We start from the raw sequence: 70,606 nt of genomic DNA, 5'->3' as shown, positions 1-70,606 counted from the left end.
GACAGGGGCGGGGCTTCACTCGACTCACTTCCCAGCATCATCAAACCTTGTGACAATGTCAGCCTCATCCGGAAAATCACCAGTGGTGGTTGAAACCTTTGATCTAGTAAAAGTACCAGTACAACAGTGTAAAAACCTTCTAGTATTAGTATATTCCTACATCCAAAATGTACTTTTGTACAGACGTATTATTATTATGAGCAAAATGTAAAAGGCGTAGGTTTGGTTTTATCTTCATGTGCAGACACGCATAAAAACCTGACTGCAAAAAAAAAATTTAAATATTTATTTGCTGATGCAATTGGTACAAACCTGATACAAGCCTGAAACCGGACTAGTATCAACATTTTTATTCCTGATTTTAAACAGTTTATACATACAATATTACGTTCATCACACACACACACACACACACACACACACACGCACACACATATGTATATATATATATATATATATATATATATATAATGATGCCTGACATTAACAAACAAATCAGCTGGACAAGCTGTGGCTAATTTACCTTATAAATAATATGCATTTATAATATGCATGCCTTAATGACCAGTATGCAGTAATAAGGGGCACTGATGGCATTAAATAGACGATATTATGGCATATAAAAGAAGATACATGTTTGGCTTGATTATAGTACATTCTTATTAGCTAAGCTCGGACTGTCACTTATACTACAGTTCTTCTTGAAAAAGGGCATGATGTCTTATTTGATTTGGGACCTTTTTTATCCCACTGATAAAGTTTAAAAAAATAATAATTTAATATTAATTTTAAAAGTAACTCCTAACTACAGCTGTCAGACAAATGTAGTGGACTAATAAGCTAAATTTCCTTCCACTACCTTATCATCATCAGATAAAAGCTCAGTTCTTCAAGGATCAAATATTTGAAACTTACTAAACCAAAAGTTACATCTCATCTCTCATTGAGCAATACGTCCCTTTCATTCATTATTAATGTAATGTAATAATACCCTTCAGACACTTCAGACTTTGCGGTTCATCTCAAAAGCTCCCATTTGCTCGTTGGCAGCATTGTGGACTTGTGGTAAAAGAATGCAGGATGGCTCGTCTCGGTGACTCACCTGCAAGAGCGCATACCATGAAGGCTCAGTTCTTACCGAAGCAGCCTGGGTTTGAGTCCGTCCCGTGGCCCCTTTTAGGAGCCAAACAGAGAGCTCAGTGCAGGAATACATTGTTAAATACAGATGACGCCACCTGTTGCCCATTGAAAGTCCTAGATTGAAAACCATTTGAGAATCATTCAGCGAACCCATAACCCCCTGTCTCTCTTAGAATAAAAACAGTCATTGCAATAGACAATCTGTTAATTCATTTAATATATCAACCCAAAGAATCCACTCATGAATCTATTGGTTTACTACTCCAACACAAGACAATAGTGATATTTTCACAGAAAAAGACACAATAATTAGATTTTGCTTGACAGGCAAGATGGGAAACAACTTTTAAGGGTGATTCTAATGTTAAATCTGGTTTTACATTGCCAAATCACTCATTTTCCATGGTAAAGTGATAAAGTACTGCAGGGGAAAACAGCTGTTCAACTTTTACTTTCTGAAGAAAACAAGCCTGCAGACTACACATCAATATCAGGTATCTATGACAGTAGAAGATAGTAACAGTTTTCAGACAGGCACAGTGTGGAGCCGTTCACAAAAAAAGGTAGAATATAAACCATTTGTTCACAATTACAACTCCACAGTGCACCTTTTAATTTGTTTGATGATTAGACAAAATCTTGTACAAATCATAATTCAATCTCGCCAACCACAGACTGATAATGCAAGATAACATTCAGGAGGTGCAGAGATTAATTCAGTTCAGATTCAGTTCATCAGATGTACTAAGAATTTTTACAAGCATACGCTGCCTCAGAGGCAAAACACTGAAATGAAGAGGAAGAGGGAGCCAAGTATATGAAAATATTCCAAAACATTCAATGTGCTGCACAACGTCCGTTGAGAAAAAGAAGTAGCAAACTTCATCCACGATACAGAATTATTGAGAAAAGGTGCTTTTTTTCCCTTTGCATTGATTTCAACATAACTAAATTAAGAAGTGTTAGGAAAACAACATGCATACTTATCCAAATAAAACAAGTACCAGCAGAGATCATAACCAGCCTTAAACAGGGCTCTGATTTGATTATCTGTATTTCAACGCTCCATACAGTGATTGCATAAAGGTTCAGTTATATTTAGTACATCAAGAAAACATTCACTATATTCTTCTTAGTCCATATAATAATTAATTCTTTTCCTTTTTCGAGTGCCCTTGAATCAGACAGTCGTTCAACATCAGCACCCCTTGAGTTATACAATCACTATTTCATACTTCAAGCTCATCTCCAGTGTTGCAAAAGCTGTTTATTTACACAGGTGACACTGTAACAGAGCCGGTTCCAGCTCCAGGGCGAAAACTAATCCCCTCAGCCACTGACGCTGGACAGTTTGCTTAAATAAATAAAACAGGACTAAGTTTACAGTTGTGCTCGCAGCTCTGTGTTGTACATCAACACATTGGTGCTTTCAGTTAAATGTTAATGTCAGTGCGCTAACATGCTCACAATGTTTACCACCATCTTAGCTTTGGTTAGAATACTAATTATGCTCTACGTTTAGCTGAGGATGATAAGAATGTCATTAGTTTTGCAAATATTTGGTCATAAAGCAAATTGACCTAATGATGGTACTGGATGGAAAAAGTCAGGGCATCACCAAACGCATTACTTTTATTGTGACAATCCACCCAAAACTCATTAAGATATTTTACTCAAAGCCAAAAATGTTGACCTTGTGTAATTGGGATTTGACCTCCATGGTACCCAAATGTCCATACAAGATTTCATGGCAATCCATCCAGTAGTTGTCAAGATCATTTCAGAGTGATGGACCAGTGGACTGACACTTTCATCCTTTGAGCGTCCATGGTGCTTATGTACTTAACTGCTAATGAGGGCCTCAGTGCAGCAGTATTAGTATGTTGCTGTTCAGTAGCATCAGTATAGTGCTGGTGACAATAGCTAAAAACCCTCGCAAGCCCATCTCCAGTCCCTGAACCCCATCACTCGCATTGGACTTTTTCTTCAAGTACTTTTCAGAGTAAACCATGTACAGCTCCAAACATCTCTTGACCTTCAGCTGTCTGATCAGGGCTGGATAGCCGATCTCCACAATACTGACTGTATCATCATCATCATCAGTAGCAGCTTTTCTGACAGCCTGTGAAGCTGGAGGCACAGGACTGGCTTCAGGCTGATTTAGAGAGCGAGGAGTTGAGGGTGCAGAGGTCGGGGACTTTTCTGCTGCAGTGCTGTTGGTCTTTGTTGTGTTGCTGCTTGTGCCAGTGTCTGGAGCTGAGGTGACAACAGTAGTTGTGGTTGTAGTTGTGGTTGTAGTTGTAGTGGTGGTGGTGGCAGCTGGTTTGTTTTTTGGCTTTTGATTCTCCTCAGGCAGAACGTCTGTTCTCTTCATGCATGAGTCCATGTACCTGTCATAGGTCTCAGATGGTTGGCTGTACTTGTAGTCTCTGCTGTAGTCATTGGTATCAGTAGACTTGACACCATATTTCCTGTACATGTAGTGGTTGTAGTAATACTCCTCCTGGGGACTGTGGAACTCAAAGTGAGGACGAGGGAACCTCCCTAGCCCGTAGCCCAGAGCCATTCCTGCCATCGCCCCTCCAGCTGCTGCCATTACTGCACTGCGCCCAAACCCTCTGGATTTATCTTGGGGATACACCCCCATTGCCTGAACTGAGTGCGAAAATGGAGAACCACCCCCACCACCATAGCCCCCGTAACCAAAACTGCCACCATAGTGAGGGCTTGGGATTTTGTTGTTGGGGTTGTGGTTGATATATCCACCTGGATAACCTCCATAACCTCCATGACCACCGTAACCTCCATGACCTCCATGACCACCGTAACCTCCATAACCTCCATGACCACCGTAACCTCCATAACCACCTTGACTGCCATAACCACCATAACCTCCTTGACTGCCATAACCACCATAACCTCCTTGACTGCCATAACCTCCATAACCTCCTCCATATGGGGAGCCCTGTGCTGGGTAACCACCAGCTGGATAGCCCCCTGCTGGGTATCCTGGTTGCTGGGGGTAACCTCCTGAGTTAGGGTTTCCCATAGGTCTGCCTGGTTGCTGAGGGTAGCTTCCTTGGTTGAACTGTTGTTTACCCTTAGACTTGGTGTCCACATTTGGTTTCTTCTTAAAGAGATTTAATTTCTCAGCAAGCCCTGTTTTTTTCTTGGCCAGGGAGAAGTTAATATTCAAAAGAAGGGACAGGCACAATGCAGCTATTACAGTCAGCTTCATCTTTGCACTACAGAGAGGAGTCGGGGAAAGAAACATGAAAATATGAGAAAAAAATCTTTTTTTTCATTAAAAGCTTTGTCTCTTTCTGAAGAGTTGTCTTCCTGGAAACGGTAGAGTTCACAAAGTGCTTTGAGGGGATATATTTTAGGACCACAAGTAACAATCTTTTTCCTCATCAGTTAATCTGCCAATTATTTCCTTGATCATACGTGACAGCAGCAAATCCTCACATTTGAGAAGGTAAAACCAGCAAATGTTTGACATTTTTACTGGAAAAATGACTGAAAGATAAATCGATTGATAAAATAGTTACCAATTCATTTTCTTTCTTCTAACTAATAGATTAATTGACTAATCATTACAGCTGTATTATATTTACCTATATTGCATTACATTATGTTAACATACATTTGATATGTTTTTGCACCACCTGTTTTACCCCATGAGTTCAACATGAAGCTGTTGGTCCAAAATAGCTGCCAGGTTTAAAATAGCACAGACCCGTCAGGCTTATCTTATCACAGGCGTCCAAATGTCACTCTTTGTTTGTAATTAACATTGTTTTTAAGGCTCAACTTTTTCTTAAAGTGCTCATGAAGACCTAAAGAAATGTACTAAGTTATGCAATAATACTCATCTGGTGTGTCACCTGATATCCATTAGCTAAGATCAGGAAAAGACGGTCACATTCATAACACCCACTTGGGGTTGTATGAGGGGCTCGGTGACGCATTGTGAAAACATTTTCAGCTTTCTATGGAAAAAGTTACAAACATGACACAAGTCAAATCAGAGAATATTCATTAACTCATGGCTATACACACACTACTGACCTGGTGCCGTGAGCGCCTCCACAACACTGCCTTGTCTTTCTTTAGATCATGTGGTTCCCAAACTTCTTTGAAGAAGTCCCACTCCCCCTCCTCCCCTCCCCCTCCCCCCTTCCCCTTCCTGCGGGTAAAATAGTTTGTGCCAGAAGTTTTCAATTATTAAGATAAAAGTCTCAACCCCACACTATAAAAACATTCCATCATAGGCACAGAAGTATTAAAAACAAAATGTACTTAAGTTTCAGAAGTAGACTCACTCACTATGTGAAATGGCCTTTTCTGTGTTATGTCATAATGTTGGAAATGGTGTTGGTTAATGTTGTTATTCATATACAGAAATGTGATAATCACTGCTAAATGGATAGATTTACACTAGCAGGCAACCTTAAGAACTTTTGTTGAATTGCACTGTTATCTCCATAAGCTTATTTCAACCATTACCTTGGATGTTTCTGTCTTTAGCCACATTTGAAAGGTAATGTTGGATGTAATGTCAGATCTCAGCTAATTTAGAGTGCCAAGAACTCAGGCGATCATTTGTGATTTAGTGTTGCTAAACATATTGTGTAAATTATTGAGTTTCTAATGAATGTCTAATCTATTCAATATTTGGTCTTGGTTTAGGCATGGATTCTTGTAAACAGATGACGCCACCTGCTGGCCATGAAAAACCATACATTTAAAAATGCTGCTGTGGTGAGTGTTTCTGTGCACACTGTACATGGGGTTTAAAATGGCTATGTTAGCTTAATAATGTTAAATGTTCTGCTACCACAAAATACAATAAGTGATATTCTCACAAAACAATTGAAATCATTTCAACAAGTGCTGTCAACAAAGAGAGTAGGAGACGACTGTAAAGGGTTTCATGATTTTAATCATGTGATTAATTGTTTTTCATCACCTCAACACTCATATGCCATGGTAAAGTGACGCATACATTTAATGCAGGGTAATAACTAACTGAGCAGCAGTGCAATTTTGAACTGAAAGAAACAAGCCTGTAGACAAGTGGACGCTTCATGATGGCATTGATGCATCGGACCAGCTGAGACAGCAGTAGGTACTAATAGTTTCCACACAATATGACGCTAAAGAGAATGAAAAGGAAACAAAGAGTTCCAACAGTTGACAGGAGAAAGGTTATTTAGTATGAGATAGGACAAATGGATGGGAGATGCATCCTGTCCAATAACTGGGGTAGAAATTTACAGCTTTTTCATTCTGAGTGGCAAAGCAGAAATATGAAGCCAGTCGAGTCGTCCACATTGTTTAATTTCTGTGCAATCTTTTAATCTTGCAGTACACAGTACCAGTCATCAAACAGATCAAGTCAGGAGATCTTCCAGCAGATCAATTCAACAACATGACATGTCTTTCTCAACAGGGCAATGACACGTGTTGTTAAAGAGCAACTTAACTGACCTCCAGTTCCCTGTGGTTACAGGTAAACCCAACCACACCCATCAGTGGCTAGGTTACTATCCAAATGTGGAGCCAAATTTAACCGAATTTCAAGAAAATCTGTAGCAGAAAATGCAAATGAATGCATATCTCATTGCTGTTTGGGTGAATATTAGGAGCTGGTAGCGCTGATTTACCAGTCAGGTGCCATTAAACCATTGCAGCAGAGGAGGACAGTGCAACATGACATGGTTTAAAAGAGCACCAGTCAAACCTCAAATGGTGAAAACAATGTAGGAAATATTAACTCATGGAGATATGGAACTACGCCAATTTTTCCGACTCTGCCAAGCGAAAACCTGTTTTTGATATATTTCAAGATTTATTTTTAAAATTCTACTTTCTAAAATTTCCACTCAAGGTTGTTTTTACACGCAAATTAAAATGCACTTCAAAACAGGTGGAAGTACAACACACCTGTCACACCGTGCAAGATACAGTCATGAAACTTTTACAGGTGTGTGGTTGAAGGCCGAGTTCAAAGATGGGTGTTATTTGACCAATGAGTACCGAGTACTAATGGGTCGGAACATCAACATGTTGATGAGGGTGCAGCAGATGTGATCCTATTGCAAGGTGGTCTCTCGTCATAAGTCACTCTTTAAAAAGCACCATTTGTTTCTATAGAAAACTACCATAAATGCTACTTTAATCAGTTCACATCCACTCGGAAGTTTGGGGGAAATCTCAGGATTTTTTAAAAATATTGCAGCAGAGCACAAACCATAAACTATAAAGCACTATTTTTTTTTAATCAATTAATCCTTTTTTTTTTTTTTATCTCCTTCACCCCACAAGTGCAGATCTGATTGAAAATGTGTTTTTCCATCAGCATCAACACTGGTAAGGGAAGGATTCATTTGGATTTGTCTTGATACTCGGATCAAATGGGAAGGGAAAAGGAGACATTCCACTTAAGAGAAAAGGTGCAACTGGGCATTTATAAACATACTGAGGTGAATTCTCAAACTAAATACAAACAGATATAACAGAGAAAATCTGTTCTTTGATGAAAAATGCAAACACGAACCCAATCGCCCTTTAACCTTAGGCACATATGTAAAACCAATAATATAAATCTTCATTAGCAATCAATCTGCTTAAAAAAATATCCTTTCATTTATGGCATCCACCTCTGGGAGGTGCCTATGGATAAATAGCAATGAGGAAAACTGGCAACGACAACCTTTCATCCAGCTGCAATTAAATTAGTGACTCATGAATGTCAAAAGTTTAAAGGGGGATGAGAGGGTTACAAAACACACATAACTGTATTTATACAGTACACAACTATGCAGTAAACCTTCCAATAACAACTAGTAGGGTCATATACTGTATTATCATTAGAGCTTAATGAAGTAGGACAGTTGGGCGATCAGTCATATTGCTACACATCTACCTCTTTTAGTGCCACAATACCAAAAATAACAATCTCATTTGTGGCTTTTGTGGCTTCTCCCCCACATTAATAATATATCTTTATGGATAACATCAAGGATTTTCTCTTTTCAGTTTAAAGAGATCTTAGCATCATAGTGTTAAAAACACAATACATACAGTGTATATGCAAATAAACCCAAAGAGTTTGGGTTTTTGTTTTAGTTTTTTTGTTTTTTACAGATTGTCCATTCAGTGGTTTACCACCAGTGACAGACTGCACTTTACCACAGTCACCTCTGGGTTTAAGGAGTGACCACTCTCTTAACATTACAGTCTTCATTTACTCATTACAGCAGCAAGAAACTACCTTTAGTCACCCTGTTCAGAGGCAGAGCCGGTCCAAAGCTGCTGGTCCACCCGCTGACAAAATGAGATTATGACTGAACCTTTTGCATTTTATTCAATTGCAGGTTCAGTTTGTGCCGTCTTTTTGGTGTCTACTTCAGCACATCAGCGTGGTCCAGCTTACTGAGCAAAGATGAAGGAGGGACAGAAACTGAACCAAAAGGCTCAGCAGAAAAATGGATAACTTCTCTCTCAGCCTGAACAGGAGTTAAAAAGGTATGCAAATAAAACAAAGTAAAACTGCTGAGAGAGAAAAACTTGAAAATTTTCAAGAGACATTAGGCCTTTGCATAGCAAACTGTACAAAGCTGCTGCTGTGATGTAAGAGAGCTGAAAATATACAAGATATTTACAAATTTACAGGAGGAGGAGGAGGCTGTCTAGACTGTAGGGAGACACCATCAAACAGACAGCTGACCAGGATCAGTCATGGGCGGTTTGGGTGTCACTTCGAGGACATTAGGTCAAACAAATCACACCATTAATGGGCAGCCAGTCCAATGAGATTTCAGGCTGGTTTGCCCAGTTCTAACGGAGGGTTATAGTAAACGGAGTGCACGAAAGCGACAGTAGAGGGTTGAGGGTACACAGAAGCTACTGGTGAGACAAAGCTAGAGAAACAGCAGACCTTTCCTGGGTGTTAACAGAAAGGAGGACGAGGAGGGGACAGGACTCCTAGATGAGTTGTGTGATCAGCTGTTATCAAATGCCAGAAACACTGCTTCGTCTCCCTCTTGTCTAAAGAGGGGAGAAAGTAATAGAACGTAATGTAATATAAACCATCGATGACTCTGTCACTCGTCTCTCCCCCCCTGAGGACAGAGCTCAGTTTGAGTCTATCTCCACTTCAGTCCGGAAGCTCCTGCTCCTCTTTACACACCGTTGGCACTCATCTTGCTCTTCTGCGTCACCTCTGTCGCTGCTTTGGCCTGTGGACGAGGTCATAGAACTTAGTTTGATCATAGATTCCTAATGTGTCAATTTTTACAAAAACTATTTAACAAGCCATTTTAATTAATAACATAGTTCATCCGTCCATCATTTTTCTGTCTCTTATCTAGATCCAGGTATGGACAAATTATGAAACAAAAGGATCCTGGGCATAGAAAAGTAAAAGCCCCCCACCCCTCCTATTGCATGAGAGTAGTTTTAAAGATACAACAATCACATTAAAAAATTCAACCCACAGGGGTTTTAGATATGTGTTTTGAAGTCATGTCGTATCCCTTTAAATGACTGGTTGATTTATAAAAACAAAATGACTTGGCAGCGTGCGTGACTGTGACAGGTCTATATTTAACAGCTATTTTTAAAACCTCACACAGATTAAATTGCTGTTGATCAGTCCCTACTCTCCCTGTAGCTTTCTGTATGTGTGAGTGTTACTCTGTCAAACTTATTTCTTCTATATAGCTGAACAGCTGTCCAACCAGCCTCTATACATTCCTCATCGTATCAAGTATTTTAGCTGCTGTGTTCCACTGTCAGAGATTAGCAGGTCATGTGAGATACATCAAAGCGAGGGAGAACTAACTGGATTACGAAACCCTGTCTAGCAGTAAATCCCATGGTGGTTTCTGTGGCTGCCACAGGTCTAAGCAACAATGGGTGCTCTCACCTGAAGGACTTCGGCAGGTGTCAGAGGTTTGTCTGAGACCACAGGAGCCTTGTCTCTCATCTCCTCCACCTGCAACAAAGAGTAAAAACTAAATAAGAATAAAACTTCCCTTCTAGACCTGTTTTCGTATATATATGTTACTATCATCAAATACCCACATTAATATATAAATATTAATCAGACTTTTCCTGTTCTATGAGATTTATCTTTTCATGAACTAACTTATAATAAGCCTATTTCCAATGCATGTTCGACAAGTCAGCTGGTTTATAAATAGTCTATTTAGCTCTGATATTATTATAATCTATTGACAGTTTCAGGTGTTTTTCAAGCAAAATGTGAGGATTTAATTATTTTCTTTGTTATATATGACTCTATACTGAATATCTGTGGGTTTTGGACTGTTGGTAGAATAAAACAATAAATGAAAATGAAAACTTCCACATGAACTGTGGGACATAACAGGGATTTTATAGAACAGACAATTACTTGAGAAAATAATCCGTAGATTTAATCAATAATGAAAATAATCATTAGTAAATAAGTACATTTCCTAGAATGTCAATTTTTTTTGCAAAGAGTTAGACACAAAACCACTCTCATATCTGTAGGTTAAATATGGACGTACTAGTAGCAGCTGGTTATCTTATCTTAGTACACTAACTGGAAAAAGGCGGCAAGAAATCAAGAGCACAAAAGCCGTAAATGTTGAACTATTCCTTTAAGAAGACTTTTCTCAAACCAGGTGTCCAAAAATCACAGTTTACTTTGTAACTCGAAGATCAGTGACTGAAAGAAACTGCCAATTTTCTTGCCAGTTTTTCTGATTTTATTTGTTTCATAATTCTACATGCAGCTTGTATGAGTGTCTGAATATATGAGAATATCGCAGGACTCGACTGCGATTAGAAAAACTGCCTCTCCAATATAATAAGCGCATCTACTGTTTTAGTAGAAATCTATTCTTAACTATAGTGATGACCCAGTTTCCTCTCCGCCATCAATACAGTTCTTCTTATCTCATGCTGCTGTGTGTTTTGTGGCTGTGTTTCAGGAGTGCACTGACCGGTCTGTCCTTGATGATGAGAGCAGGGTCTGCCAACATGTCAGTACTGACTGGGGATGTGTTTGCTCCTGTATTCTCCGCTGGGGGAGGAGTAGCTTTCTGCAAAAATAACAACAAACATCTGGTCAGAGGACTGAGTCCAAAAGGAGACTGGATGCTCAGGTTCATTTCTTGGTAAAATTCCCCTCACTCAAACATAATGACACTAAAGGCCTGTTTTCACATTCATCTGCTGAAGGGTAAAAGTTCCTCTGTGCTCACCCTAAACCTGACGTTAACGTGTGAGCACGTATGAGCATGCACGAGCAGTAAATACCAGTTTCACCATAATACTGGCCAAGGTATGGAAAAAAAAAATCAGCGAAACCAGTAAGGATGTGTTGCTGGTTTCATTGATGTTTTTCACACTTTACATGCACTTACTAAGTACTTCTACATACCAAGTGCATGAATTGATTGATATGTGCAAATTTTTTTTAAGATCTTCCACACAATATGTAGCTAAAATTTCTCTGGCTCTTGGAAGTTTCATAGACTAAACGATTAATCGATTAATGAAAATAATCATTACAAATAAACAGACAGACCCAGAAACATCATAAATAGTTATAAAACAGCTCCTTAATAATGATAGCAAACACCAAATGTACCAAACACCAGTGACCTGCGTACCAGCTATTTAGCAGCTGGAATGTTAAACTGGGTACAACTACAATTTGGACATGAGGGAATATGCAGTGGTGTGGCCTGTAAGATGTTAAGTACATTGTAAAGGTCGAACCTCTAGTTTGGGAACAGGCGGGATGACTGGGGGTTTGGGTTTGAGGTCAGTCAGGTACATGGCTCTGGAGAGCAGCAGCAGCGATGGAGGAACATTCTCCTTCAGGTGAAGGTCCAGCCACTGGGTGGAGGAGAATAACATTTATTAAAGGAGATCTCTGACAAGACAGACAAGGCTCTTTAACCACAAATGCCCACAAAAACAAAGACTTCTATTTGTATTCATTTTATATTGCATTTGTTTACACAGGGTCTTTTACACATGGACTTTTTAATACGGTCTAAGGCCTTCTTTTAGGAAACTCAATTCAGTGCCTGGTCACACTTTAAGATTTGCAGATATTTTGTCACAAAACAAATATGAAGAATGATTATGCCATTTAAAAAGATTCAAATTAAGATTAAAAAGAGACAAAACTGTATGTCTGATAAATGGAAAAAAAATGTAATCCATTGAAGTCTCATCACAGTCAATCACACAAAATGTCTTCAGTCTCAGTAAATATCACAGGGGAATCAAACATTTGTGAAATTAGAATTTAGATTCTGCCAAGCAACAAAAGCTAGTCATTCAGTAGCTCACCTGCTGCATCTGCAGACGTAGCTGATCCGTGGTGAGACCCAGAGACCTCATCCCACGGCTACGACATGCTGCTTGTAACTCTGACACACTCATAGCTGCCACACCCTCTGCTGCAATCATCTGTGAAGACACGGGGAGAGGGAAGTTAAAAGAGATGCACAGGTGTGAGAAATTAGAAAATCTTAAGTTAATTCGGTAAGAGGACAGCAGAGGTCGAAACATTCCAGTAGTTTTGAGGCTAATAATGTACAATACCACCAACCATTTTTGAAACTTTACCAAACTGTTTAGATCGTGGATGCTCCAGAGAACAACTGATTTCTGTTCATTTCACTACAATATAACAGGAAAGTATTAAGTTTTGAGTGTGGTTTAAGTATTTGACAGCAGGGACTGTCATGAAAAGGCTTCATAACAGTTGGTGCTCCAAGAGAGAGATAGGGCATAATTCACAAAACTGGTATGCTTGGAAAAATAGTGAGCAGCTATATAAAAAAAAAAAAAAAAAAAAATAGAAAATGGGATGGTGTTTCATATCCTCTGTCTGTTTCTTCCTCTCATGACTATAAAATCTTGTTGACAGTTCCTCTGCCATAAAACTACAGGTTCACAGTCTCACCTCATCATCTGATTTGATGGTCCTGAGTTGCATCATCAGCTGAAAACGCAGCAAGTTGTTGGTGCCGATGGGCTGCAGCTCCAGCAGTTTGCACAGAGCCACCAGCTGTGGGCGCTCGAGGTGCTCCAGCGTCAGTTCGTCCTCAAACAGCTTTGAAAACCGGACGATGTCCTTCGTGGTGGGCTGCTCGCCTGTGCCCCGGACCTGAAAGGTACGCACAGATGTCACGGATGTGACACAATGAAACCATCAACAGTAAACGTCATGTAGCTTTACCAACAGTTACAGAACTGATGACAATTATTTGTGAGATGTATGGACAGATTAACCTCCTTAGGGCCGCAGGGCAACAGTATACATGGCAGTTTATGAATAAGACAGAGATGCTCTGCTCCATTACTCCCAAAATGTTTTCTCTTCACAAAATATACATTATATATTCTCAATTATAATCTCAGTTGTGGTTCAGTTTATGCTTAGAAATGGACAGGTCATTACCTATATGAAAAGTATGCATGGGCTGCCACTGACTTTTTGGACACACATTATGTTAAGAGTTACCTTTGCTGTAATTTACCTTTTGAACATATGTGGAGAATCGCTGCGTTTCATCCTCTGTCTGAGCTTTAGCCTTATTTCTTCGGGCCATCTCAGCAATGGTCTCTTGGAGAAACTTGGCTAGTTCCAGCTTCGCGGCCAGACCCTTCTTCTGCTTCTCCTCCTGCACGAAGAGGAGGGAGGAGACATGGGTTAGCTTTAGAAATATACTCTAAATACAGCTACAGTGCCATACATTAATATACAGTAAATACACTAGCAACTGACCGGTTTCTCCACTTTAGTACACTGCATTTTTTACATTACATTATTACAGAGGTAAATCTTTTCATTGTGGTAGTTGGATATTTTAAGAGATGCAGTTGTTGGCTCAGTGTTCAAGTACAAAAAGATGTGGACAATATGAGACAGTTGCAGATAATGAAAATATAAAAATAGCAATGTGATTAAATATGTTGTTGTTGCTTGTTTGCCTTGTTCAGGACTTTTGCTTATGTTTTCCTTCATGTTTTGCTTTTTCTCTCAGCCACATAATAATATACTTATTTCAAAAGCACCATGTTTTGCTGCCAACTTTTAACACAGACTAGTTTGTTTATCTTCTCCTGCAAGGAAAACGTAATTTTTCATAATGGAAAGGCAACAAATAAAAAAAACAAAGCAGATTTTTACGAATTAAAAATATCAATTAATATTATTTGTCAAGGAGACAGTTATAGACGAATATTTGATGAAACAACCATTTGAATTATTAAGGTTTTTGCACATTTTTTTAAATGGAAAAGGACTACCTATATTTCCTATTAAAAAGCCCCTGACAATGTTTGCGTTTGGGTCACCACAGATCATAACATGGACAGTAAGTGACAGTAAATAAATGTTACATTTCTCTCTGATATCTCCCGCCTTGTTTTCGACACTGTACTGTAATCTGCTATCACCACATACTGTTTTTTTTGCTTTTTAATTCTTTAGTCACAGAGGCCGGACACCTCTGTGCTGTCCAGGAGCATGAGAGCATATCTGTGAATCAGTCAGCCGCGCTGCAGTACATCAAGGGAACATCAGATTTGACAAGCCAACTGGACCAAGTACAGAAACCTGCTGCTTTTCCTCGGAGATTAGAAATTAACAAAAGGAATGTCATATTATGTGTTTATCATAATCACAGAAATATACCCATAGACCCATCAATAAGCAGATTTTTAAAAGATTAGGTCCAGTGTTTGTGAAGCTCTTTAGAGCATTTTACTGGTTTGGAGAGCTTGTGTATATTATGACACTGCTACCAAAGTAAATTGCCCAGATTAGATAGTCAGCTGCTTGCACAGCCATATCTGACAAGTTACATAATCTCAATGAACCCTGTTGCAGGTCATCCAGACGGCAGGGGGTGTGTGTGTGTGTCTCGGTGTGTACATGTCCACATGCCTTTTTGGTCTCTGTCTCGAAGGTGGAGGGCAACATCTCTGGGAAGAGTTTGAGAAAGACGGGAAGAAGGAACTCCATGAAGGGAACGATGATAAACACCATGAAGGGAACCAGACGGAACAGGTCAGCACAGGTCCTCATCAGCTGTAAACACAAAGGAAAAAAATGCTAGTGTTAACATGGGTCAGTATTCACACAATGGCACCGCTTTTGGTGCTCAAGTCTGTAAGATCCATTGCACATGCACTGAGGCTCTTCCGGTCCTCTTGTGAAATAGCTCAAATATAGTTTTGCAATGGCATGTGCACAGCTCGAGTAGGTGAGCCTGCATACTCACGCTGCAACACATGTACATCAATCAGTCAGTGACACATACAGTAGTGTCCTCTCTAAGTGAAGGAAAGCTTATCTGAAATTTGCACAGATGGGTTTAGGAAAGAGCTCACAAAATATATATATATTCCATTTTTTTTTTAAAACATTTTCTGAACACAACCAAACTAGGTCAGCTGACCACATCATCCAAGTGCTGTTTCATAACTTGTTTAAAACGCTGACTAAGAGCATCTGTCAGTCAGATTTGAGCTCATCATCTGTTGAGCTCTGATATAACTACTTGAACTAGTTGAAAACAGCATTTCAAATTAAAATACATTAAAGGTTGTTTGTTTATGAATTGAGAAGACGACCTTCCTGCACTGCACAGCTGTATAATGCACGAAATAATTATTAAAAATGTACAACAAATTGTATTCATTCAGGCGCATAATTGGCGCACACTTAATATTTAACAGCTCCAGAATTAGGGGCAAAAGAGAATGATCATGACATATACAGGTACTTGGTGATATACTACAGATGGTTTAAAATTATTTGCTGTCATGCTAATGTTCCACCATAGTTATAACAATTTAACAATAATCCTAAAGAATATACACAGATTTAACCTAACATTTAGTTAGGTTTTAATACTGTCAGTCAACAATGAGACAATACAGCTGCAGATCTCTAGCTATTTGAGCTGTAAGGCTTTTTTTTTTTTTTTTTTTAAATCTCCTGACAGAAAACTAGTCTGCTGGACACAAACACACACACACACACACACACAGTTACAGTGCTTAAAACTGAGCAATAATTTACAGAAAGGTCTGTTTAACAACTTCAGCACACAACCACATACCTGCTCTTGCACACATTGGTTACAACCTGGGGAACATACAGTACACATTCCTTATTGACATTTAAATGTGTGAACCCTTTGAAAGGAACCCTAAAGCCATAAAACATTTACTGATAACGACCCAGAGGAAAACAGTAAGAGAGGAGTGGGACCAGGACAACTACTTTTTTGAGTCTTTTGTAATGACAAGGATACACCAAATGATTGTAAAGGAACCAGACAGACATGCTGCTGTGACCTGAGGGCAATATGTGACGAAACAAAACCAGGTGAAAAAAAAGAAAACAAAAACAGATTTCTATTGAGGAAATGCTGTGAATAGGTGGTTTGTTGGATATCTAAATTGAAATATCTCATGTTGAACTACAGTTGCCTAATGTGAAAAATAATTTATTCAAAAGTCAAAGATCTCTGTGTGTAGTTACTTTCAGGTAAGTTACTATTAGAAACAAGCAGCTTAAATGGTTTCCCTAAAGACAAAATAATTAGTTTTTGGTGTGGATTACCTTGGATTAAAGATAAAGTCCATTTAATGTTTTATGACTTAATTATCAGTTGATTTAAGAGAAAGAAAATGCTCATTACTGATGCTACATGTTGCTGGTTTTCTCTGATCAACAGACCAAAACCCAAAGATACTCAGTTTTTAGCTCTGCTAGTGGCAAGGCTCTGGGGGTGGCATATTTGTCTATGTGTAGTTATGTTCAGGTACATTACTGTTACAAACAGGTAGTTTTATAGTTTCACTGGAGAGAAAAGATTAAATTAAATTGAAGACCGTGTCCATTTCCTGCTCAATATAATGATTTAACAGCTACACTTTTTAGATCCCAGTGACTGACATTGCAGGGGTTCACAGCAAAAGATAAAACCCATTGTAAAATCAGACAGATGATCTACCATTATATACATTTAACTTCTCTTACCCGTCTCCTCTCCCTGCGTGTGAGCACTTGTCCATGCAGCAGCCTCCACACCATCCTGCCTGCAATGTTAATGTCGATGCCAAGTAACCGGAAGCCATTGTAGTAATGCTTCAACTCATCCAAAATCCTCTGATACAGAGACTTTTTCACAACTGCCCTCTCCTGCACCGGAGGGACGGCAGCCGCTGTGGTGGTGGCGGCCGCGGGAGCGGGAGCTGAAGGGGGTTGAGACTGGGGCGCAGCGGTCACAGAGTCCTTTTTAGCTCCTGGAGAAGCTTCCTGGGCGAGAGCCGATGAAGCTTTAGTGTCCTCTTGCTTTATATCCTGGAGCCAAACACCTGAGCTGTGCAGAGAGCGGGCGAGCAGGGCGGAACAGTGGCCGTGGCCTCGGTAACAGTGGGGGTAGCCGTAGCGGGAGTGCCTGAGTGGGTACGAGGACAAGACGTGGCGGGGAGGGTCTATGTGGAGATAGGCTTTGGAAGACAGAGAGGAGCAGCTCTGCCTCTTGGACAACAAATATGATCCCCTGTTGACAGCAACAAGAAAAACTGGTTAGTAATTATATAATATTGTGCAAGGGAATGTTCTCACAAAAAAATTAGGAAAGTGCATGTGTAGTGCTCAAATGTGTACATGAATTGATTAGCTAATCAACAATTCGCATTATAATTTTGACAATTAATGCATCAGTTAAAAGAAAAAGTAAAAGGTTTTGGTTGGTCTCATGTTTCACGGTATCGTAAAGTCTCTATCTCTACAGACCTTCAAGCTCTCAACAATTAGCCAATGACAAAAACTCAACTACTCTGATAATCGACTAATTGTTTAAGTAATTTTTAAAGGTATAAATATAAAACATTCTCTAGTTGCAGCTTCTCCACTGTGAGGATTTTCTACTTTTTACTGTTTTAAAATCATTAGAATCTCTTTGGTTTTTGGGCTGTTGAACAAAATAAGATAATTAAAGACGTCATCTTGGGCTCAGATACATTTTGACCAGCTTTTCCCACCATATACTCATCAACTAATCACAAAGAAGCATAACTATGGCTGTCTATGAAACAGGCTCCTTGTGTGCAGGTTAGGCAGCTTTAAGCAAAACTACCACATCTATACTTATGTCACATGTTGCTCCCAAGTCTCTGTTGCCTTAATGATTATCTGGCTAAAGAGGCAAAGTACCACAAGTCAATAAAACAAAACAAAACCACACTTCACAGACAGAAAGAGAATGGATGGAGGGACACAAGAGATTTCAGCTACTAATGTACTGATGTTTAATTAAAAAGTAAGTCACTAAGGTTTGAATTACATGAATTTCATTACATCCACCTTCCTCTATATGTTAAAGCTGCCCTATGGAGTTTTCTTGTAAAAGAAAAAAAAACGATTATGTTTACATTCAGTTTTGTGTGTGTCCTTGAGGTCTAACAAACGTGTCGAATGCGTTTCCGCTCTCATACAACATTTGCAAAGCGTTTTAAATCCTGCATTGTTTACATCTATGTTTACTCACTCACAGTCCTGCACATTACTGCCACCTACCCACTTGCATGTGCATGTGCATGTGCATGTGCATGTGTGACCCACTCATTTAAAAAAAAAAAAAGAAAGAAAGAAAAGCCCCATATGACTACTAGAGGTCAAAAACTCTGCAAGGAGCCTTAAAAGAACATAAACATACGCCAAGGTTGGGCAACATGAATAGATGATATCACAATATCATATCATATCAATATATAATTTAATGCAGTGGTAGCCTAATCTAGAGATATTAAAAGAATAGCTAATTAATCTTTCATGGTATGCTCAAGTCTCCGACAGCTGAAATATTGGCATATATCTTCTCATGGCATATATATAGGTCTGTTGCCCAACTGAGTTAAAACTGTAAAGCAAAATGAATACTGTAATTTCAGGTGTAGTGGCTGTTACCATGCTGCAAGTTTTTAGGCCACTTAATCTGCAAAGTATCTTAGTTCTGAACCATGCTCCACTGAACCAAATCCAACTTTCCTGTGAAAACCCAAAGTCCTCACAAGCACATTGAATGACCTCTGTGTATGTTAATGTGCCATACAAATAAATTTGCTTGCCTTGCCTTCTGATGGCAGGAAAAACATTTAGTGTTTATTTGAAGATCGATTACATCATCAGGACAGGTGATTCTCTTCCAAAGTTACATCTCAGCCCGCTCCATTACCAACTTCATGTTCTATTCCCATCTCAGCCCGCTCCATTACCAACTTCATGTTCTATTCCCACTTACATAACAATAATTGCACGTTATTACACTATATGACACGATCAAAATCTTATTTTAGTCTTCTCTACACCTTACTAGCAAAAATGTCCACCTGTACTCTAGCACTTAAACAGAGAATACAGAACAGCAAAAATGAACACAACCCTAGCATAATCTGCCTATAATACACCCTTCAAAATAGGAATAAACTTCTTTATAAATATATAATATATATATATATATATATATATATATTATATAATATTGGAAGCTTTTTAAGCGCAAAGTACAACTTAAGTGGCTCTTACAGCAGGTTAGGGTACTAAAAGTGAGGTTATAAAAAAAAAAAAAAAGACAGCTGCTTTAACATCTGCTACTTAAACAAACTGAGTTTCCTAGTTGTTTCACTGCGATATGTTCTAGTCTGATAGCCCAGTTTTTGATCTTGCATCATCAGTAGAAACCACTGTTGTTGTGTGTGTACCTTGTGTGTATGACTGAAGTCATGAGATACACTGAGATGGTTTCAGTGCAACAGACACTATGTAAACAGAGACAGCCTGTGTTTTGGACTCTCCTCCAACACAGCAGTAACTGCTCCCAAGAGTTTGTAAATACTGTCAATGAACTTTAGGAAGAGAACTACTTGTGCATTTTGTTAACCTGTTAGGGTTTAGCATGCTTTGTGTGGACAGAGCTTTTGTTTTATGTGGACAAGTATAGCCATGTGCTGCTATCTTACCTTGATCTTGTGACTGCAAAGAGCACCTGGTGACTGAAGACCGCCATTGCCGGTGCAGATTACAGTGCTCTGTTTAAGCACACATGGAAGGAGAGGGGAAGAGGAGAGAGCAGGGGGGGGCAAGCAAGCAGGTGTCTGGTTACAGTTCACAGCTACAGGCTAACTGGAAAAATACAAAAAGCACAGCTGAGAGACCTTATGCTCTGCAGGTTAGCTCACACTGAATGACATAACACCGCAGAACATTAGCATGATCACAACAGGGCCCCATACTTCAAATGTGTCTTAACTACTCAAGGCTAACATGCTATTATCATGCTGAAATAATACAGTTTATTCTCATCATCCTTGTGAAAGCAGTTTGAGGACTGATTTATCAATCCTAAATGAAGCTATCTAGGAAAACAATGCTCACTTGAAATAAAGGCAGAATTTCACTGTTTCTATGCTTTCATCACTAACTAAACTGTTACATATCACCAATGAATGTGGTCAGTCTATCAGTGGCATTGGTGTGAGGTTAAAAAGCCTAAGTGATAATCATAAACCTGCTAATCACACTCACATAATCACACTCTTTTAGTCGAGTCTTTTTCGTCACAGTATCTAAAACTACATTTGGATGAGATCTTTTTTTAGTGTATAAACTTTTAATTTGTATGTATTAAGTAATGTGTATGTACAGGTAGTTAAATTGTGAAAATTACACCAACAGATCAAAATTATCCTTAGTAACCTCAATGGATTTAATCTAATATCACAATTATATCAATATTCTATCATGATAAATCCAAGAAAGCGTTTGTTATTAGTTTATGCATGGGGTTCACCTTAACACCTAAATGTCAACAGGCTGTAGGTTTAACTTTAACGATGGGTTAATTTGACAGTTCGTCATCTTTTATAAAAAAAAAGCTACAAAGAACCAAAAAATACAGATATGTCAAATTGCCGACACTGTCAATCTTTGAGTTATCTACGTATGATGAATTGTCAATATTATGTAACAACACACTAGCTACTAATCTGATCTCGTCCGTGCATCGGTTTACTACAACAATAAAAATCAATAAACCAATCAACCAATACCCTACAATCAATAACAGAAATTTGGACACACAGATGTTACAAAGACCTTCCTGCTTAAGTTAAGGAACATGGCTACTTTAAATGGACGTAACATGATGCTAAACACGGGAAGAAATCCGCAACATTTCGGTAAATTTCCGTTATCTGTGGCTACACATATAACTGCCAGAATCAAATGGTGAAATTGTCGCAAATTAGTGGTCAAAAAGTGTGAAAATATTACTACTCTTCAAAAATCATTGACACTTACTGGTACCAAATTAGCATCACGCTAACAATTCCACTAGTCTAGCATGTTAGCCTGTTAGCGTAACCGGCTGCTGGCTAAAGCTAGCCAGTGAAATGGCAGCGCACTAACCTCCAGCGTCAAGGACCGAGCTATGGCCGCCGCTGCTGACTGGGCGTTGTAAGGCTTCTCGGTGAGACGTAAATACTATAATCCATCCACGACAATCGGTAGAGGTAAACGGGAGCAACGAAACTAACGGCCGGTTTGGTGATAAACCCATTTAGGGTGGGTTTATCGTATAAAACCGGTCCTGGAGACGTCGTCCTGTGGCCACTAACCGTTCGCTCGGTGTGTGCAGCCTTCGCAGGCAGCTGCACTGGAAGGTCACACTGCACATGCGCGGATGTTGTGCGTGTAACCACCAAAGATCGTATCTTTTTAACAAGACCAATCACTTGGTGGCTAAAAGAACGTTCCACCTTCTGCTCAGCAAAAGTGGGCGTAAACCAATGCATTCACCTTCTTACTTTTTCTGTTATTTTTGCCTCAGATCATCTTAAACATGGGTGGATTTCCGAACGGGGCGCAGCCCCTACATGAGGTGATTGTTTATATTTCTTCTTTGAAAGTCACAGAGTTCAATTAAAAGACACAAAATGACTACAAAGACACAAAATGAACACAAAGAGAATCAAAACAACCACGAAGTCACACAATACTACAAAGGGACACAAAAAGGACCAGACACGCAAAACCACCATTGAGTTGATCCCAAAGAGAGGTAAAACAATCACAAAGAGAAACAAAACAACAACAACAACAACAACAACAAGGCAACACAAAATCACCACTAAGAGACAGAAAAAAACCATAAAGAAACCCATGATGACAACAAACGACAGAGTGGGGGACCTTTTACCATTTTCTCTTAATCTGCCCATTATCCTGAATTTAAAATAAATTAAATGAATTCAGTCTGTTTGATTTAGAAAATCAAATAATTTACTTTACAAAGAATTATAAGAAAAACGCTGAAAAGCTTGACAAAATATTATTTTCACAATCTTCCTCCTGCAATGGAAAATGATGGGGGGCAGTGGGCAACTGCATAGTGGCTTCTGTTTCATTTATGCTTGAATGAAACCATTGTTTATTATGCTGTTGCCTTAGAAAATAATATTATTAGCAGGCTATATCTGTTAGACCGCCACTTATCTGTGTTTGAGATGAAAATTATTCACTATTATCGGATGTTACAAAGTCATATTTAATAGGATTTAATTTTATGGAAATTGTTTTAGCGAGGTGTTGGTACAGTTTCATGATTATTTTGGAGGATTGGAGGTTGTGGTGTTGTTGAACCGTATTGCATTATACTGATAGATGGTCTTGTTATTCAACCAGCTCTCACTAATGGGGTGGACTAAATAGAAGAAACACCTCTCGACGTGATGCAGTATTACCTAATGTACATTTATGTGAATTTATGGAAAGATTTTGATGCAAACCACCATATTTATACATTTTGCATTTGTTGTAAACCTAAGCATATTTGGTGGAGGTTTGGTTCCCTGGATTCTTATTATCTATTCCTGTCACTTATTGTTGATTAGATTTAACACAGAAGTAGTAAACGAAGATAGAGTGAGATGTTTGTGTATTTCCACCCCTCTTTGATCCAGATCAGGCGAGGAGGCGTATTAAACTCAATCAGAGACTGTGGTGCATCAGGGTTGGAAAAAATCAAAACAATTATTTAATTCTGTTCACAATATTTATCCATGAATACCACGATGACTATTAAAATCCTCTTTGACGCTGTTTTGTCGGTGTACTTCTCAACCTCATGTATTTCCTCTTTCCTTTTAGTGTAGGCGTGACTTTTAATACTGGCCTCTACATTTGACACCCCCACCCCTCTTTTTGTTTTTTTTTAAACACACACACACTCCTTCCTAATAAAGTATGCGCTGTCTGAAGTAAACTACACATCCCGGAGTGCTCCTGTTGACCCCTTCAGTCCAGTGTGAATCTGTACGATTTGGCGCTGAGCTGAAGACCGACCAGGCCTAGACTAGAAAGCAAGGGTGCTTTTGTTAAAGCAGAGGAAGAGGGAGCTAGAGATCGTTATTATTATTATCGTTACTATGAAGACTGCACACAGGAGGGGGAGCGAGAATTGAACATATCTGTCTCTAGCAGGGTTTTCACTAAATGATCCAGTCCCTACATTGAGGAAGAGCCAAGCTTTGGGATTGGGTAGCGACCAGATAGCGTAACACCCCCTCCTCCTCTGTGTAGAGAATTGCGTTAAAACGAAAAGGAAAGGCCTGCGCTTTATCAATAGTACAGGATTATTTTTTTTATTTTTCTCATTTTTTTCCTATAGATTAAACGAGGAAACGTTGCTGGCTGGTGTATGTGTTTAGAATGGGACACGCTGAAGGTACTGACATTTTTTTTGTAATTTCCCTGCATCTCTCGACTCGGCATCAAAATCTGTGCTGCTCCTTTGCTCTCTCCTCTTTTAGCGATAAGCGTGTTTGCCATAGCTGCTGCCGCTGTCGATGCATGTTGCTATCTCCCCCCCTTCTGTCTCCACACGGACCGTTTTCGGTTGCTTATTTTCAGGCACATTTTCCTCCAAACCGCCAGTGATGGAGGTATAATCACGCCAGACAATTTGATTTAAAGGGGCAAAGGCAGCCATATTGGCAAATGAACGTTAGCCTAGCCAACATTAGCTCTCCCTTTCATCTTCTTACATGTGTGATGGACATAAATGGATAAACGGTAACTGGAAACGGTTATCCATGTGGGCCAAAAGACAAACGGTCGTATCCCCGTTTCGTGTTTGTTGTCTAACGGTTGAAACGGTTCACGTCTTTTCTACACAGTCCCCTTTGATGTCAGGTAGCTTTAGGCTAACATCGCAGAAAGCTATAAGATCATTCATGAAACATTTTTTGTCTGCGCAGTCGTTTTTAAACATAACCACTCGGTTTTAATAAGACATTCATATTTAGGGCACCAGGTGTAATCTTAAAAATAATATCACAAGTCGATATAAGTGGCCTGTGCCTGTTAGTTGACACTTTATGGATGTTTACATCACCGTTTTCCACCTTTCCCAATGCTGGGCAGCCTGAGTCTGTCCACAAATGTACACCACAATCAGTGGATTAGTCCGTTCACTGTGAACATCACTTTTAACCTGATTAATGCATCATTATAAATATTAAAAGTGTCAAGTATAAGAGGGCAAAGCAGCCACCGGTGGCTGCTCTTTGTTTTGCTGTGATAGCAGGCCACCATGTGTTTGTGTTGATGAAATTAAAAACACAAATTGATCTATAGCTTGTGAAAAGAGGCAGTGCACAGATAATTAATTGCTATCAAAGAGGAGCCTGCAAAACATCTCAGTCAATAAGTACAGCTGCCTTGACTTTGTTTTGTGTTTTGAGGGCAAGTTTAAGATAATTGATGGTGATGTTGGCTGAAGATTTGTCCTGTTGTTGGAAAGAGTTTGACCATTAAAGTCCACTTACTGTCCACTGGTATCTTACATTCAGACAGCCCTATGAGTTTATCAGGGCTCCGACTAACAGTTATTTTTTTATTGTTGATAAATCTGCAGATTATTTCAATTGATCGATTAATCTCTTGGTCTATGAAATAGTGCAAAGTCCTTTTTAAAATTCCCTCATATTCCCAAAGTCAACATAATTTCATTGCTAGTTTTGTCGACATCAGTCCACAAATCAAACATGTTCTGTTTAGTATTACAGAAAACTAAAAGAAAATATAACAATCAGTGATATAATGTATAATAACCAGTGATTCTTTTTGCCAGTTTGATTTGAAATACTACTGAAGTGATGATTGTGATTATAACAAAATTGTTCAGTAAATCTACTAATCATTTCAGCTCCTACATTTATTAGGAGCTGAGGTTAGATTGGGATAATACTCGGTGTATTCTCAGGCTCAGGATGGTGCTGCATGTCACATAATATTTTATGATTCCTCAGAGCATCCAGGCTGGATTACCTGCCAGACAAAGTGTGATACTGCTCCGGAGCCTTGGCTGTTCTTTTGTTTGCCACACATGCAAATGTGTTTGCAAATATGCACCACTAAAGCACAATATTAGATGAAATGGTAAAGGCAGGTGCTAGATATTTTTTTTTTTTTTAGGATTAATCTTTTGGATTTTTCTTCCTTTAGGCGACAGTTAAACAGCCTAGATGCAGACACAAAAGATGCAGCTAAGATCCCTGGCTGTATTCAATCAAAAAAAAAAAAATTCAGATTATGTTATGTCTACAAGGTGCATATTCCTAAATACATTTACAGTATGTTTAATCACATTACCACAAAGCAACTGACACACTGCAAACCAGAGGCAGGATAATCTCCCAGAATAGGAGCACTGGTAGGTTTCTGGGCCTCTGGGTAAAGTATTATGAAGCTGATATGTGTAGTCTGCAGTATGCACTGTACCTAATGGAGAATAAAACAAACCAATATATACACCATGCATAGAGAGCAGCAGGGATTTGGTTGGGGGGGGGGGGGTATGCAGAGAGTCTGATATATGCAATGTCAAGCTGGTTCTACATGTTATATAATTTCATTGTGAAGGATAAATTACTTGATCTTTAACAAGGTATTTGGATGATTTGTCAGCATCAGTTTTGAAAACACAGCCTACATGTGTCTCATTTAATTACACATCTGTCAACAGGTCCAGTCAAAGAAAAAGACAGTTAAGGATGCAGGAGCCCAACAATGGATTTCTCCTTCTCTTTCATGCAAGGGATCATGGGAAATACAATTCAGCAACCCCCTCAGCTCATTGACTCAGCCAACATCAGACAGGAAGGCACCTGCGACACCGGTAGTGACCCGGGCGAGGATGGTGGTCCCTCCTACGATGCTGCCCTGGATGCAGAGTTCTCTTACCCGCCGTCAGCCTCGGAGGACATGCAGCAGGTCTCCAATGGCTTTCCGCCTGGTCTGGGCATGTATGAGCCACAGGCCAAGTTTTCCATGTACTCGCAGTTCCCTAACGGCTCGGCTAACGGCTATGGGGCCATACGGAGCTACGGCGAGCACGGTCTCATGCCAGGGGAAGGGACGGTCCTGAGAGGCCCAGGCCTCCAGGAGCGACCTTTGTCTCCTGTTTCTCCTCCGCTGCCCACACATCACCCGCACCTCCACCACCATCATCATCACCCCCATCACCACCACCACGCGCACCATTTCCACTCAAACCCACCTCATATACAAACCCATTCGCACCCACAGAGTCCACCCCCACCGCCACTGCCTTCCCAGCACCATCTGTCCCAGACGCCACACATCATGACCCACACACTCCCCCCTCCTCCTCCATTACACCTGCCTTCCTCCAGTCCTCCCCCCTCACTTGTGGACAGTACTCCCTCTTCTCAGCCCTCTCACGCCCCGTCCATCACCCCTGGTGGGGTGCTGAAGAAAACCAGCTCTCCGGAGATCAAGCTGAAGATCATAAAGACGTATCAGAATGGAAAAGAGCTGTTTGAATCTGCGCTGTGTGGAGACCTACTGCAGGAGCTGCAGGTAATGCATGCGTGTTCAAGCTGGTTACACACACAAACACACACACACATACACAGGTCTGTATCAAACACTGAAGACACCTTGGTCAGGTTTGATTCACTCAAATAAACAGCCAAATTATCTGTCCTGTTCCTGAAGTCCGAAACAGCTTGTTTTGTCCAAATGACAGTTCAAAACCCCAAAATATTTAGTTAATTGTTATGTAAGACCATGAAAAGTAGGTAACAATTTTTCCTTGAAAAATGACTTAAATGTGAAGGTTTCCTTATCAAAATTGTTGTTTCAGCTCGAGATACAGACAATATCATACCTTGTATAAAAGTACTTGGCAGAGTATATTGAAAAACTATATTACACACTAAATATAAGTTTAATCTGTCCCATTAAAATTTATATAGCGTGGTTACACTGTGTGATGATCAGCATATTAACAGCACTTAAGAAGTGGATATCGGAGGAAGATTTTATTTCTGCAGACAGACAGATCCATTTTTGAGTTGACTTTATGGAAACAGCAAAAAAAAAAAAAAAAAAAAAAGTTAACTGATGTCTCATCACCGCTGTTTTCCCTTTTTCTATTTTCTAATCTTCAGAAGGAGTCTCAGAAGAACGAGGCCGCTCAGACGCAGCGCAGACATGAGAGGAAGAAGGAGAAGAGGAAAAAGAGTGCGAGGCTGCAGCAGCAGGTCCAGGAACAGAGTCTGGACCAGAGCCAAACACAGGCAGGTACAACGGGCCAGACAGAGGACACCCACGTCCAGCCCCAGCCAACAGAAGCACCCCCGGCCCAGACAGAGAAGCCTCAGAAGACGGTTATCAAAGCTGAACCAAAGACACCAAAGGCAAGAGCGGGACTGTTCACTCTGTAGCAGTTTCAGTTCTTTTGGAAACATACTTGTCATTTTTTGGATTTTGAAATCAGTGATTTGTTCATGTTCATGTTCATGTTCATGTTCATGTTCATGTTTAGGTTCCGAAAGTCCATCATCCATCAGTGATCCAAGAGACGGGCTTCTGTAAGGAGTTTGTGATAGGAGACCTGGTGTGGTCCAAGGTGGGCACCTACCCCTGGTGGCCCTGCATGGTCTCCTCTGACCCGCAGATGAAGGTCCACACTCGCATCAACACCAGAGGTAATGAACAGGTCCATTTAAAAAAAAAAAAAAAAAAAAAAAAAAAAAAAAATCACTTTTAGCTCTCTAAATCTGCCTTTCTTCACGTTTTCTTTCACGCCGCAGCTCATTTCACTGACTTTCTCTGTTGCCGTGCAGGTCATAGGGAGTATCACGTCCAGTTCTTTGGCAGCGTCGCTGAGCGAGCATGGATCCATGAGAAGAGGATTGTCATGTACCAAGGGAAGAAACAGTTCGATGACCTTCAGTCCGAGACTCTGCGCAAGACCACAAACCCTGTAGAGAGACATAAAGTACGTACAAATGCGTCTGAGACATTTTGTCAGACTGATCCAATATAAAGATACTATGTAGGCCAAGAGGCACTCAATCAAAGTAAAGTTTAATGTTAAGAATTGACTTCATGTGATTTATATGTATGCAGTGAATAATTTTATGCAATCGGGTCTTCGTAATAAAGAACGGCTGTTATTTTTAGTTTTTATTATTTATATAGGCCAAAATCAGGAATTTGCCTCAGTGTCGAACAGGTGAAAACTTTATTATAAAACTATCATATGCAGTGCAAACACTTTTTAGTTTCATTGTTTAGAATCTGAGATTCAAAATTTAAACTTATTAAGAATAGTCAGCATTTTATTTTTATTTCTTTTTCTTAAGTTTGTATCATTGGAATTATATTCTGAACTTTTCATCCAACAATTTTTGGATCTGTGGGACATAAAATCTGGGAGAAAATCAGTTACTACCATTAACTGGCTTTTTGTTGATGATGCCATTGCTTCTAATTTATCCCATGCATGTCTTTTGGATTATAAACTCTTTTTTTTCTTTCTTTTAAACCATCATGAATGCCATGAATGACAGTGCGATGGATTGTATTTAGAAATGATGTTCATCATTTTCGTATCTTTTCTTCTCCAGCTTCTGAAGCCTATCCCTCAGCGGGAGCGCTCTCAGTGGGAGGTAGGTGTAGGCCACGCAGAGGATGCCTTCCTGATGACGCGGCAGGAGCGAATTGACAACTACACCTTCATCTACGTTGACCCCGACCCAAATGAGGCCCCGCCAAACAAGAAACCCAACATCAGAGCTGAGAGACGAAACCGGCGCTCCAGCGGCTCAATCAGTAAGAAGGAAGACGGAGGAGTGAAGTCACCAGAGAGAGAGCTGCCACCGCGAAGGCAGCTGCCGCGCAGACAGTGTAGTGTTTCAAACACAGAAGACAACACAAACTCCCAGGCCTCAAATGAAGAGAAGAACCAGAGGGGGGACCAGCGTAAGGCCAGCTCCCCAAAACAGAATGCTGGTTGTGACGCACGAGCACGGCAGGACTCACCGCCACCAGTCAGGGCCTGGAAAACAGCAGCTGCGAGAAAGCTGCTGCCTCTCTCCATCACCATGAAGAGGCTGAATGTGGAGATCACAAAGTGTGACTGGCCTCTGCTGCAGAAAAAAGCAATTCCGTCTCCGAAAAAAGAAAAAGATGAAGAAGAAAAGGAGGAGAGGGTGGAGAGAGAAGCCAGGCAGCCTGACCTTGGATATTGCTCTCCTGAGGTTGGTGTAACTTTTTCAGACAGAAAAATGTACATGTGACCGTGTTATCCTGTAAGAAGATAGTCAGATGTTGATGCTTTCAGCAGGACAGCAGAGCTAAACCTGAGCCCAGTCCAGAGGAGGAGGAAGATGGGGACGAGGGAGAGGAAGAGGGGGAGGACAGGGATGAGAGAAGAGGCTCCCCTGCCAGTCGGAGGAGCGAGGAGGGAGGAATGCAGCCGACCTCTTCCCCTGGATCGCACCACAGTAGTCCACAGGGTTAGTAAAACACAGACATGATGAATATTTGATGTGTAGAATGACACTGTAAGAGATGCAGCTCAATATTTCTATACGTTTTCAGGTTCTCAGGAGAGAAAGCTGCAGCGAAGATCAGTCCGGAGCAGGTCTGAGTCAGAGAGAGGCAGCGATCCCGTCCCTAAGAAGAAAACCAAAAAGGAACAGGTATCAGTCCCCCTCAGATAAGACGGTCTTCAGACCAAAACTATCACTGTATTAAAAAGAAAACACACAGGTGTGGCCTCTGGATTTCATACCCTTCTCTCTCTCCATGTTCCCTCTACAGTTGTCTTTTTTCTTCCCACACTGTCAGCTATCAAATATATTCCAAATACACCAAAATATTCCAAAATATAATAAATAAGTAAAACTAAAAAAATACAAGGGGCTCTGTGCATATCTCTGGTATCTGTGAGACAGTGAAACAAAACACTAAACAATACAAAGACACATTACACAGGGGTGTAATATTATGAGATAGGATTTTGCAACACTAGAAACATGTCAGTTGTCAGTGAAATTATCTGTTGTGTGCTGGAACATTATATAACATTGTGTTGCATTGTGACAAAGTTGAGTTAGATTCAACTTTCCCCAAACAAGCCTGAGGGTTTTTTGCTGGAGCCCTCTGTGCGTCAACACACTCTCATCCACTGAAGTGAACATAGCCAACTAACCTGCTACCACCTGAATCAGAACGACCGCCACTGTAACCTAGACTTCCGTGTTTAACCTCCTCACAGGCGGAGATGGCTCCTGAAACCACAATGAGGACAGGTTCACAGAAAGGTAGGGGATCCTTCTCTCATGCCTCCTGTAAACCTCTGTGGTGGGAAATCCATGTACTTCTAAAAACTGAATTTCATCTTTTTGACTACCCCCCTGTGTGATCCTCTAGGTGCCAGTGAGATCTCGGATGCCTGCAAGCCTCTGAAGAAGCGAAGCAGAGCGTCAACAGATGTGGAAATGGCTTCATCTCAGTACAGAGACACGTCTGATTCTGACTCCAGAGGTCTCAACGATCCACAGGTAGGGTTAGGAAACATGTATAGAAAATACCCACACACTCAAAGAGGAAAACACTATTTGTGTTTTTTATTTATGCATTTTCAGCAACGTGCAAGACTTTCTTTTTGTATCACATAGTCACAGCTCGAGCTGAAGTCCACGAATTAAACAATGAAGCACTAACGATTTTGATCATTGATTTATCGTTTAAAGTGTTTTTGTGAAGCAAAAATTCAGTGCTTGCAGCTTCTCTGATGTGAATATCTTATTATTTTCATTTTTTTTTTAAAAATCTTAATGGAACTTATAACAGGTATTTTTGACTGCTGACATGTCACACACACATTCATACAGTGGTTTTCTACACATGTATAGTGCTTATACACACTGATGATATATGTTTGGGGTTCAGTATCTTGCCCAAGCTGGGAATCGAACCGCCGACCTTCCGCTTAGTGGATGACCTGCTCTAACTCCTGAGCCACAGCCACCCGATCCAAACTATCAATCAGTTAATCAAGAATATAATCGACACATTAATTAATAATAAGAAGAATAATTTATTGCAGCCCTGCTCACACCGTGGACTAGTCTGAATATCTACACACAAGAACTCAGTAGCTTACATTTGGTGTGTTTGTGCTTTATACGACTGGGTTTCTTCACACAAAACAAAAAAACGCACTTGCTCTTTCTTTATATCACAGGGTTTATTTGGGAAGAGTCTTGATAGTCCGGCAGCAGCAGATGCAGACGCTTCAGATACTCAGTCTGTGGACTCTGGCTTGTCCCGACAGGACAGCAGCACTGGCAAGAGAGACACGGTCTGCCAGGTCAGCGCTGCTCATGATTCATCTCTGTTAAACTGTATTTCTTCTAAAACCCTGCCGGTATTGAGTTCATATCATGATCGATTCATCTTTCTCTCCGTGTAGATCTGTGAGGTGTATGGAGAGGGTTTGGTTGTGTGTGAAGGTGACTGCAACAGACAGTTTCACTTGGAGTGTCTTGGTCTGACGTCCCTACCTGAAGGCAGATTCACCTGTTTGGAATGTAGAAATGGTGAGAAAATCTGAGTAAATAAACTACATCTTCACCATCACATTTGTTGTATTTGGCTCTCTACAATCAGAGATTCTCTGTCATCCTTTTTCTAGGCAATCATCCATGTTTTAGCTGTAAAACGGTGGGCCAGGAGGTGACACGCTGCTCTGTGTTGGGATGTGGTTGTTACTACCACGAGGATTGTGTCCGCAAACTCCCAGGCACCACTATCAGTTCGGACGGAGGCTTCTGCTGCCCTCAGCACAGCTGCGCTACCTGCTGCCTGGAGAGAGACCTGCAACGAGCCAGTAAAGGTAAAACAGCTTCTACTTTGTTTTTTATCTTCTTTGATTTCCTGTTTGAGTCTGCGGTGGAAGCTGTGTGGCAGCGAGCCAGTGCTACATCAGCAGAGCATGAAGAAAATGTATGAAAAGTTTCGTTTTCCATTATATTTTTGGCCTCTAGCTGATGTTATTGACCAGTGGCAATCGAGAAAAGCTCAAATAATAAGCAGAGCAAGGGCCAAGTCTACACTTCCTCTTACACAATATGTAAGAGGAAGAAAAAAGACACTGTTTTTTTTTGAGAGATATTAGATTGAGAAACAGATGACAAAAAAGGTGATACTTTCGGAGGAAATTCTCGACTGAAATCCATTTCCTGCAGAGTATTTGATGACTCAGTCTTGTTACAAATGTCCTGTTCCACCCCAAACTTAATGTGTCCATGAAGGTGGTTCTGAGGTGAGGGGCACCTGGAGGCCGTAGACCAGTGGAGAAAAATAAAGTAATTTCCATGTTCCTGAAAGTGCCTTTAGATGATGGTGCACTATCCTGCTGGAAATATACCGTCTGAAAAGGAGAAGAAATACACTGTGTTTGCATCATTGTGCGAGTATCTTGTGGTTTTAAAAATGAACCTCAAGTGCTAAGGTGCCAAAAATGTCACCCTGTGACACCATCACCTACTCTTTGTACGTGTGACACCAGGCAGGATTAATGCTGTGTCTGATTCTGACCATATTAAAAAGCACTGCATGGGGATAAGGAAGTAAACAAAACCTAAAACTTAGGTTTTAGGAAATTACTTCTTAAAACCCTCCAGGAACTCATCTCAAATAAAATCCCTCAGCAAATGATGTTAGAGTTTGTTGTACACCCAAATCCCAGTAGGAGATGAACATGGATGTTTTTGTCTTTACGATCCCAAAAAGTGGTTCCAAAACTTTTTATGTTTTTATAAAAAATGTTGCCGTTGTCTATGAGTTATTAGCCGCTCCACCAAAGAGACATTTCCCCTCTAAGCCTCTCACATGGTTTCATTTAAATAACTGTGTGAGGCCCATAAAAGAAAAATTGTTTCTTCTTTTCAACTCCATTAAACATCTCACAACCCTCCAGATTAATCTTGTGACCCTTTGGACCCTGAGGTTGAGAACCACTACCATCAAGTGCAAATGTTAAATGTCAAACCATGTTTAGTATTATTTTGTTGTTAAAGGAAAATAACATTTTAATACCTGAAGTCTTGATTAGCTACTAAAAACAGCACCAAGTGGTTGTATTCTTTCCTTCTGATTTTCTTTAATTACAACTGGAGCCCGTAAAGGAATTTGACCTAATTCATTATAAAAAACTGGAATGAAAGGAGTGAACCTTTTCTCAGCTCTATGCGTGCTGTACTGTCACACAGCTACATGACTCGTGACAGAGTGAACGGTTCACAAAAACTGTGACTCACCGGGTCTTTTCTCCCTCTGCTCTGCTTCCCGTCCAGGTCGTCTGATGCGTTGTATCCGCTGCCCGTTGGCCTATCACACAGGAGACAGCTGCGTGGCGGCGGGTAGCGTCGCCCTCACCCATCACATCATGATCTGCAGCAGCCACGGCAGTGCCAAGAGGAACGGCCTCCTCACCTCCCCTGTCAATGTGGGCTGGTGCTTCCTGTGTGCCAGAGGTAAGCTCTCCTAGCAGTACACACTAACGGCCTTCCTCTCCGACAGCTGAGATTCAGCAGTGACCCTGAACAGACGGAGCTGACACAAACACACAAATTCTTAATTTTGCTTCCACCGCCCTCTGACTTCAGTATAATGACAAAAAACGAGAGTAGGGTTTTCTTACTTGCACGTCACATTGGAGCATCAACAGGACCTGATCACCCTCCATGATTGTAGATTATAACCATTTTCCTTGATACAGTCAAAGTTGCAGTAACATCTCATGAGTGAAAGCAGAAGCCTCACATATTTCCTTTTTACGTTTGGATATTTAATCTTTAATATTACATGTTTCATGTTCGGCATTGTTGTTCATGAATAGCAGTGCTGTGAAATGTAATGTTTGTTTTCCATCACGATACTAATACTATGAATGATCCAGGCTGTTACAGTGCACTCCACTTCAAAGATTGCCCTGGATGGTGACGAGTTTACTGACTCTGAGCCAGTATACATCTGATGTTTTGTCTGTTACTCAATAAGTTGAGTGCACTGTTTGGCCTCTTTGTGTTGGGACAAACTTTGTTTTACTTGTTACTTTCTTGTGTTAAAACAGTGTATGTATGTGTGTGTGTGCGTGTGTGTGTGTGTGTGTGTGTGTGTGCGTGCGCGTGTGTGTGTGTGTGTGTGTTTGTGCGTGAGACTGTGTGTTCTTTCTCTTTTTGTGAATTTTGGGTAATTTCGAGTTTGACTGCGGCTCACCCCCGTCTCTTCCTGTGTGTCTTGTGTAGGGCTGTTAGTGCAAGACCTTACTGACACCATATTAAGTTCATATGCCTATAAGTCCCACTACCTTCTGACTGAGTCAAATCGTGCTGAGTTGAAATTACCTATGATTCCCTCTCCTTCGTCAGCTACCAAAAAGAATGTTGGGAAAGGTAACTGAACAGTTTTTCTCTTTCTCCATTGTCCCACTGGTCTGTGTTTGTGTTGTGCCTGCTCCCGTTCTGATTTAGTTTCCCTTTTGTACGCATCTTTCATTCCAAAGCCTTGAGGTGCAGTGAGTTAATTAACTGGTTAAACATGCAGTTAATTTCAATGCAGAGTTGCGCAAAGTAACCTCAGCCAAGTTCCCTAACACATTAACAGAAAACAGTGGGCCTCATGCAAGAACATCTTTGTATTCTCATCCCAAACCGCTCTTTTTTTTCTTTTTTTCTTTTTGCTTTTGGGCATATGAGAAGAAGGATTTGCCAAAACTTAAATTGCTATAAACTGTCCCTTTTCACAGACACTCTGACAGATCACAACAGGAAAAGCACAGGTCTAAATAACAAAATTAATTTAAGATGCTTCAGTCCCAGGGTCCTGGTATTGTGCATCACTGTGACACTGTCATGACTTACTGGGACGCTTGGAATAGAAAAAACTGTTACCTCCCGATTCCCTCATTTGATCTTTCCTTACTCCTGGATCCTCGCTTGAAAGCCGTCCCAAAGCTCTTATTCCTGCTCTGAGGAGTGAGGAGCAAGGAAGGATCTCTGAGGAGCCATGACTGAGGACATATGAGACCATCCTTTCCCGAAGACACTTAGCTGAACGGCATGGCTAATAAATACTCCACCGTGCTGATGTCATCAGAAGGAAAGGACGTCTCATTTCTCTTAAAAACATATTTCCTTCTTTCCTGTCTCCTCGCATGTTTTCCTTGCATCTCTCCTTGCGTCTTCAGTGGGAGCTACTAAGACTCAAGGAAAAGACACAAGCGAGGGAAACGTGGATGCGGTTAAGGGAATTGAGAAGTACCCAGGGCCATTTTTAAGGTTATTAGAAACACCTACGCTTTTCCTACAATGACAAGTTAAAATGTGTGCTGTGAAAAAGGCCTTTTTAATATCACCTGTTCACTGCATCATCATTAGCATAAGTGATGCCCCCAAACTACTTTATAAGGCTGTCTGTCTGCTACACTTCATTTGTGGGCAACTTTTATTCAAGAGGGAAAAGAAAAGCTTCCAAGTCCTAATACTGGAAATCAGCAGACAAGAACAGACCACGTTTTAGCAATGTCAGTAGTGCTAATATTAATACAACTGCCTGTGATGTGTCACCAGAGCAGCGCTGTACTGATAAAAATTATAAACTCAAGTTTTACTTACTGAGCTATTTCAGTGGCCATGGTCTTCTTCAGCATTTGGAACTTACCTAGGTGTCATCATATAATCTAAGTACAGGACCTGGGTCACACAACAAGAGTTGGTAATATGACCCCTGTCTCTGTTGGTGTCCATTGTGACGTTACAATGGAAGTGAACCTCGAGTTCAGAACTTTTATCTCTGTAATTTGCTCCCAAGCCCAAGAATGAACCTCTGCGTTCAAAGAAGGACTTTGACATTAAGTTAGATGCTCAAAAACATCTTGCTAAAGCAAAGTGATCCATGACCTCAGATGGGAGGCGGTCAAAGGGCTGTGACACGATGGAGATAGATATTATTCAGGTAATATTGCTGCTAGTGTAGCAAAGGATTTTCTAAAACTATCAAACAAGCAATAACCATAATGATTCTCATTCTTATGATTTCATTATGATTCTGAAAGTCAAAACAATTGTTTTTTCTTCCTGTGGAGAACGACAGGCTGTTTGTACACGACTTGTACGACAAATCTGAACGACGAACAAATTTCATGTGTATCCAAGAAAAGGTGACAGGTTCTCTAAAGTCACTCATATTTGCCTCATAGAACAAATCTGTTCATATGAGTGGTTCTTGCACGAGGCCCATTGTGCGATTTGTTTGCACTGTGCATGGACAGTTAATCTGGATATATATCTTTGCAATAAAGCTGCTATAAACAACATAAAATCAAAAGTTCTTTTAAGTTTCAATGAATAAAATGTCCCTGCTGGGAAAATATAATTGGTCATTAAACCTGATGCAGGATGCTCTGGATTAGCTCAGGTTCTGTCTGTGGTTTGCGAGCTTTTCGCTGCTGGAGGCGCACTGCTTCTCTGCTTCAGCACTCTGGGCTTGTTTTTTGATTTGAACGGCCTTGATCAGCCTCACCTCTTTATGCTGACTGCAAGTCAGTTTTTATTTTTGACTGAAACTTTCAGATGAAATGAAACTTTGGCTTACCTCATTTTCTTGAGCTTTGACCTGCCTTGGATGGAACATAATTCCAATCAGAACTAGATTTGTAAATTAATCATAATTAATTGCTGTTTAAAGTTGTGATGTTAGTGCTATATTTCATTAAAGAAAAAGAAAAACACATTCAGTAAATTGCAATATTGTAAAAGTACATGATTCCATGCAAGCTGGTCTCTGCAGGATGTGATATGTGTGATGGGAAAAGTTTGCTTTACTGGCAGGACTGCATGCCTGCTTTTTGCCAGTAATTTGTTACTTGAGTATAACACTGATTCATTGTTAACTCGCTGGCTGATTTTATTCCCGTGCTGCCGCATGTATTTCCCGTAGACTGGTCTTGGTACAGTGCTCTGAATCTGATTGCCAGACATGCTGTAACTGCTGTAGTAAAAGTTGTAACTGACCTGAGAATCACATGCAGAGGTCTCCAACCATTTTCATTCCTTCTCATGTTTCAGAATAAAGGCCAGATGTTAGTCTACAAGCTTTAAATTAAAGTATTGTCCACCACAAGGACACTATTATCATAGCACTCTAAATGTTTAAAAAACATGACTTGATGCTATTTTGTAGGTTCAGCTTCAGTTTAATATTCATACTTTTTTTAGGCTTGTCTGCAAATGAGATTCAGAGTTTGTCCAGGTTTTAAGGTGCATCACCTAACCATACACTCCTCCTCTCTTTGCATACCCATTTCCCACAATGCATGCACACATACACACACACACACACACACACACACATATACACACACATACATGTTTACATCCATACAAATGTAGGAGGCAAGTTGCTGTGCTGCGACTCATGCCCAGCTTCCTTCCACCCGGAGTGTTTGGAGATGGAGATGCCGGAGGGCGCGTGGTCCTGCAGTGATTGCAGGGCAGGGAAGAAACCTCACTACAAACAGATTGTCTGGGTCAAACTGGGCAACTACAGGTACGCAGAGAGCACTTAGTATAGACTGCTGAAGGTTGTGCAACTGTCAGATACATTTAAAAGATAAGTCTGGTGATATTCTATATTTTTCTTGTTAACAATAAAATCCCATGAAAAGACTAAAACTAACAATGACTTGACAAGTAACTTATTCCTCTGTTCCATCGAGCTCCATTGTTGTCCAAAAATGATTAAAAACACATCAGCAAGGTTCAGTGTTCAGTGTACAGTGTACTAAGTGACATGTCCCTTTATTACAATGAACATGAACTCTCACTGCAGCACCAGTCGTGGACTAATCCTCCGCTGAAAATAGCCCCCTAGCAAATGTAAAGCTGAAAAAGACAGTGCCCACCTGTATTAGGAAATTATTTAGACTTTTTAATTATTGAACTATATATTTGTGACCTGTTTTTATGTGTTTTTATTTTATGTCTTCAGTAGGAACAAATGTGCTTTTGGCTGAGAAGCACAGACAGGCTGGGGACAGGCTAATGTATGGTGGTTTTGGTCTTTTCATAGCATTAGTTGAAATCAACAAAATTATAAAATATCACTTCTCTTATCCTTGAAGTTCAGTGCAATGAACTTGAGTTTCACCTCACACTGAAACAGGATGTGATGTGATACTCTAGATGGGGGTATTCAGGAAATACTGAGCATTATGGTTGTTTTCCTGTCTCACACTCACTGTAAGCCATGGTCTTCAATATTTATACCACTGCTTATACTTCGCTAGCATGGCACTACATTAAAATGTGGTAATGGGATGCAAGCAATGTCTCCTCCGTTTAAGAGAAGTGATTACGTGCCCAAAAACAGCCAGCATACATGTAGATCTTCTAGGTCGGACATGAGCTCTGAGCTTGAGGAGTTTTGTTTCTTTAGACAGACTCTCAAATTGTCAATCAGAAAAAAAAAAATTAAAGGCAAAGTAAATATTTGCAGAGTTTGGACCCCCTATGTACATTGTATGTCATTTTAATAGTTATTCTTCATACACTCTTCCTCTGTCCTGACATGTCTTTCATCTTCTTACCTTTTCCTCGTGAACAATATCGTGTTCCCTCGCAGGTGGTGGCCAGCGGAGATCTGCAACCCTCGCTTGGTGCCATCAAACATTCAGAGCCTTCGCCACGATATCGGTGACTTCCCTGTGTTTTTCTTTGGCTCCCACGACTACTACTGGATCAACCAGGGCCGCGTCTTCCCCTACGTGGAGAATGACAAGAACTTTGTCACGGGTCAGATCAACATCAACAAAACCTTCAAGAAAGGTAATTTCTTCCAAGAAAGTTTCCTCCTGCTTTAAACATCTGTTGGGGTTTCATCCTGTGAAGCTGTAGGAAAGATACATTTCTGAGATGTTGTTGTGTTTTAGCTCTGGAAGAAGCAGCCCGGCGGTTTCAGGAGCTCAAGGCACAGAGGGAAAGCAGGGAGGCTCTAGAACAAGAACGCAACTCTCGCAAACCTCCACCGTACAAATTCATCAAGGTACTGTCATTTGAATATCTCCCTTAAGACAAATAACCCAAAAACTGTCTAAATTGAACTTTTTTTCAGTAAGTCTTCAGCGTTTTTACTTATTCTATGGGTGTGTTTTCTTGTGCCAGTCCAACAAACCAGTGGGGAAAGTGCAGGTACACGTAGCCGACTTGTCAGAAATCCCACGATGCAACTGCAGACCAACAGATGAGCACCCATGCAGCCTTGACTCCCAGTGTCTCAACCGCATGCTGCAGTACGAGTGTCATCCACAGGTCAGTATTTGTACTTGTCTGTACTACTCATTTAGCTACGTTCTTTAACGGTCCTGCACCTCTTAACTTAATACCTTCATGTTGTTGTTGTCAGGTGTGTCCTGCAGGAGACAACTGTGAGAACCAGTGTTTCTCCAAGCGGCTGTACGCAGAGACAGAGGTGATAAAGACAGACGGCCGTGGCTGGGGCCTTAGGACCAACCAGGCTCTCAGGAAGGTGCGTGTCCAACTCAAGTGTCCAATCCTTTCACCCAAAACAGCGTCAACATGTCACTGCAAAGCTGGATTTATACTCCTGCGTTAAGGGACTACGGCTCACCTACAGCGGCCACGCGTGGAGGCAGCAAGTGTAACTGACATGCGCCTCCTCAAAAAATGTAACTACACATTTGGTCTACATCATTGATGGAGACACCACACGAGGACTGTAAGAATAATGATTTGCCGCTTGTGTTTTCCCTTACTTGTTTCTCTCAATATTCTCAGTGCTCTAAATAGTCTAGAGAGTAACAAGTCGCTTACACTACAGACCTGCTCGTCACAATCGCCGCTCTTTGTGAATGAATGAACATAAGCGGCAGTAGTTTCTTATTCAGTAACAAGACACGGTGAAATAAAGGTCTACATTACCTGGATCTAACTCTAGATCTATAAATAAGTAGTAGAAGTAAAAATAGATGAAAGAATGTAAACACAGTTACTGCGGGGAAAATAAAGCACAACACGGCCTGATCATATACAACACATGCAACAAAAAAAATAGGGTCTGCCGATAAGTCAACTTGTGCTTCTTACCACATGGTATGGGAGCAAGATTTCCTTCAATGTGTTGTATTGGAAAGACTTATGAATTATGTAGAAGCGAATTAAAAAAAAATCTTAAGGACGTCTGGACCGAGAATCAAAATGTGAATCACAAAAACGTGTTCTACTGGAGGACTCGGAACAAAGTGACATTCAAAAGCAGAAAACTTGTGATTTAAGGTTTGAGCTTGTGTGAAAGAGACTAAATGTTAGTTAGAAAGATTCTCATTCAAACTAAGACCTTGTATCTCAGATTTTCTTCCTGTTATTAGATGAGTGACAGTAGAGAGAGCAGAGAGGTGAAGGACATGCGATAAAGGTCCCAGGCTGGCCTTCACCTCGCTGGATCTAGGCTTCCTTTTCTTGTCAATACACAGATCTTCACTGTGGCTTTCTCTGGGTGATTTCATTTAAATGTGGGAATGACGTTGGTCACAGATTTAGTGGCTCTGAAATCCCTGTTGAATAGTCCTTGATTTCTGAAGTCTTTGAAGGGTGAGGGTCTGTGTGATGGCTGAAACAACGGACAAATGTGATGTTTGTTGTTTTCTTCAGGGTGACTTTGTGACAGAGTACGTGGGAGAGGTGATAGACTCAGAGGAGTGCCAGCAACGTATCAAACGCGCCCATGAAAATCATGTGACCAACTTCTACATGCTCACCCTCACCAAGGTAACATCCCAGACACTGATAAACACTGTTCAGAGGAGAGACTTCCACCAGGCGTTTTCTAAACCCCGGGTGACTCGATATCTGTCTCACCTCACAGGATCGTGTGATAGACGCCGGCCCAAAAGGAAACTCATCTCGGTTTATGAACCACAGCTGCAGCCCAAACTGTGAAACCCAGAAGTGGACGGTAAACGGAGACGTTCGCATCGGTCTCTTTGCCCTCTGTGACATCGAGTCTGGTGAGTTCACATGGAAACATGACACACGTGCTCACACATGTTCCGTTACACTCCCACGTATATGTCACATGCGCTCAGAGCAAGCTCGATGGTCTGTATGATGTGAGTTTTGTCCCTGGCTTTCCTGCAGGCACAGAGCTGACGTTCAACTACAACCTGCACTGTGTGGGCAACAGGAGAACGTCCTGTCACTGCGGATCAGACAACTGCTCTGGATTCCTCGGGGTGCAGCCAATGGTGAGGACATTCACCTCTCAGCACCCTGAACCCAGTTCTGCTTCCAAACCTGAGAGTAATCCTGGCATAGAGGCTGTGTCTGATGAACATTTTGTTTTTCTATAATCCTCCAGAGTGCCGTGGTGATGGAGAAAGAGGAGAAGGCCAGGAACGCCAAGCTAAAGCCGAAGAAGCGGAAGCTGCGGCCGGAGGGCAAACACACACATGAGTACTTCTGTTTTTGCTGTGGAGAAGGAGGAGAGCTGGTGATGTGTGACAGGAAGGACTGTCCGAAAGCGTACCACCTGCTGTGTCTCAACCTCACTAAGCCGCCATATGGTAATGACAAAATTAGCATGTGTGTGTGTGTGTGTGTGTATCCATTAAAATCTATAGATGCATGTCAAAATCTTGCTGCTAATAAATATTTCTCATGTTCTGAGATGATGCAAAAGCACTGCTTCATCAGCACTGATCCTGAGTCATTACTGATACGTCAGGATCTATTACTACAAGTACAATCACTGCTCTGATCCTCAATCACCTCCTTTCCTGTCTGCAGGACGTTGGGAATGTCCGTGGCATGACTGCAGTGTCTGCGGCGCCCCAGCCTCGTCGCTCTGTGATTTCTGCCCTCGCTCGTTCTGCGGGGACCACGAGGCTGGGGCGCTCAACGCCTCCTCCCTGGAAGGCCGCCCCTGTTGCTCCAGTCACAATCCCCTCAGTCCCCTGGGCTCCAACTCCAGCTCGACTCAGCCGCGGCGCTCCACTCTGAGCCCCGTCAGGGTCAAAGAGGAGCCGGAGCTGGAACCGGGCCAGCAGGCCGCAGAGTGACGCCTCAGCTCCCTCAATACCTCATTCCCTGTAAAGTGCGCTCCCGTTGGCCTCCTGGGCTCCCATCCACTTCTGACCTGAAGCAGTGCACTACAAAAGGGAATACAGTGCTTTTTGACCAGTGCGATGGCTGCTACTCAGAGCCGAGACACACCGATGAACACCGCAGAGCGACTGGAGTGTCGGCACGGGAAGTGACCGGGCATCATTGTGCGCCATTTTCCCTTCTCTATTGCCATAAAACACCATCACTAACGGTCTCTACAGCTCGCCTGCGCCCATCGGAGGGGCCCAGACCACCTCATTATGTTCCTTTTTTTGTTTGTTTTTTTTTTTTGTTTGTTTTTTACAGCTGTGGAAATTTTAAGTGTTGTCACGTCGTCAGTTACCGGCACTTTGAAGAACTCACAGGGTGACGTGGAGGGAGAGGTAGTGCAGTGAAAGAGGAGGAGGAGATGTAAGGCTCAACCTCTCCACCACCACCACGCCGCTCCTCTCCTTGTTTACCTGCTGTAAGCTGTGATCAGCATCTCAAACACAGGATGGCTTCACGGAAACAAGCCAGCCTTCCTCCATCACTCCTGACGTGACCTGTCATCGTATTTATCTCTTCTTCCTCTCGGAGAAAAGGAGGGCGGAGAATGACCGATTTTTGTGCAATTTTTTCAGGATCACACTACATTCCAACCTTCCTTAAACATGGTTTTAATATACTTATGGGTATAGATGAATATAATTATATACAGTATCTATGTTTGTTAATGTTTACAGACAGATTCTCTCACTTCATCTCGGTGAGTGGTGTATTATGTTTGTTTGTTTAGGTGTTAAGCATTACGCAGACCTCCTTGTGAAAATAGTCCTATTAAGGTGAAATATAATGGTATATAGTGTAATGGTATGACATTACAGAAGTACTTGTGATTTTCATATTGCCAGTCTCACTTGCCATTGTGTACATAATTGGCTCATAATATTGTAAAGTACTTAAAGATCAGGAGGGACGGAGCCTCGCCTCTCTGGTTGTTCCTGGAAGAAGGAAACGCTTTTTTAAACAAGACAGATCCTTTTTATTTTCTTTTTCGATAAAAGTTCTGTTTTCACATTTCCTCCGAACAGTTACTGTAATTTGTATTGTAGATGGAGGAGCCCAGCTTGTGATCACTGGTGCTGTCTTAAAGTATTGTTAACCAGCCTTAAGTTTGACTCTGGCTGTAGGAACTACTGCCCAGATGCAGTCTATTTCAGTAACGTTGTGTACTGTGACCGCTTCGATGCTTGTTTTTTTTTTTTTTTTGTTCCTTTTTTTCTTTTTTTCTTCTTCCGTTTGTTGTTTTGCCAAACTTTTCTGAAAAGCACTTTCACGCGGCTTGTCGCTACACAATTTAGCTAGGTCATACATATACAGAAATGTATATCAAAAGAACATATGACAAGTGTTTCAAAATGGATACCTCTTCTTCTTGTAGTAACGTCGGGATTTAAACTGTGTTGTAACTTTTTTTCCTCTCGGTCAGAAACGTGGTGAGTGCTCTGCGTGGTTTTTTTGAGGAAAGTGGCCTAAAAGCTGTTTTTTTTTTTTTTTTTTTTTCCTTGTTTGTTTTTTGCCACAAGTAGAAATGACTGCCAGCCTGGCTTCGTACAAAAAAGTCCTCAGTGTCCTCGAGGGGCACTTCTTCATTTTCCACCTGGAGAACATCCTCAAGGCTGGGCTTTATATAAAGACATAATGGTATAACAACAGTCCAGTCCAGTATAATGTACAAATACAAACTTCTGTACAGTGTTTTTAATCACTCATCTGTCAAATCCAATTTTTTTGTATTTATTGCACCACATTTTATACCAATTTCTTTTTCAAACACCAGTACAGTAATTTGTCTCCCTCTCCACCACGTTGTAAGTGAAATAGACTATTTAAAAAACATGGGGAGTTTTACATATTCTATCTGTATCTAGTCATTGCATAGGTTTTTTACATTTGGTGTAATGATTCCACATTTGGTAACAGCCGCTGCTCATCGACCTGTATCGTGACTCACTGTAGTTGGTGTTAAAAGCAGTGTGAAGCAGTTCAATATTGGAATGTAAAGTTTCAGTTTCAAAGCGGTTTTTGTTGCTGTTGTAGCCTGGACTCAAGTGATCATCACAGGAGGAAGCTTTTCTGTATTCATGCCTCAGCATTTTGCTCGTGATTTTTCCCTGGTTACACGACTGTTTGTTTGTGTTTTTTTCTTTTCTTCTCTAAGAAGATTTTTTATTTTTATTTTTTATTTTTTAAGCCTCACGTGGTAGTCTGTGTTTAAAGCCGAGCCACAGGGTGAAACAGTGCCAATGCTTCCAAATCATTTCAGTTCATTTAGGGTCGCTTTCATTGTGTTTAGTGGATACGCTCTGTTGTCAGTTTATACACGCCTAGCTAACATGATTGCAAGGTAGTACAACAGTCTTGCAATAAATCCTCCCTTTTATGAAGGTGATAAGGTTCAGTTTTTGTTGAACATATTTTAGAAAGGTGTTGATTCAACTTTAGGATGGTTTTGAAGGCTGTAGTTTGTGGATGCATTGTGTTGTATTAACAGGTGTGAACCTCTCTGATGTAACACAATGCAACAGCAGCACAAACCGCATCCTCCGAAATGATCATACAGTTGAATCAACACCTCTCTAAAACATGTTCAATGAAAACTGAACATTGTGACCTTCATGAAGGGAGGATTTATTGCAGGACTGTTGTATCAGACCATATTAGTTTTAGCTAGGTGTACCTAATAAACTGACTATAAATCATGAGGCCAAAAGCCTAAAGAAAGACAAAGAGGAAGGGAAGCCATTGAATGCAGAAAAGTAAGAAAATTCCAGACATGTTTCAAGACATATGCAAATACTCCGATTGGAATACTAATGTGTGTTTGATATAAGTTCAATTACCCTGTTGAAATTACAGCCACTCCTGCGCTCTCATAGAAAAATCCAGAAATTATTAATATGCAAATATTCTTCACTTCGAAAGATAGGCGTAAGATTTTACTTCACTGAAAAGTCCATTTTTCAGCGTACGTGCGCTGGAGGTTTTTAAGCGTGCACATCACATTTGTGTAAAACACATATTTGACCTCCAAACAGTTAGTGACGTCCCAAAATCATCTCGTACTTTCACATTTTAAAGTCAACCTTCAGCAGATTTGTTTAAAACCATCCCTCTAGGCTCTGCACATACATCATTCTGCACAGTGAAGGTCAAACACTGAAGGAAAGTAATAATTAGTGGAGTGGAGAGAATCGTCAGTACACAAAAAATATGCACAAATACAGGCAGTTTATTGGATAAAGAAGGCAGAAAAAGGCTTGAACTCTGTGTTCTTAATGCCATTAAATGTCTGTAAATTACACATTAAATTTTCTGGCTTTTCTGCAGCTCCTCTTCTCTTTTCTTTCTATAATCTTTGACCCTTTTTATGAATCCTTTTCCCAGCCCTTTTTTATTGATTCCTGACAAAAGACTAAGCTTGCTGATTTCTTTGTGCAGCTTTGCTCCTAAATATTGCCAAACTCTTTTTATTATTATCGATTCATTATTCTTTATCAGGTAGGTGCATAATTAAGACACTTTTTATTTGAATACTCAAAGGTCTGCGTGTCTAAACTTGAATTTTCATGATTTTTTTTTATTTATTGATGTTTCTTTTTGTTTTGTTTTTTTTTTTTTTTTTTTACATAGGACTCGTGTGATTATCAGACTGCAGGCATCCTCGACTCTTGTGTTTGTGGCTTCAGAAAAAATGTCTGAGTTGTGATGACAAAACTGGTCTTAAAGCCTTTTTTCTTTTCCTTTCATTTCTTCTTTGTCTTTTCAGGGTGACTGTTGTTCAGCTGAAATGCATGCTTCCAACATTAGACACTGGTCGAATCCACTTCTTTAATCAGCTGGAGATTCTTTAAATGCCTGATTCTAATGCTGTTTGTTTTTATCGGTGTTCCTTTTATCTTTTTTTTTTTTTAATATTGCACAGAGATTCTGTAAAACCGAATAGCCTTCATTTTATTTTTTATTTTTTTTGCACCTGCAGATCGCATGATCATGAATTACTTTGTGCCAGTTTGTCCTCTTCTGCCCCTTCTCAGCTGATACAGCAGCAGTATTACGTACGCCTAATTTAAGTGTTCCCGCACGCATCATTTCATTCACTTAAAATACTATGATGTATGTGTTTTGTTGGTTTACTCTCCGTATAGTGCCCATGTCTTTATTTTGAGAAGACAGCATGTTTGTTCTCATTTAAGTGACCCTTTCATACATCTGATTTTTCTAAGTGTGCAGGAATTTGCTCATAATTTTTTTTATAAAATTAAATTTAGGATGGACCCCCACCCACTGACCCCCCCAACACCCCCTCACCTCCTTACCTCCTTATGTCAAAGGGTATGTTTCTGTTCACTGTGACGTCTTTTGGTTTTTGTGCAATGTTGCAGACTGTCATTAAGTTTTTAACTGACATGCTGTCAGAGGAGAAATAGTGTTGGAATAAATAAATAAATTCACCCTCATAAGCACTCATCATCTTTTTACTTGTAGTAAAATTGCTTACAGTAACTCTAACTGGGGTCATATCTATCTCTCGTGGTGTTGCTTCAAGTAAAACGTGGATGAACACAAAATACCATGTTGATTACTGTTCAGCCTGTGTTATTGCATACTGCATATTGTTGAAGAACTTGTAAATAGTTTGCATTGAACTTGCATAGAATCATGTTACTGTGGCGTGCTCTTTTTGCTTGTACAATTCTGCTTCTAAATGTGTGTGACTGTTGAGACGACACTCTTTTTGTACATGACTGTCTTTTTATTTGAGAATATTGATTCTGTCCTTTTTCATTCTAAAGTTGAGTTTGAAGAGTTCAGTCATGCCTGAAGTTTGACTTTAATAAAGCTGTACTCTGTCTCAGTGAAACCCGCTCACTGAATGTGATTTTTTTTTTTAACCAGATACAGATTAACATTCTCGTTTAAGTGTTTGTAATAGCCAGATTTTTACCATACATTTACCAAGAAGATGACAGCCGAGTAAAACTGATAGAAGAAAAATCATGAAGATTATTACATTTTTCAAGCAAAAATTCCAAACACTTTCTGGTCAAAGCTTCTCAAATGTGATATGATGTTTTTCTTTGTCACATCTGGACTGTCGGTCAAATAAAACAAGCAATATGAGCACATCATCTTAGCCTTAGGGAAATTATAGCCAGCAACCTTCACTATTTACCAGCATTTTCAAAGACAAAGCCATTAATGGATCAGTCGAAAAAGTAATTTATAATGAAAATAATCATTACCTGCATCACTGAAATAGAATAAAAATAGTATTGATTCCAAGGTTAGTAGAAAAAAAACTGCATTATCATGTAGTATGTTTGTGTGTTAATGGTAAGGAATTCACCAACATAAAAAGCGCAACCCAGTGTAAAAGGAAAACGTACATAAATAATTTTGTACTGTGAAGTCTCTTACAATCTCAGGACATTCACATCTGAAAGTCAGAAATAAAGCAACTTAAAACCATAATACTTTGTGGGATTAGAGGAACTCATCTGTTTCCACTGAAGAGGTTTTTTCTTTTTTTTTTTTTTTTACCTCTAGATGGCTCTCTCTAACGTGACGTGGCTTCTTGCATCCACTTGTCAAGCCAGATAAAATCATCTGCACAGCCATTTCCGGTTTATGAATCACTGCAGATGTCCCAAATATTCAATATCTCCAAATACCCTGCCTTTGTCAAGTTATTAATTTAAATTAACTACAGTGATTAATGAATGAAAAAAAATAATTCTATGGGCATGTATAAATATATTGGATATTTACTAATTAGAGACCAAATGAGAGTAAAAAATATGTTAAATCATCTTACACTATAAGAGCACATGATTTTTGAAACCCCTGTGATCTACCAAAAATCTCATTTAATCTGTAACTTGTACAGGTAAAATGATAAATGACAAGCTTGCAGTATGAAACTGATTCTGCCAATACATGGCAATAATAACTGATTAATATTGAGCATTATTCTATATATTTATCACCAAACAAATTTGCCGCAGTCATCAGAATCTTCACACAAAAGCCTCTCAACCATAAACTGTGGTCTATGGTCTCAACACACTTCACAAGATACAATGAAAACAACAGCAGTATTAACACACAGTACAACTGACAAATTGTCAGAGAACTGTAAACACCTTAAGGCATGATATGATGTTATTTAGAAAGAATAATAATAATATTAAATATTTTTTTCAGTTTCATCTACTGGTAAAAACAGTGGGATACAACTGAAATCTCCACAACAAGTGAATAAGTGGACCTTAAATTGACATTATTATATTACAATTAACTACGTAATTTATTTTGAAAATCGTAAACCAGAAGTAGCGCTGATGCTAACCGTTAGCTTTACACAGTGCTCATCTCCTCCGTTGCATCCCCGTTTCTCTCAAGTCCTCAAATGTGCGACTTCCACCGTCGTTAGAAGCAGAGGATGTCGAGGCCTGATTCATGTTAACAGGACATGTTAATATGAGGATAAAGAGATAAAAAAAACGAGCTGTTTAAGGTTTGTAACGAGCCAGAGATTCACAGTTTGACAAGGCGGAAATTGGCCAGATGTCTTGTTTGACAGATGTTGCTAACTAGCTTAGCTCAGTCTGCTAACATCTTCTTTCTGCAGCACAGGGGCTTGATATTAGCTCGTTTGTCTTATTTTGTGCGCTGACAGGGGCTTGAAGGATGGTGCATTTGATCTGGGCAGTAGTAAAAACAGGTTTAATATTTTATTGCATTAAATAACTGCTTCTAAATATGTGTATCAGCTGGAAGTGGAGGGCACAGGTGCAGCATGTTGGCCTTTATGTCAGGTTTTGGACAGGATAACCTGAAAGGTCCTCAACATTATCGTTACCAATATGTCACCTGATATATACTCAGATTAAAAGTGGTAGATATGTATTGTAGAGAGGAGAACATCTCCCTCTTTTGTTGGGTTTTGGGTAGTTTCTTCCGTCTTCTTTGAGACGAATGAAAACTAAGGGACAAGGGTCAATAACCACCGCTGATGTGGGACTGTCAAAGCTGGATCCCCGGGGCCCAAGACCCCCTGGGGCCTCTAAAAACTCCAGTTTCACTTTATATCAGTTGGTTGTACTGTTTATGAACAACAAAAGAGAAATATCAGCTCAGGTGGGGCCCTTCATTTTTTCTTCTTTTCTGTGGACCATCTTATTGATTAAATGACCGATCATTTCAGCTTTAGAGCACTTTGGGGGTTTCTGTGTGTCTGGGGAAATAATGATGTTGCCGTGTATGGTTGGGGTCAACAGGGACCCAACAAGTATCATGAAGAGGTCAGATTTTAGTTTAGCCTGTACTTTCTCACACAGCCCTGAAAACATATGTGTCACTCACCTCACTGGACAAACCTGTGTGGTTGCCATTGTCTTTGCCAGTTTATTGATTTCCTCAGCTTATTCATTGTAATCAAAGCTGTTTATGGCAGATGTTGATATTTGAAAGTCAAAAAATTCTTTAATGGTGTACTGGCTGATAATCTTTTCCATAAACATAAAACATAAACAAACATTTTTCATAAGAATCCCTTAAATGTATTTGATGTACTAAATGGGACACTTTACAGCTGAAAAATAAATGTGAAATAATGATATCACTGTGTCTCAACTACCTTAGATATGTTTTTGGCATCATCCTAGAGCAATTTCTTACTCATCGGCTGACATATACAGTGATTTTGATATATCTGCACTGAGCTATTACCAGCTGATATACTGTATACTATATATGTAAGCCTGGGTTCTCATTCAGGCTTTAATTAAAAATAAATAAAGAGCACAGTGCAGATATTTATACTAAGTAATTGTGGACTAAAGTAAATATAATTATTGCCACCTTCCCTCTACCAAATGAGCAATAATCTTCTCAACATTTAGACAGTAGTTTAACATGCACCAAATTTAACATAAGTCAAACTAATGACACTATAAACTAAAACTAACCCTCACATATTTCTTTAGTCCCTGTTCAGTTAAAAGGTGGAGTGACGATGTTTGCTGTTGACTGAAGTTCACTCTGAGAATCAAAATGAAGGGAAGGCTTCTTCGTGGTTTCCTTTCGGAAATCTCCATCCGGATGGCGCTGTTAGTGGTGTTCCTGTAAGTATGTCCTCCTTTAAATTATATCTGTCAATTCATGATTGCATTTGCAGCATTGCTTTATAAATCCATTATCTGAAATGCAGTAGGTGTGGTTTTTCTTTTTTTTTTACTGTCAAAAACTAAACACCCACATAACTCTGGTTTTGCTACACTTAGTGTGACGGAGCAGCTTCCTCCTTTCTACCGTGAGATCCAGGCAGAGGAGATGTGGTTGTATAAATTCCATCGTGTGGAGAGAGACCATGTACCCACCCTTCTCATGTTTGTAAGTAATATATCTACATGTCTGCGAGTTACACTGGAACAAATCAATCCCTCAGTTCAGTTTTTTAACAATCTTATCTTATCTCTAACAACAACACAAAAATAAGGGAGCCTCTGTAGCATGTTCCTCATCTCTTCTTGGCCTCTAGCAGCATAAACAGACCTGAATCTCTGAATGATTTGTTGGCGGCCAAGTTGCATTATGGTCAATGTAGGCGCCAAGTTTTGACAAAGAAGACAAATGTATGGAATAAAAAAGACAGCATCTTTGGTCAATGCATCAATTTTTATCTGTCCATTGTGAGATTTACAACATTGTAGGAGTTCAATGGTTTAAACGATTGCTTTAAATAGATTAGAGTTGTTATGCTCTCCTCCTTTTTTTGTCTGCATCAGAGTGTGGCGGTTTTCACCCCGCTGATTGTAATCCTGGTTTTCACCTCCATGAAGAGGGCAGAGCGAGGAGATTTGAAAGAAGCCTCGCTGGGTAAGAAACTGACAGTTTTTCATATTAAAATGAGTCAAGTAGCTTTTTGATTGGACTTATCTTTTTCATGATTCAGTTCTTTTTCCCCCTTTCATCCAGCTGTGACTCTGACTCTGGTGCTGAATGGAGTTTTCACCAACGTCATCAAACTTGTTGTTGGCAGGTAAACACTTTACACAGCATTAGTAGGTCATATAGTTTGCCAGTGTTAAAGTGGATGAAAGCCTACATTTTTTTCCTCTGTGTTCCCTTTGCCTCTTCCGTCAGGCCGCGACCAGACTTCTTCTACCGCTGTTTCCCAGACGGTCACATGAACCTGGAGCTGCGATGCAGCGGTGACCCTGATGCCGTGATGGAGGGCAGGAAGAGCTTTCCCAGCGGGCATTCTTCCTGTAAGAGAGGCTCTTATGTGCAATTATGTCTCTCTATAGCTGGTACATTTTCATCAGCTGGCAACAATGAAAGCAAACAAATGTAAAAGCAGGGCAGGGGCCATATTATACATCTGAAAATAGATATATAAGTGTTTTTCTGCCTCCAGGCTCTTATTTTATTGTATGAGCAAGAGAGCATCACACATTACTCTAAAAAAGCATCTCTCCATCTCTAGTCCCTGCCCCTTCTCCTTTAGTTGTTTTCTCTCTATGATTTCTTAGTGTCTGTATAAAACTCCTCCTGGCTCTGCTCACCCCTTTGATCTGTTCTTCCTGCTCTCAGTTGCCTTTGCAGGTTTGGGTTTCACAGCACTGTACATTGCAGGAAAGCTGCGCTGCTTCAATGCAGCAGGTCAGGGCAGAGCATGGCGGCTGTGTGCCTTCCTCACCCCTTTACTGATGGCGACTGTGATCGCCCTCTCCAGAACCTGCGACTACAAACACCACTGGCAAGGTCAGACTCACAGAAAGAGCTTAGATTAGCACAAAGCATCATGCAGTACATGCATTTGCACATTTGCACACAGAAGAGGTTGTGTTAAAGTGTCAGCACAACTGTCTCGCCAGCCTGGTCTAATAATCGGGCTGAATTGCCATTTGTTTTCAATTAGGCCCATACTAACCAACCAGCTGCTCAGGATGAGTCCGTCCCATCAACATCATTTTCAGTCGACGTCAAAGCTGCAGTTGTGTTGGCAGTTTAATGTTTTCCATGCTGATTGAAGAAATATGACAATCCTGAGCCAGTTTCACACTGGCATGAGAACCAAGTGTGTTTTTACTCCACTGTCTTAATGTCCAGGTTGTTCTTAGATTTATGGAGCCTTGCAGTAGTTCAGGCTGGCAATAAAATCATTTTATGGTCACATTCCATACACCCTACAGTGATGCATGTCCAGGATATATCTCTCACAATAGGCGGTCCATATATACACTTGCAGTCTGCATACAACACCACTGAGCTCTGCATCCTCACTGCTATTCTGCTGTCTGCTCTCAGAAATTGAACTCCCTCCGCCTCCCCAGCCTCCTCCTGTATTAGAATTTAGTTGTACATTAATTTTTAATCTTTTTAATATGTGGTCACGTTTATTAAATGTTGTGGGGTTTGTGAACTCAGAGATGGTTTGTGAGGAGCCTGAGATCAAGATGCAGAGATATGACGGTGTGCTTACTGTCTGCAGTAGAATCCAAAGATCCATTTCATCCATTTTCTGAAGAACTTGGCGCCCTAAACATGAATATATGACACTAAAATCTCTTAGGGTTAATATTTACTCAAAATATTTTAATCTTTACATTGGGGATGTGAGAAAACATTCATGGGAAGCTGTGGAATCAAACTCTATATCTCTCATCTTCTCTGTCCTTCATGTAGATGTATTAGTGGGTTCTCTGCTGGGCCTTGCCTTCGCCTGGCTGTGTTACAGACAGCACTACCCTCCACTCCAGGACCCCGACTGCCACAGACCTCTGCGTCACAGAGAGACTGTTCCCGCCGCACAAGAACGCAAGCTGGCTAACTCCAACTACATCCTACCCCTGTAGAACAGCTGTAACTGGAAAATACCCTTTGATGTTGTAATTTATACTGGGTTACACGGTAATCATTCTAATTCTGGTTTTCACACCATTAGGGCTGGGCAGTATATCGATATTTATTGTTTATCATCCATCACTGTAACTGCATTGTGGGCAATTTCTTTTTGTAAGGTGACACATGGTTTGTTTTCTAAACTGAAATTACAAACTCATCACTGAGTCAGATTTCTCTCGAAACGGTTTCTGAAGCACTTGAGATTTGCTGAAAATAACTGACAACCATTCTTCACGCTAAAATGATGTCGTTAGTTAGTGGATGTTTTAGCACTGGAGGTCTTCTGGTTATGACGGATACTTAAGTTTAGACACATACACAACAAACACTGTTCTCCATATGGCCCAGCCCCACACACACCCTGTGTATTGTGCCTATAGATCACATGACTTTAAACACTCACAACAGCTGAGCAGGTCAACTACACAACCACTGCACTAGTAGTCCACTGCCCATCAAGCTCTGGCTCAGCTGCTGTGACACAGTTTCTCATGTAGGGTCACTATTTCGTGATTGTTTTGTAAACTTGCAACTTTTTAAACAAGCAGGGTTGAGGTTTAAGGGAAAATGCCTGTATACAGTATTTTCATTTCTGTGCATGGTTGTTTCGTTCTTGACCTCTAGGGACAATATGTGGTGAGGAGAGTGCGAGCTCAAAGATCCACTCACTAATGATTCAATGTCTTCAACGGCATCGTATGGTCCTGGAGCTGGCTCAGACGTTATCGCGTGACACAAACGTGAAGCGGCTCAGCAAGAGCCCGAAGGAAAAAGCGGTAGCAAATGACGTCAGCCCTCTAAAAACACCAGAGCTGCCACAACATTGACTGGGAAAGGGTCACGGTCATTGACCACGAGTCAGCTGGAGAAAGATTAAGGAGGCCATCTGATGCCAGAGACTAAAACAGTTTGTGGTCATCTGCCCTCATTAAGAACCAGGTTTTCTTTTGTAGGAATGCCCAGTACATCATAGTCTTGGCCCATTTGTGCAGTTGGGGGTTAAAGACCTTGCTCTAGGGCACTTCGGTGGCAGTAAGGGGCAACATCCACTCTTACACTTTTTACGCAGATTTATCCTGCTGGTTCAAGGATTGAACCAGTGACCGACCAGTCACAAGACCACCTTTTAAGCCTGTATAAAAGGAGACTGACCACCTGTTATGACTCGACTGAAAGTTCACATTTATTGTCACGTTACAACAAACGAGCCAGCTGCATTTGCTGAAGAAGACAGTGAGATGTGATTAAAAGCACCAAAATAAGTGGATCTTTGAGCTCAGATTTTCTTCACCTTATAAGGCTTGATTTTTCAGGAGGAAACAGGGAAGAAAGAGATGATGTGGGCTGTTCATATCTAAAAGGGGTGGGTGACATGGATAAAATGGCTTTGTCATGGTATATGCGATTGTATATCATGATATATTTTGTGGTAAATACATTTTTTGAAAACTGATAAGAGAAATTATTAACAATAAGACAATAAGAAAGACAAAGATAACAAATTTATCCCTCAAAGTGACAAAAATTTGTATTTATCACAGCGTATACTGTAACATCGCCCACCCCTATCTGAAAGTAACCACCTCAGTTGCGTTTAAAGGCAGGTTAATCAAAAATAACTTTGTCAGCACTGCATCTTTGGTCTCTGCAGTTTTGCTCTGCTGCCTCTGTCTAGTGCTTTAAATCTCTCTGTCTTCCTATAATATATTTTGAATGTTTCCATTCACAGATTTTTTTTTTTTAGATCGATAACCCGATGTAGCAGTTCCACTCAACTCTTCCCGCAGTTTTTGCTGTGCCTGCTGTATTTTAATTCTTTATCACAAAGACAGTTTATGATCACATCTCTGCTCTAACTGGACAGCACACCTAATATCATTACAAGTTGATATGACTGTAAAACAACTATGAGATGTTGAAATGTTTTCCTACATCAGTGGTCTCAGGCTTACTGTAGGTCTGGTTTTTGTTACTGCACACTCTTCTGGCTCCTCTGCCAACCTGGCTGAAGTGTGAAAGTTCACCATAAGTGGAGAGATGAAGTGTACGGGGGTTGGTTTTTGGTATCAGAGTGGAACCAATTCTTTCCGATGAACTTGAGTGGGGTCGGATTGTAACCTCTCCAGGTGATGGTGCTAGACTCCCAGTGCTCCTGCTGGTCAGGTTTTCTATCCTGTTAATAGTTTTAATGGCATGTGACGTCTGGTGGTTTTGTTATTCTTCTCTGGTAGTTTTCATCAACTTTCATTGAAGAGGGTGAACGATACAGTCTGCGGGTCTTATATTATTTTTGTTTTGACTTATTTGTGATCTTTCTGTTTTATCTGTTAATTATGTGTAATTTGTCCTTTAATTATATGTAATTGTAAGGAAAAGATTTTGCTTGCGAAAGTTTTTTGCAGGGTCAAAGCACTTTTTGCTCGTCACCGTGAATCGAGCTTAAAATGGCTGGATCACAGTGGTTTCAGACCAAACATGGCAGAAAAAAACAGATGAATTTGTGCCTTTGTTTACTACATCGCTTTATGGCTCTCTGTTAATGAATGGAGTATATACTGCATGTGACGGAGTATGCTCTCTGTTATGTTAACTTTGTTTTGAATCTTTACATTTTTATTGTTTTATAGAGTAGAATATAGGAATCATTTGTGAAGATACTACATGGTGTTTAAATGTGGCATGCTGCCTTCCTTTACCTCAGAAAAACCTTGTTTAATTACTTTCCATAACTTTAATTGTTAATGTAAAGATTTCTGTCTGGAAAGTGTAACATTTACAACTGAGGTACTAGACAGAAGGAGGAGAACTTTACTTTTTACAGATCTTTGAGACAAATAATATCTTCATTTACTTTGTCATTCTTGCAGGTATTTATGAGATAATGTACAGGTCTAGGTGTATTTAATTTTGGGGCATGTAGGAGTTTACTTGAATTTTGAATATTTGTTCGTTTACCTTGAATGATAATGTTATTTCATGAAAATAGGAACCATATTTGTTGTGGGCACGTGGGTTTCTGGGGGATGTTTCAGACAAAAAAAAAAGTTCATTATACTCTGCTGCATTTTTCTAAGATCTTGCATGTTTCACAGCTGCATAGCAATATATTTTCCTCATTACTTCCTTCCAAATCCCCGCATTTCCATCCATGTCTATTAATTTATGTTATTACCATTACATGTATACTGTATCAGGTTGTTGATCATGTCCAGTCTCCTTCAGATCTGCTGTCATGACGAAGGATTATACGAAAACCTGCCTGTTTGTGTTATTTATGTTGTGCCCATGATAATTTGCCTTGGCTTGTAGGACCATACAGCAGCCGCTCATGCTGATACAGTATCCTGATTGTACATGTTGTGATGCTTTTAATGGATCTTTTGGTGGCACTAAATAATGTTTCTAAATAATCTTGCATTACCCGCTGTCCTTTGCTTATTTTCTTTTGAGTCAGCAATCTTAGTTTTCAGTATGTGTGATGATTACAGGTACCAGTTTAGACAATCTGAAATGTATAGTAAAAGATATATTGAAAAGTGGGCAAATAATAACATGATACAGAAACAAAAAATGTTTATTACAATTGTAAGCTATAATTAGTCAAATTATGAAGCAGCTTGGGTTGCAGCAATGAAGGTACGCAGAAAAGCAAAATTTATTTTAAATTTATTTTAAAGCTGCAATTTATACATTGTTACATTTCTAGATGATGTACTTATTGTTTGATACTGGGAAGCCCTTTCCTAGTTTGCATTTTAACAAGAGGGAATGTCAAACCTAGATCAAAACAATCATTCTTACATTCCTTCTCCTTGTGCAGCCCTTCTCTTAATCGAACAATACTGAAGAACCTGATCCTGAGGTTTGTGAATATGGCCACCAAAAAGTTTATTATTGATTTACTGATTATTATTCTTATATTTTTGCATTTTATTTTATTTTTTATCTAAAAGCTGCAGAATTTAAAGCTATTCAGTCTAAAAAATATGAGAATTGGATTTAGAAAATGTGTAAGTTCTGTATAATTCTGTGTAAATTCTGTATAATTATAGTATAATTATAGATTATAGAATATAACTGCCCTCCATGGTCAAAACTCTCTAATTCCAAGAAACAAAACCTAAGGCATGTCTTCAGTGTGGCCCTGATCACATCACAGTACAGTAAAGTAGTTAAGTAAATTAAAATTATATTAAAGTTAATTCATTACTCTTTGTACTGTTTGTGAGATCATTGTAAAAACCAACATTGTGGAGGCAAGTTATTAATGAATTACAATTTTTCAATCAACACAATTTGACAGGAATCGGTGTAAACTACTGTGTGGTCGCCTGTATTTAGTTAGTTATTTATTTTCCTGTCAATATAATGTTTTACACTCCAGTCCGGTAGGTGGCAGTAATACACCTGAAAGCGGGTTTGCCAACCGCCAGTCAAATCAATAGAAGAAGAAGTATGTTTTTTTTTTTTTTGTAGCTGCTTTGTTTTATTCAACGTGATGGCGTGGCCTCGAACGTGTGACGTATGTTACGTCCCTCCCCAGCGATTGGTTTGATGTGACGTGCAGATTTGGCGCCACATTTTTGTAGCAGAAAACGCTCCGGTCCTGACAACAAACCAAAATAATTCGCTGTCCATGCCACTCTAGGGTTATTTTATCGAGTTTGTCTCATCTTAAAAGTTTTTTAAAATGTTCATCACGGACATAAGAAAGGAATTTTATGAAGTTGTTGCCAACCAGGTAAGTTTGCAGAAAGTGTAACGTTTGGTTAGCTAACTTGAACCATGAATGGGTTAAACAAGGAAACGTACCTTACAACACTGAGCGACCGCTTCTCCGTTTTCTGCTCCTCTTACTGTCGTGAAAGGGTGTTAGACATTGTAGTTAAAGGCTTAATGAGTTTCAGACACTAAAGGCTTTAACTACAATGTCTAACACCCTTTCACAACAGTAACAGGAGCAGAAAACGGAGAACCTGCCGCTCAGTATTGTAAGTTATGTTTCACTTAACTTTGCCCTTAACTGCTGATTTGGAGGCGAACTTAAGCGTCAGGTGTTTGCTAACGCCACTCAGCGTATATCAAAGTTGGTTATTATATAATTTTGAGAAGCAAAGTATTTATTTTATAAGTTCACTAAAAACTACATGTTCAACGTTATCTTGTTTTCAGAGAGTCGCACTCCTGGTGGCGTCAGACATCGACGCTCTCTGCGCCTGTAAGATACTACAGGTAAGATACCCACCTTGCTGCTAGCAAACATTAGCTCCCTTTACCCCGTGTTACCTTTGTCATCATCATCAACACAGTATGGGCACAGACTGACATCACTTATCCTCTCCATGTTACATATACAGCTGAAACGATCAGTTTAGAGCTGTAGCTGTCAGTCGATTGATCGATTTGTCAGTCAACGGCAAACTATTATGAAATTATCAAACTGTTTTGTTAATCAAATAATTGTTGTCATTATATAAGCAACAATCTGCTGGTTCCAGCTTCCCAATTGTAAAGATTGTATGTCATACATGATAGTATGTAGTTGGTCGAACAAAACAAGATATTTGAAGGCATCACTGTGGGCTGTGATGCCTTTTTCATGTCTTTTTCTAGACCAAGCAATGATGAAGACACTTTAAAATACAGATTAATTGATGAAGAGAATAATAATTATATGCAGCCTTATTGAACTATAGTAACTATTCACAAACTACAGCAACAAACGATGGTAAAATTGTCTGTCAGGTCAAAACTTTGATTAATCATATTATGTAGACTCAAATGATATGGAGTTCCTTCTTTATGTACTGAGTGTTTTGTACAATAACTGACACGTGGTCAGGGGTAGGGGGATCTGTTGAAGCATGTTAACATGAGAACATGGTAACTAAATACTCCCAGTACTTTTACACTTAGTGTGGGCATTTTTACTGGGATGAAGATGCACATTTCTGAGATCAAACTAATTGATGCTGATATCAAATGCTGCTAAAATGATTATAGTTATACTTTTAGATTTGTCTATCTCACATTTATTAAAAGCTTCATTTTCAGTGCTCCAGTGGCTTATAATGAATTAGTGAATTAAATATCAATTGCTGAGTCTTTGCGTCTCTTTACCAGGCGCTGTTCCACTGTGACCAGGTCCAGTATACACTCGTGCCAGTTACAGGCTGGCAGGACCTTGGCACTGCCTTCCTTGAACACAAAGAGCAGGTATGGTCAAATCAGACGAGCTTAACACATGAATATATGACAGAAGCATAAATAACTGTCGAGGGTTTCCAAGACATCTTGCAGAACTAAATGTATCATTTTGAATTGTCTTGTGTTGTAGTTCCAACACTTTGTTCTCATCAACTGTGGGGCAAATGTCGACCTCCTTGAGATGCTGCAGCCAGATGATGACTCCATCTTCTTCATCTGTGACACTCACCGCCCTGTCGATGTGGTCAATGTCTACAATGACACCCAGGTGATGGATAATAATCAATTCAGCTCAAATGATTGATAACGAAGGGAATAAAAACACTTACACAACATGTTAAAATGTTACTTCTGAATTTTAATTACTTTTTACTTGTTTGCATATTGGTGCTTTCTCTGTTCTCTCTTTAGCAATTGAAATTTCTCAGTATAAACTGTGCTGCCGTGTTTACACGTTTGGAATTCAACATCGTATAAACCCCTGTCATCTCATTTACAGATTAAGCTACTAATCAAACAAGATGATGACCTCGGCGTGCCCTCATATGATGATATTTTCCGAGATGAAGATGACGAAGAAGGAGGCGACTCTGGAAATGAGAGTGATGACGGCTCTGAGCCGTCTGGCAAACGAAGGAGATTTGATGAAGTATGTGTTGAACAAAATTAGTAAAGTCCACTGAAATGAATTGGAGCAGTGTGGACTTGACTGTAAATGGTTGTCATTAATGTTTGTGATCGTGTCGCTGCAGGGTGCAGTTGAGAGGAGAATTGAAAGACAGCGAGCGAGGAGGGAGTGGGAGGCGCGAAGGTGAGGTGTTTTTAAGGAGATGTAAGGATTGTATTATGTAACAACTTCTAAATTGATACTAATGTTTCATTCATTTCTCAGGAGGGAAATCTTGTTTGACTATGAGCAGTATGAATATCACGGGACTTCTGTGAGTATTAGCTTTTAAAACTTTATTTACTTGACTTCTGGAAGTTTAATTTGATAATGTTCATGTCAACGTTTAAAATTATGTATATATCTACATACACACGTAAGAGTTCACTATGCATCACTGTATGTTGACTTTCATTTCACACACAAATGTTTTCATGTTTGTCTTCTGTCAGGCTGCAATGATGTTTTTTGAGCTGGCGTGGGTGTTGACTAAAGACACCAAAGACATGCTCTGGTAAGCTACCTGATCAAAATTTCTTTTGTAATCACATAAACATGTTGAAAATGCACAGTGCACTGTACTGTAATTTCTTCCTCCTGCAGGTGGGCCATCATTGGGCTGACAGACCAGTGGGTTCATGATAAAATCACACAGTAAGAACGCCTTCAGCATTTCAAAACATAGATTGATTCCCTTTGAGTTAAATAGGAGAACTCCCTGCTGTTGAGCAGTCGTTCGCAGGTTTTCCGTTCATTATTGGTCACAAGATGTTGTTTACTGTTTGACTGCATCGAGTTGTTTATCTGCACTGAGTTAACCTTGTGTGCCTTGGTCCTTTTTTAGTATGAAGTACGTAACTGACATCGCCACAATGCAGCGACATGTTTCCCGGCATAACCACCGAAATGAGGATGAGGAGAACTCGCTCTCCATCGACTGTATGAGGATCTCCTTTGAATACGAGTATCCTTAATGCATTTGAGCTGCCATCGCTATTGGGATCTACAACACTGTTTTTTTCCTTATTTAAGTGTAATCAATCCAGTAATCACTAATACAAACTACTTTGTAGCTGTGTGGTTTTTGTTTTTTTGTTTATCTTCGTGTGTTCCTTGACCTCCTGCTTCAGCCTGCGTCTAACCCTCTACCAGCACTGGTCTTTGTATGAGAGCATTTGTAATTCATGCTACACATCGTGCAACTTCAAGCTTTGGACGTTAAATGGACAAAAGAAACTCCAAGAGTTCCTAGCTGACATGGGGTAAGTGCGTTGTGTGCTCACTGGAAAACGTCAGTCAACAGGCCTACTCTTTATTAAGTGGAATTTGAGGTCAGCCTGTGATGTGAAATAGAGTTCACTTGTTTTACCTGCTAATATTTGTTGTTGATATTTCTTGTAACAGGCTACCTCTGAAACAAGTGCGGCAGAAATTCAATTCCATGGACATGTCAATCAAAGAGAATCTAAGGGACGTCATTGAAGAGTCTTCTAATAAATATGGGTATGAATCTAGAAAAGTCTTGAAGAGAAACATGCTGTCATTCAGTTTTCCTATATAGGCTGCACACAAATCTATTTTTTTCCCCTCTCTATCAGAATGAAAGATATCCGTATCCAGACGTTTGGTGTTCACTTTGGCTTTAAGAACCGTTTCCTGGCCAGTGACATGGTGCATGCTACTGCTGCTTTGCTGGAGAGCACTGAGAAAGACGAGAGCAACAGTGACAACTTCATCAAGGCTCTCGACTCCCTTTCCAGGTGTGTAGCAGAAACTAAAATCCCCTTCACACTGTGATTTTTGGGCTGTCTTGAGACACAAGTTCACAGTCAAACATGGTAAAAATCTGTGGCTGTAAATCCAAAACGGTGGTCCTAAATTGTACTGATCTATTTCTGTTGATATCGCAGTGGCCAAATTAATAGTGTACAGTATGACACAAATTGAGACCAAGATTTTATTATACCCATCTTGCACAGCGTGACATGCGGAAAACTTAAACGATTATTGTCGTTACAGAGTCACTTTAAGTGTTAGTTCACTGCCTACAATCTTAATGCTTGTGTATTTCCTCAAAGATGTTTGTTGACCAGGACTGAGCTAGTGTTATGAAGCTATAAAATGTTTTTTTTTCTTTTTTTTTTCTTATCGGGTCTCTCTCTCTCTGTGCAGGAGTAACCTTGATCGTCTCCATTCTGGCATTGACCTGGCCAAGAAGAAGCTGATTGCTATCCAGCAGACTGTAGCCAGCTGCATCTGTACCAACCTCATCCTGTCACAGGGACCCTTCCTCTACTGCTACCTCATGGAGGTACGAGTGTCTGTTTGACTGACACGTGTGTCTGGCTGTTTGTTAGCAGGATATCCTCCTCAGATTAATCCTCTCCTCCTCCTGCTCTTTCATTTGCAGGGAACTCCTGATGTGAAGCTCTTTTCTAAACCCATGGCCTTGACCCTGCTCTCCAAATACCTCCTGAAGGCTTTTGTCCATTCAGTGAGTCTCTGATTGCTCTCAAAACTGATTGGAAATGTGAAGGAAGTAGACTGATATCATGCTGTTATTGGTGTCTTTCCACTCTTTCACTCGTGGTGTCTTGGTTCTTTAGACGAGGAATAAACGCTGCAAACTGCTTCCCCTCATCATGGCTGCTCCCAAGGATGTGGAGAAGGGGACTGTCATTGTTGTAGGAATCCCACCAGAGTCTGAGACATCTGACAAGAAGAAGTAAGACCTCTTAGTTAAAAAAAAAGATGAGCTGAGCTGTATGACAACACATCTTACACTACACAAATGAATGACTTGAATGAATGAAAGTGCAGCAACTGATTTAAGAAGCTTCATTTTAAAAGAAACATGATAAGAAAATCTTCTTTGCATTTTCTGTTGCAGTTATGTAACATTTCAGTACTGAAAACAACTTATTTTCGTTATTATGCAGAATTTTAAAAACGTGCCTTACAATTTCCCAGAGTGCAAGTTGACTTATTCAAATTGCATTTTATTTTTGGTGCAACCAACACCTCAAACTCAAAGATATTCAGTTTACTATCTTAGAGAACAAACAAGTCGCAAACCTTCTCATTTGAGAAGCTGGAATCCCTAGATATTTAACAGTTAATCAACAATCAAAATCAACATTCTTTAATAACGAACAGTATTAAAGATTGATTGTTTCAGCTCTAATTTCTCCAAAACCTCACTTTTCCTTTCTTTTCTTTTTTATTGTATTGAACAATTATCACCTCATTTCCTCAACTCTTGCCCATTTCTCTGTACTCCGTAAGTTTCTTCGGTCGAGCATTTGAGAAAGCTGCAGAGAGCACCAGCTCCCGAACTCTTCATGACAACTTTGACACGTCAAGTAAGTAACAGCATCATTTATTGTTCTAGAGTCCACAGTATCTAATGGGGGTATCTGCAGGTCTTGAAAAGTCTCGAAGCATTTAATTCAGTTCTGTCAAAAAAAGGCTTTAGAAGATATTTAAAAGTCTTACATTTCATTTGCAAAGGTCTTGAAGTCAGTAATAATACGTTTTTGTATCCAATTGCAGTATCAGGAGATGTTATGTCTATAAAATTATTGTTTTATAATTTGGTTAATCCATAGATCATTTTTTGCATCTTATTTGGGGTCCAGGTCACGTTAATCAGTTAGCTCTATTAGGTATTATTGTTATGTACAGCAGGGAAGTACAGACGCAAATGTGACATAAATGTAAATAAATTCTATGTGGTGTTAAATAAGTCTGAAAACGGTGTAAATTTAATTTGGCAGACAATGCAGGAGAATGTGTTCTTACATACATGTCAGTCTCTTCTGTAGACTGTAGGTGGCAGCCTTGTATTTTCTGTGATTTACAGTCCAGCTTTTTAGTTCAGTCCAGACATTCAAAGCGGTCAGTTGTGTGACTGAGCACCGGGCATCGTGAGATAGATGTGACACTCATTATGTACATTTCAACATGTATGTCGTACTTCATTTGAAGGATAAGAGATTCCACACGTCCCCACCACAAACATTTATTCCAAACTGCTTTCAGTTCTCTGCGTGTTACGATACATGACATTTTACATTTTCTTTTTCAGATTGTTTATGAAAAATGTCCCAAATCAAAACATGTTACTAGGACATGTGTGTGTGCTCACATTTTATTCATGCACTTATTTCTTACCCGTGTTTTTCCCTCTGCAGTAATCGAACTGAAGACGGAGGACAGAAGTAAGTTTCTGGATGCTCTCATCACCCTCTTGTCATGAGAAGATTCAGCACTCAGGGAACGTGAGTTCCAGTTCGTGGTTTGAGTCTTGAACAGTGCGAGTGCTGCTGTTCACACAGTCAGTCGGACAAGAACTTTATCCATGTTTTTTTGTTTTGTTTTAATGTGTATATTGTACAGTCTTTTTGTAAATGTGTGGAAGTCTTATTTTTGCTTTTAAATTCCTGTTTTATTCCTGTTTATGTATGTGAGTAGTTCACACCACATTACATTTTAAACATGTCCAATAAATCATATTAAATGGCTTAATTGCATTTATTGTTTTGAGGTTTATCATTTAAGTGTGAATAATGTACTAACTAAACTAAAATATTCCACAAGGAAAAACTAGATTATAGAAAAATGCTATATTCTCTTCATTCTTAGCCACAGTGACCCGTGCTGAGAACTGCCATTGTCACTTGTGGGCAGAAAGGATACAGCACATCCCTTTGTAAAAAGGAAGTTGAAACTTTCTCCTGTGTCATAAAACAAAGCCCTGGCCGAGTGTTTGCTGTTGGCAGTCACAACCGACGGGGGCAGAGAAAGTGATCCACACTGATTACAGTGTTTTCATCCTGATCCACTCTTTTGTTTTGCTGACGAGCAACTTGTGGTTCCATGGAAAATAAAACGGCTCTTACTGTATTTGTGGGACTTTTGGTAAAAGTTTTGAGGCTTAATTAACACCATCATCTCCTGAGCTTAGCTTGCTCATGTGGGACAAAGGTGAGGGCTGCGACCCTGGCCCACATTTGAGAATGTAGGCCAGGCCTCCTGGTGGTGATTTGCTGCCAGAGAGTGACTGGAAAGGTGGGGCCTGAGCTGGTCTCTGAGGGGTAATTGAGATCCTTATCGCTCCTGGATCAGGATGAGATCATGACCTTGAGTGTGAATGGTGTTTGGGTGGTTTCATAGGAAAGTCCGGACTGAGTGGCAGCAGTGGGACTGAAACGTGCCACGATCTGCATCGTGGTGCAGCAGGGGATGTTAATGCAAATGTTTTTATTGTCGCCAGAGGATGTGTGCGTTATCATCACTTAATTGTGTGTGAATGTGTACAGTATGTATGTTGCTTCCCCTGAGTCACTTCACATCCACTTTACATCCATAGCCAAGGCGGGTTTATTTGTATAGCAGCATTCAGACACAGGCAATTCAAAGTGCTTTCCAGAGCCATATAATAAATGCAAAACATTTAAAACAATAAGAAATTAAAACTGCATTTAAACAACAAAAACAAGCACATAAAGATTAAATGGAAGTTAGGGTTAACTTATTGGTTAAGCTGCAGCAAACAATGTCTTAAGCCTTCATTTAACTGAGCTTACAGTTTTTGCAGACCTCAGGTATTCAGTTTGCTCTACAGGTGCATAGGGACCAAAAGCTGCTTCACCCTGCGTGGTTTTGATCCTGAATGTTCAGTAAACCCGTCCCACCTGGCCTGTGGGTTCTGGATCCTTCGTACCATACAAGTAAATCAGAAGTGTATTTAGATATTGATATATCTTCTTGGATGATATTGTTCACTGTCACAGCAGAATGGTGTTATCTAGCAGACATACTTGCAGAAAGCAATGGAAGACACATTTATGTCATTAACAGGGTGGAGAGCCTGTTTATTCTTAGCAACATAATTATCATGAATTGCTGATAAATGCGTCCTCAGTAGCCGCTCTGTTTTTCCCTTCTGTCTCTTTTTGTCGTCTTGTTTTTGTTTCTGGCGGAAGTTTTAACATTTTTTTTTGGTTGGCTGACAAAATCAGGGTCATTTTAAGAGCTGTTCTAGAGCTTTTGATTATATTACATGATCTTCATCAGCAGATGGAGTTGTCCAGTTGTCGTGGACTTCTGATCTTTTTTCATTTATGGACATGGAGGGAATTCTCCTGGAAAAACTTGATTCACTTCTTTTTTACCTCGAAACCGAAAAGTAGGCCGTTACATAGAAGTCAGAAATGTTGGAGTGTGGATCATTTTATTTACATCATGTTCATGTGGGTTTTTTTTTTTTTTAATTTCTTTTTCAGAAAATAATTGTGTTTTAGGAAATGGAAAGCGGTGTTACAAATACTAGGTTTTAAAGTGCCTATGATGTTGCTGTGTGCTTGGTTAAAATACTGTTAGAAGCAAGTAAAAAGGCTATTACAAGGAACTGGGGGAAAATAAATTAGTATCACATCCAACAAAGGACCAGTGGCTGGTAATTGTTGAAGAAATCTTGATTTAAAAAAAAAAAAAAGAAACTCACAAATCTTGAGAGTAGAAGCACAAGTGGAGGAAAAACTGATGTACGAGACTCAAAATGGCGACATCATACATTTCCCATAGAAATGTATGAGTTTTTTTTTTTTGTTCTCTCTCAATTCTTATTGTTTAATAGTGCAGATGTTTTACCAATAAAGATTTAAGTGAAGCAAAAAAAAAACAAAAAACAGCTGAGTCTTAAAGCAAGAGCTGAGAAAACACTCTCACAACAAAGTCCATTCAGAAGCTGTTTGAAGCCAAAATATAAGAGAAGCCCAAGACGTGAGATGAACTGGCCACTGTGGTCACAAATGCCAGTGATGTGTTTACTCGTTGTATTACTTTTGTGATAAAGCCACAGAAATGTTTATTTGTGACATGCTAAATGTGGCACAAATAATGTCAGTGAACTGATAAAGTAATGTCAGTTACGCAGCAATATCTTGCTGAAGTTAACTGACATTTTACCACCAGGGAGGCTGCATAGCAACAAAACCCCCGAGGGTACTGAGCTGAGCAACGTTGTTTTATTGCTTTTGAATTCAACTTTTCATTTGTGCGAGGAGAATGGAGAGAGAGGATTATTCCTGCAAAAGATACCTCAGTAAAAAAAAATGGAAATTTGAACATTTGGTTAAATGACAGCCTGGTAAAATCCCGATGCAGATGACGACCCAGTGATATGACTGAAAGTGTGCAACAGCTACTAAGTGGATATTGTGATGAATTTCTTTTCTCAGCTGCTGTTTCCGATGTCAAGAATGAACTTTTGAACCTCGTGTATAAGTGAAGTTTTCTTCTGTCTTGATATGATGTTTTAAAACAAAACATAAAACTGGTCTTCTCTCTGGTGGTTGTCGTTGAGGACAGGATGCAGCCCAAAGAACAGCTGTTATTCCTAATCATCTGACACTTACCTGTCAATGAGCAGAGACGGTGTCAGCATCAGTGAGTCCGTTGCTGTTCCAGTCATAGATCCACCTGTTCGGCCCATCATTTGGCCGCCTCCCCTCAGCCATCAATCACTTTGCTCTCCATCCCCCCTCTTCACCTCTGTTGAAGTGGGGCCACTGCCCTTTCCAGTGCTCTGCATCTGAGGAATGTGCCATGCAACAGATCCAACACACACACACACACACTGAGGGAAACATACCCTCAAAGGCAGGATCATACAGCCGATGTGTAGATGTGCAGAGCTGTATTTTTTAAGGCCTCACACTCAAACAGTTGTGTTGCCTCAACAAGGGCGAGCTGCTCAGTGGAGTTAGAGAGGCTGGTGGGGGGTGGGGGGGGGTATTTTATGGACTACATGAAAAATTCCTATCTTATACTTTTTACATTCTTTTATATACTTGAAACACTTCAGTACTTTAAAGTTTAGATTTTTTGATAGATAAGGAAGAGTTATAAAACTTAACTGTTATAACCTTTCATTCACAAAATCAATTACCCACATTTGATACAGAGTATTTGGTTTCTTAGGCAGATAGTTACAAAAATCAAATAATATATCGGACAGTATTCATAAGGAATAAGTTGTAACCAATATGAATTCAGTCCTGTGCAAAAGGTTTAGGCGCTGATTTCATGCAATTTGCAATAAACAAACCTGGTACACTTGCACACTGTTTTCAAGGTACTTGGCAGGTGGGTTGTCCTAAGCATCTTGGAGAACTTGCCTTAGTGTCTTCTCTCTCTTCATTTCTCTCTCTCTTTGAAACAGTTCCAGTTGTTTTCATGCGTCTCTGTCGCTAATCATGTCAGAATCCACACAGGATTAGTTATATTGGACAGCCAGAGACAAAGAACTACAGCTGACTGCCTCTGCCTGCTGCCTGTCTGCCCCGCATGCTGTGAAAGGATGATCACACACACCGAAACAGACAGACACACACACACACACACACACACAGACACAACACAAGCCACGTACACAATCAACCGCACAAACGTCCCATACAAACTTATAGATTTCTCTAAAATCCACAATTATCTGAAACAAGAAAAAAAAAAACATCTTCACCTCAAATCTTTATTTTCTGTTTTGCTTCATGTCAGCCTGTCAGCCCACAGATGCCCTTAATGATCCCTAGCCCGTGTGACCTTTAGCCCCTCGAGCCCCCTCACAGTTGGGGTGTTATACCCTGAATCCATCTCTTTCTTCCATTGTTTTAAAGTGCTCTCAAGCAAAAGTGATTAGTATAGCCTGGAAAAAAAAAATTTGCATGAATTTGAGACTGATTGATGTTACTGAATACAGCACCGGTGGAATAGGTTGTTTAATTTATTTTAATATCTAATACTCTTATATTGGAATTATTTAAATTTTATTCAACTTGCATTTTTAAGTTTCTATTGCTTTGTACATTGTGATGTGTTTGCTATCTGACTTTAAAACGTATTCATTAAGAGATAAGCTACTGATTAAGAATAATATGTACAGAACTTTGCATACAAGTTCATAAATTATGATAAATAATAATAATTAAATGAATATTTAAAGGAATAGCTTGTAAAATACTCTCGTTTGCTTTCTTAGATGAGATTTTTAAAAATCTGCCAACCAGTACCTCTAATGATCATGTTCTGTTTTGTTTATTGAAGTGGTTGCTCCTACCCAAGACATTGTCCAAGTCTGCATAAGAGATCCAGTCTTTGTGCTAAGCTAAGCTTACCAGCTTCCGACTGTAGCTTCATTTAGCTACTGTACAGACATGAGAATGATCTTCTCATTTAACTTTGGCCAAGAAGGCAAACAAGTGTATTTCTCAAAATGTCAGACTATTCCTTCAAGGGGAGTGTCCCCATAGTTGGTGTAAAAGTACCCCAGCTTTAAATGATCGGTAAGAATCCCTCACATGGATTGTCTGGATCCTGCTGGAAAATGGCTGCAGTTTATTTATCCATTATTATTGGCATTCATACTTGCAGGCTCGATGTCCCAGTGTTAATATGAAGGCCCTTCTCCTGTCAGTTGCTAAATGACAAATTAACACCAATCCAGTCTTGTAAACCACCAGTGATGAGCAGGCAGTTACGACATTTAAGATGCAGTATGTTTATGTGTAAATATGTTTTCCACAGCTTGTTTTTTTTTCATGTCTTCTATGTGATATTTGGGTTTACACACAGTTAAGGAGGCCAGGCCTGAGCACAATGATAAGTCTTTTCTTTCATCCTCTGTGGTAGGTGGCTCAGTCATGCAGGACTGTCTTTAATGGACGACATGCACTACAACTTTCATTCTTTAAAATACACTGCAGTCCCATGCACAACCACAGAGAGAGAAGAGCTCAGGCAGAGAATGAAGAAACGTCTAACATTGTTTCTGTTGTTTTCGATTAATCTTTTTCATACATAGATATCAACTGTTGATTTATTTGCTTGTTTTCCAACAGTGCTGAAAATAACAAGAGTTTTCCTGCAAGATGCAATTAGTGTGGAAACAATACACTTTGTACACTTTGAAATCCTGATCCTGTTTGTGTGTGTGTGTGTGTATTTTAAACAGGCTGTTTGTTT

General features: G+C 40.0%; 5 protein-coding genes across 6 annotated transcripts; 3 read left to right on the top strand and 2 right to left on the bottom strand.

Moving 5' to 3' along the window:
- Positions 1-1,339: 1,339 nt before the first annotated feature.
- On the bottom strand, positions 1,340-5,266 carry LOC111237704. 2 transcript variants are annotated; one of them, XM_022766904.1, is made up of 2 exons: positions 5,212-5,266; positions 1,340-4,385 (listed from the first exon to the last, which is right to left on the bottom strand). In XM_022766904.1, exon 2 carries the CDS (start codon positions 4,376-4,378, stop codon positions 3,002-3,004), a length of 1,377 nt encoding a protein of 458 aa, XP_022622625.1. In that variant the 5' UTR covers positions 4,379-4,385; positions 5,212-5,266; the 3' UTR covers positions 1,340-3,001. The 2 variants fall into 2 exon arrangements, with proteins under 2 accessions (XP_022622625.1, XP_022622624.1); XM_022766903.1 differs by lacking the exon at positions 5,212-5,266 and adding an exon at positions 5,028-5,057.
- Positions 5,267-6,065: 799 nt separating this feature from the next.
- Positions 6,066-21,888, bottom strand: letm2 (leucine zipper and EF-hand containing transmembrane protein 2). The gene is made up of 11 exons (XM_022766930.1): positions 21,653-21,888; positions 20,206-20,274; positions 17,219-17,744; positions 15,113-15,256; positions 13,701-13,844; positions 13,124-13,327; positions 12,505-12,624; positions 11,923-12,042; positions 11,142-11,240; positions 10,076-10,144; positions 6,066-9,386 (listed from the first exon to the last, which is right to left on the bottom strand). Exons 2-11 carry the CDS (start codon positions 20,250-20,252, stop codon positions 9,330-9,332), a joined length of 1,530 nt encoding a protein of 509 aa, XP_022622651.1. The 5' UTR covers positions 20,253-20,274; positions 21,653-21,888; the 3' UTR covers positions 6,066-9,329.
- A 4,426-nt stretch (positions 21,889-26,314) lies between these two features.
- nsd3 (nuclear receptor binding SET domain protein 3) lies at positions 26,315-42,704 on the top strand. Its single transcript, XM_022766954.1, has 24 exons — positions 26,315-27,127; positions 27,724-27,969; positions 28,098-28,260; positions 28,399-28,553; positions 29,185-29,817; positions 29,904-30,075; positions 30,161-30,261; positions 30,840-30,885; positions 30,995-31,125; positions 31,812-31,937; positions 32,040-32,166; positions 32,262-32,462; positions 33,925-34,104; positions 34,879-35,025; positions 38,023-38,179; positions 39,254-39,456; positions 39,561-39,673; positions 39,793-39,939; positions 40,034-40,156; positions 41,299-41,415; positions 41,513-41,654; positions 41,785-41,891; positions 42,005-42,209; positions 42,433-42,704. The coding sequence occupies exons 1-24, from the start codon at positions 26,315-26,317 to the stop codon at positions 42,702-42,704; spliced, it is 4,827 nt and encodes a 1,608-aa protein (XP_022622675.1).
- Positions 42,705-49,168: 6,464 nt separating this feature from the next.
- Positions 49,169-54,736, top strand: LOC111237709 (phospholipid phosphatase 5-like). Its single transcript, XM_022766908.1, has 8 exons — positions 49,169-49,312; positions 50,784-50,921; positions 51,081-51,189; positions 51,585-51,675; positions 51,775-51,838; positions 51,943-52,067; positions 52,393-52,563; positions 53,488-54,736. The coding sequence occupies exons 2-8, from the start codon at positions 50,851-50,853 to the stop codon at positions 53,655-53,657; spliced, it is 801 nt and encodes a 266-aa protein (XP_022622629.1). The 5' UTR covers positions 49,169-49,312; positions 50,784-50,850; the 3' UTR covers positions 53,658-54,736.
- Positions 54,737-58,292: 3,556 nt separating this feature from the next.
- Positions 58,293-65,078, top strand: cdc45 (cell division cycle 45). Its single transcript, XM_022766907.1, has 18 exons — positions 58,293-58,447; positions 58,879-58,938; positions 59,830-59,922; positions 60,044-60,181; positions 60,413-60,562; positions 60,666-60,724; positions 60,806-60,854; positions 61,033-61,094; positions 61,184-61,234; positions 61,425-61,544; positions 61,711-61,842; positions 61,985-62,083; positions 62,179-62,340; positions 62,753-62,891; positions 62,991-63,074; positions 63,187-63,305; positions 63,866-63,942; positions 64,774-65,078. The coding sequence occupies exons 1-18, from the start codon at positions 58,397-58,399 to the stop codon at positions 64,836-64,838; spliced, it is 1,710 nt and encodes a 569-aa protein (XP_022622628.1). The 5' UTR covers positions 58,293-58,396; the 3' UTR covers positions 64,839-65,078.
- The last annotated feature ends 5,528 nt before the right edge of the window (positions 65,079-70,606 follow it).

The sequence above is a fragment of the Seriola dumerili genome, unplaced genomic scaffold (genome assembly GCF_002260705.1).
Source record: "Seriola dumerili isolate Sdu_G_001 unplaced genomic scaffold, Sdu_1.0 BDQW01001090.1, whole genome shotgun sequence".
NCBI classification, from domain to species: domain Eukaryota; kingdom Metazoa; phylum Chordata; class Actinopteri; order Carangiformes; family Carangidae; genus Seriola; species Seriola dumerili.
The sequence above is the reverse complement of the archived record's forward strand: the minus strand, read 5'-3'. Positions and strand labels throughout refer to the sequence as shown.

Excerpts from the sequence above, each read along its gene's own strand:
- nsd3 (XM_022766954.1), top strand. The coding sequence starts at position 26,315 with ATGGATTTCTCCTTCTCTTTCATGCAAGGGATCATGGGAAATACAATT. Across the intron at positions 39,674-39,792 it reads CACCGTACAAATTCATCAAG|TCCAACAAACCAGTGGGGAA; the intron begins GTACTGTCATTT and ends TTCTTGTGCCAG. Across the intron at positions 42,210-42,432 it reads CCTCACTAAGCCGCCATATG|GACGTTGGGAATGTCCGTGG; the intron begins GTAATGACAAAA and ends TCCTGTCTGCAG.
- cdc45 (XM_022766907.1), top strand. The coding sequence starts at position 58,397 with ATGTTCATCACGGACATAAGAAAGGAATTTTATGAAGTTGTTGCCAAC. Across the intron at positions 60,725-60,805 it reads AGGGAGTGGGAGGCGCGAAG|GAGGGAAATCTTGTTTGACT; the intron begins GTGAGGTGTTTT and ends TTCATTTCTCAG. Across the intron at positions 63,943-64,773 it reads TGACAACTTTGACACGTCAA|TAATCGAACTGAAGACGGAG; the intron begins GTAAGTAACAGC and ends TTCCCTCTGCAG.
- letm2 (XM_022766930.1), bottom strand. The coding sequence starts at position 20,252 with ATGGCGGTCTTCAGTCACCAGGTGCTCTTTGCAGTCACAAGATCAAG. Across the intron at positions 13,845-15,112 it reads TCGAGACAGAGACCAAAAAG|GAGGAGAAGCAGAAGAAGGG; the intron begins GCATGTGGACAT and ends CTCTTCGTGCAG. Across the intron at positions 11,241-11,922 it reads CGCCTGTTCCCAAACTAGAG|AAAGCTACTCCTCCCCCAGC; the intron begins GTTCGACCTTTA and ends TTATTTTTGCAG.
- LOC111237709 (XM_022766908.1), top strand. The coding sequence starts at position 50,851 with ATGAAGGGAAGGCTTCTTCGTGGTTTCCTTTCGGAAATCTCCATCCGG. Across the intron at positions 50,922-51,080 it reads GCGCTGTTAGTGGTGTTCCT|TGTGACGGAGCAGCTTCCTC; the intron begins GTAAGTATGTCC and ends TGCTACACTTAG. Across the intron at positions 52,068-52,392 it reads TCCCAGCGGGCATTCTTCCT|TTGCCTTTGCAGGTTTGGGT; the intron begins GTAAGAGAGGCT and ends TCCTGCTCTCAG.